The sequence below is a fragment of the Gavia stellata genome, chromosome 2 (assembly GCF_030936135.1).
Source record: "Gavia stellata isolate bGavSte3 chromosome 2, bGavSte3.hap2, whole genome shotgun sequence".
In the NCBI taxonomy this organism is placed as follows: Eukaryota; Metazoa; Chordata; class Aves; order Gaviiformes; family Gaviidae; genus Gavia; species Gavia stellata.
Genome location: NC_082595.1, coordinates 66,979,309 through 67,051,397, shown reverse-complemented (window position 1 = coordinate 67,051,397; position 72,089 = coordinate 66,979,309). Strand labels below are relative to the sequence as shown.

At 39.1% G+C, this 72,089-nt stretch overlaps 1 protein-coding gene across 1 annotated transcript; it reads right to left on the bottom strand.

Moving 5' to 3' along the window:
- Positions 1 to 27,475: 27,475 nt before the first annotated feature.
- On the bottom strand, positions 27,476 to 50,171 carry MCHR2 (melanin concentrating hormone receptor 2). The gene is given in 5 exon segments (XM_059831663.1): positions 27,476 to 27,884; positions 28,989 to 29,108; positions 31,108 to 31,302; positions 42,287 to 42,496; positions 49,990 to 50,171. Coding segments are annotated over 5 exon segments (1,116 nt in total).
- Positions 50,172 to 72,089: the final 21,918 nt, after the last annotated feature.

The following is a 72,089-nucleotide window of genomic DNA, read 5'->3' as shown; positions in this document are numbered from 1 at the left end:
ATTATCAATCTTCCAATCCCAGGAGTTTGAAAAACCTATATCTATACAACAAATCCGGTGGTAATGTGCAATCCATATGCATGTCAAATCAGTAAGATATTTGAGCCTCTGTGAATGTAAACACATATGCCATTCTTTTTCCCCTTGACCCTGGGACCCTGTACTGAAGATGGAGGTAGTCTCTAGTTGAGCATGTTGGCTAAAGCATCCCAAATGTCCAGGTTCATTTCATATGAGAATGCTTTAGAAATGCAGAGAGAGAAAGTCCCTTGGTTCAGAGGTGTGTTAGGAAGAGGACAGTGTTTGTTTGTTGGCATCTAGTGATGTGGAGAGAGGTGTCTCTTGCCTTCAGCTTTTCCAGGCTGGCTTTCCATTGTCACTGCAAGCATGTGAATTTTCTGAATTGTCCCATGTTGTTTAGTTTCAGAAACCATGGCAAGAAAGGGGAGTTCCCCAAAATAAAGAAGGTTGCTTCTTCCTATCCCTACCAATGCAACTGTAAGGGAAGAAGGTATCTGCTTGCCTAAGCATAGGAATTGTAATATCATAAATCTGCCTCGCATTTTATTCACTGTACCAAACAGCTTACACTTGTCCACTGTAAGAGATATCTAAAGGCAGCCTCCAAACAGCAGACCACATGAAGACTATGAACATGATTAATTCAGCCAGAGATCTTCACTTGGATATAATTTTGGGGAGCTAGTGACAAGCTAGGTTAATTGTTCCTATAGTGGCATCTATTCAATTATATTCTTTAGCTTTCTTGCTTCCCATTATCCCTCTCCCATCATATTACTGTTAGACATATGCAGAAGACATTTTGCAAAGTCGTAGTACATTTTCAAGCACCAGATTTACCTTATGCATGCAGACTGCCTGCGATGCATAAGTACCAATACTTCTTTGCTGTGTGTGTATAATTAATCCATTATGAATGGGAAATGCAACATGTGCTGTATATGTACAGAATTGTTGTGTCATACTTCTGTGCTGATCTATTGCTTTTGGAAACAACTGGGTCCACTGAGCAGTCATGGTGCATTTTTTTCTGAGCATGCACAATAAATATGGTGGCCTTAGGAATAAGCAGACCTACTACTAGCAATCTCATTTTCTGAAAGCCAGTTATCATTTCCGGTACATTTTTTTTTCTCAAAACCCTTGAGGAAACAACTTTGATAATGGCACAGACAGCCTGCAGCTTGCCAGTTGACTGGTCAACTTATGTAATTGTTAGAGACCCACAGTTCATCCGTACGGTCTTGCCAGAAAACAAGAGCAAACAGCTTTTATTTTGGACTTGGACCTTAGTTCTGTACTGTGGGACCATGGAGGTAGGACAGACTGTTTATACAGCTCTGTAAATCTCCAGTCCCTCATGTTGTAGTTCTGGCATCACTGGAAGTCATCCCCTCTCCTCAAGATGCTATGGCTACATCATTCTGCAACAGGCCTCCTGCTCCATAAAGGCTTGTGTACCTACAAGACTAGGGAAGCATTTGATACCTGTCACATCTGTCTTTAATATTTTGTCCTTGGTGTCCCTGTTGAGTGTTCTCTTGTAATATCTGCAAGGCATTCAGATCTCTTTCTGAGGAAGCCACTGCACATGTTTGAATTGCATAAAAGGACAAAAAAAAAAAGGCGGGGGGGCAGAGTATACCTGTGTGTAATACAGAACATTCAGTTAGGGTGAGTTGTCCCACAACACACTGCAGCAGAAGTCCTACAAGATATTCTCTGCACAGGTTAGAAAGGTTGAGCAGTTCACCACAAATCTTTGCATCTCATAGAAATACCAACAAAAACAGTGTTTGACATATTTTGGCAAATCAGTGTTGACAGTGGAGGCAGGTTTACTTGGTTCTGGCTTGTGAATTACATGTCTGAAAGTTCAGATAGCTTGTGTGGACAAAGAGGATCAGTCAATCCAAGCTATGGGTCTCCATTCAAGGGTATCTGGGTAAATTTTTATAGTGATGTATAAGAGTTAAGACTAGAGCACCCAGTTGTTAGTTTTGGCCTTGAATCTAGCTGTAAAGCACTAATTGATGTGCATAAACCTCAATCTGGAGGGATTTCTCCGGTGGCTGGATGTTTAGACTTTATCTCCAGTTGATCATCAGCCTCACTGCTGGTAGGACCAGCAAGGGAACTGCTCTGTGCCAAATGTCAAAATTATTGTGAGCACCTGGGCAATAGCAGAAATAGGGCCAACACCATTAAATATTTTAAACTTTTCTAGAGATTGCAATTTAGCTTCTCTCAGCTGTTTTCATCAAGTCTCTTCATTCACAGCAAAACAATACACTTTTGTTTCTTCTATGACAAACATTTAAAAAACCCTGACGTTCCCAGCAACGTAGAGACTGACTTGATTCCTGGATTCTGTTTTGTCTAAGAACTACAATATTTTGATCTCATGTGCTGTGTAATCTTTTGTTCATTCCTGAAAGAGTCAATGGAATACAGATTCAACATGATATAGTACTAGCAGAAAGTTGCTCCTTTTTTCTATTTTGTTTGTTTAAATGACAATATAATAAATGTATTAAAGAAAAAAAGGTGTAAGTTAAACAAGAATAGGAGTGGCAAGAGAACTCTGGCTTGGAAGCCTTGGGAGCCTGTCTGTCTCCTTCCAAATTCTGCTATTGATCTGATGCACATACATCCCCCCATATATATATATGTATATATATATCACTTGGGAAGATCAGTGTGCCTCTTTCTGTCTCTCTCACACACACATGCACACATGCAGAGAGAAATATGCACATACACCCTATTATTGGTAATGACACAGCAATCTCTTCCAGTCTTGCCTGAGGACTCCTGGTGTTTCTCTAGCACCGATGTAATGTAATCAGACCTATATGAAGAAAGGTTCATACAAAGGATTTAGCTATTTTGACATTTTGTTTCATTGTGGTTCTGAGAGCTCCTAATGCTCCAGAAGAGCAAGCTGATGAAGGCTGAGCTAGGTACATGCCTCTTTCTCTCACCACATGGAGAAGCACAGTACAGCTTGTTTTCCTTTACAGTTTCTAGTCTGCAAGACTTATGACAAAATAATAAATTAATGTCCTTAGTAATAGCAGAGCATATATGCATTCTTACAAAAGTTATTACTAGTCTAATGGTGGATATGTTTGTTCTTATTCCTCATGTAGCTGTCTGCAGAAGAAAATAGATACCTTCACTGCTATTCTCATAACGGTAAAAAAGTGATTATGTGAAGTTGTTGACAGGATGATTCACATGAAGCTGGTGGGCAAAATTACCATCTTCAGCTAAACTTTACCGCCTCGGCATGGACATCTGCTAGTAAAACAGTCTCTGATCTGTTTGACTTATCGTGCCAGGCTATAAACTCCAGCAGCTCAGGAGGTGCTTCAAAAGTGGATCAGTCATTCAGGCAGTTGGAGGGACATGCCCAACAGAAAGGATTAAGCTTGCCAGCCACCCCCCACTTAGAAATGCATGGAAGACAAAACTAATTTGTTCTCTTCCTCGGTGCTTAAATGATACAGAGCATTTATCTCCATTTAAATAGATCAGGTTTAAATACCTCATTTAAATATATCAGATAAAATCCATTTATCTGATTTTTACAGAAGTTCCAGATATCTCTTTTATAAAATAGACTTTAAATGGTAATAATTTAGTTAAAATTACAGATTTATGCTGAAGTACAATTATTGATCTTTCATGGAGCAAGATATTTTGTAAGGTTTCAGCAGTCAATAGGCACATGATGAGACTGAGACTCTATTTAAGCAACCATGTTAAGGGCATAACGAGAGTTGTCTAGCTAATATCAGTGGGATTACTTGTGGTTTTTAAGTGAACAGCTAGTGAGGAGTCTGACCCAGAGCCCATTAAAATTCAAAGCAAGTATTTTATTGATTTTTGAATAACTTCTAAAGTGCTTTGTTACACAGGAGGGCTCAGTACCTATAACCTTGTTTGCAACCCAGGGATAACTACTTGATGCTATTAAATTCTTGCTCGTCATCATGCTGCACCATTGATAACTCATTGGGAGATCATTATTGATGTTCATACCTATTTTTGCCCCAACTTGCTCATGCTTTGCAAAATGTTCATCTAACTTGTGATTTTCCTATTGCATCTGCAGTCTAACTCACTTTATTGGGAAGTGAGGCTTGCCAAAAGCTTGTCTGTACATGAAAGATTGCTTCCATAAAGTCTGAAATAATTACCAGCTGTGTCTTCTGAAATTCACACAGGCTACTATTCATCATTATTCAAACTGGACTTCAGGTTCTTGTACTTGGTGTTTTTATACCAAACTTATCTATTTTTTCTAAGTCTTTCAAAGTCCAGCTTCTTTTGCAAGTCATTGAATTTTGTAAAAATGATGAAAATCAAATGATCTTTTTGAAGTGAGTTTAATTTATTTGAGTTTCTTGATCAAAAACTACTGGTCTGGATACATACTTGTGGCATACAAATTCGTTTAAACCTCATATCCTCAAATTACAGAACACAGTAGGGAACATTCTCCAATTTTCAACGGAAAATTTCTAATATAACATTCTTATTTTTACATATGTATTAAAAGATATGCAGATTGCATATGAAATGAAGCAGCTAGCTTGCTTCATTTAGGCATATCACTGTGCATTCAATGTTAAATACAAACAATGTTTATAATGTTTACTAGATAATCTTAAATGAATTGGACAAAAATTTCTCAGCCAAAAATTTCTCAGCCATTCATGTTAGGAAAGCTCCTTGCAATTTCTGAATCATCAGTTGATACTCCCTCCCCAGATAGCATACACTTCCAATCTTTCAAGAACACATTTGCTTTAAGTCATAGCACAGTGATTTATAGCCATAAATACATATATATATATATATATATATAAAACCACTCTCAGATAATAAGCAGAAAACAAATGTGGAAATATTCAGAAGTTATAAGTTATGAAATAGAGAAAATTGATAAGGGAAGTTGTGGAGCTCAGGAAACATACCTGGTCAGCAGGGTTCCCGGGAGTGAAAGAGTGGGGATATGAGTTGAAAAGGCCATGGAAAGTGGACCAAACTTCTGCAGTTCGTTAGAGGAGATAAGGGACACTGACTATAGGGGGAAAAACTGTTGCTGAGAGTGCTTAAGAGCAGACATTTCAATTATTGCAGATTCATCTTTAACTTTGTAGAGAACAAAAGTCTGTCTAGATTTGCCATTGCCTTTGCAATACTGTTCCTCCTGTTTGTTCTTAACGCTAAGCTTAAAAAGCCTTTAATTTGATCTAGCCCTCTATCCACTGCTCCCAGAGAGGAGAGCCACCAGTCTCTGACACAACTCAGACATGCAGATATGAAAGGCAGCGTAGATCCACAAATTCTATACAGGCTTGAAGGAGGCTGCCAGGGGAACTGAAAATAAGGGAGGGCATTCTACTTGAAGAAGATATCTCATGTCAAAAAGCTTAAACTATTAATTCTGGGAAGTGTAATTGTGTCTTCCATGAATCTACAGGAACACTGATAGATGGATTAAAATAGTTTGTCATCATCACCTAATAAAAATGGCAAGTGTGGCAAAAGGGACCCATGGGTAACTCACAATTTTAAGGGGATGACACAAATTACATGGGATTTACTTTTCTCCTCTTCATATATTTTTGTAAAGATAGCAGGAAAGGAACTGCATGTATTGGGCTCTGACATTTTTTTGGGCTATATAAATACAGATATATAAAGTGCATTTCAGCTACTAACAACAATAGTTTGAAAACCAGAGTGATTATCTTACCTCATAACTAACTTTGGAGTATTGTAAAACAAGAGCATATTCAGCCTTGCATCCTTTTGCTTATGCTGTGTTCCTTTACCTTTTTCTTTTAGCATCTGATTTTTCCTTTAAAATCTTGACTAGAAGCCAGTTACCGAATGACAAGGGAAGATTTCCCTACCCCACAGCAGCATTATGACTGTAAGTGCATTAAAAATGGGGAAGGTGTTCCACTGCCCTTGAAGTATGGATCTGAGCAAAGATCTAAGATGGAAAGCCTTTAGCATGGATCTGAATGTCTGAGATAAGTTTTTCTAGTTAAAAATAACTGAAGACATAATTAAAGAGGGATGTTTGCAGCAGATGTCTGCATTTCAGATGCCACTGGGGATACTATGAAAATAGTTTTTTGTTTCAAGTGAAACACTGCTAGCTTTTCAGTCAACCTTTTCCAGTCATCCCCTGTCCCTGTTTTGTTTTTTGTATATGAAAAAAGTTGGGTATTTCTGTCTATTCTTTTGAAAACTGAAAATTATTTGGGATGTTTTTATTTAAAAATCCTCCTCTCTTCTTCCTCCAGAAAATGATAATAATAGAGATTATTTTGTCTAAAAAGTCACAAAAATTTCCCACAGACATTTAGACGAAAATAATTTTATACTGGAAGATGTCATAACAGAAATGTTTAACCACTTCTCTATTATAAAAATAACAATAGAACTAATATGCAGTATAAGACTAAACCAAGGCAAGACCTAAAAAAGTAGGTGTCTAGGGGATACAGATAGCTCTAAAATCTTACACTTGTTTCCTGCTGCCAGGGAAAATCCTTACTTCTTTGATTTTACTCAGCAGCGTGCAGAACTGTAGGAAAGAATCACTACCATAAAATTGGCAAGCTTTTTCTCAGATGTATAACAAAAAATACAAGGTATGTTCCACACCTGTAATTTTTAGTCACAGAGATTTTAATCATATAAGATTTAATTGTTTTGGCTTCCAGAAAAAAGAGTTTTCAAATCTACATAGTTAAGGCTGCTATGTAGTCTTGTGTAATAAATCCTTCAAATTTTCTGCACTGACCCAGGTCAGTGGTTTGGTCTTTGAAGCTGAAGATGTCTTCAATGCAGGCATTCAAAAGAAATGTTCTTATAGAGATGTCTGTTTTAGAGAAAGCAGGATGCATTGTAACTAGATTTATACTTCATTGCAATACAGACTTGTCCAAAGGTATGCCACCAATTTTTAAGCACATCAGAGGAGAAATCGTAACAGATCCTGAAATTCCTCCAAGGGGGCTTTTTTTTCCTCAACATTAACCTTGATTTGGCACTTATTTAATCTAGATCACAGTTTAATTGCATTTGAAAATTGAAAGGATGTTGTCATATCTTTGTACGATGCACTGTTTTTACTGGGTGAATAAGGAGGCTTCCAGACAAAATATCACAATTTGTGGCAGACTGATTTTTAAGAGATTACGACCCGCCGGTTTACCTCCCTTTGCAGAGCGAGTAGAAGCAGATATGTGCAAATGTCTAATGCTCCATGGGTCTCAGCCTGATAGTGATGGGAATTTAATAAACACTGGGAAGTGTGGCAATAGAGGAATGAGCACAGATCTGTTTTTGTTGATTCTGAGAAGGCTGAGGGAAAAACCTCTGGCAGAAGAGTAGTAGATAACACCTTGGCGTATCTTCTTTAGTTAGTCTGACTTGTCAGGTGGCACTTGAAGTGTTTGAGCAGTTTTAACTGCCAAAGAAAATATCCAAAAATCAGGGTAAATAAAGCCTCAATTATCATAAGCAGAATCTCTCATTTGCCTACAGAGGTTTGGCACATGAACTTCCCACAACTTTCATGAAAGTAGTGCTGGCAGCTTCCGTGGAAGGAGAAAAGCCCCCAGATGATTATTGCTGTATTTATTTATGGATTATGCTTTCTCAAGTCAGGTCACAATCCTGGATAGGAACAATTTTGATCTTTTTTGCATTTAGAGCTTGATTTTAATTTTTTTTTCTTTAATTGTTTGATTGACTTATCAGAAGAGAAAACAGATATCATCTTGCTAACTTCCACTTTTGTACTGCATGTGATTTTCATATGTTATCTATGATATTTACATTAATATATACCAGTCATATAATAAAAGACTATCTCACAAGGTCTGGTAGTTATCGCATGGATTATGAGTTCAACTTCTGATCTCATATGGGTAAGAATCTTCAGACATAATGTTTTGCTCTTGGAAAGTGCTGATTCAATAAAACTAAAGATCTTGCAGGAACTTAATGATGGGATAAGCGATATCTCAGAGAAACTTTTTAGATATGCTGTTCCTGTTGGACAGAAATTGCAGCTTTCAGATGTTCCCTTCCTGAGCAGAGGCCCTGATTTTCCTAAGATTATCTATATTGCTTTTGGCAATTTACTTCAGCTAATGTTTTCAACAAATTCAGGCAACTTTGCTTAATGTAAGACCATTAAATGAATTAGCTGTGGACAGCTAAAACTTAAAACTGAAGCATGTTGTGTCCAAAGAACAGAGACACCAAACTAAGTGAACACTTTTGAAAATCAGATCATGAGTCCTTCTCTATATAAATGTGGAGCATGGACTTGGACATTTCAAAGACAGAAACTATGTATTTTTGAACATTTACTGTTTTGTTTGTTAATGTTGTTAACCTATTATTTTTTAATTATTTAGCTTATGAGAAAAAGAAAGAAAAGCAATTTGGATTATTTCTTAGGTACTGATGTTTGGCCTTTTTACTGTGCCTGTGTGTGACATGTAAAACACATTACATTAAAAACTGTGTATTTTAAAGAAATTAAGACTCTCCATGTTCAGAAACTAGCTGAAGTTCTACAGATCTTAAGTCACTGTTAGAACACTTGTTTTTAAATTTTATGTAGTTCTATGCTTTGCATATGAGTTGAATGAGTTTTACCTTTCCCAAGCAGTTTTAGAGTGAGTGGAAAATAATCTTGCATTTGAAATTATAATATCATCATAAATAATATTAATTAATAGTATTAGTTTTAATTAATAGTATTAATTTTCCCTAAACTTTGCATTCTTCCAGGCAAAGTCAGAAAAACACACCAAGAGAAAATATTTTAACAATTTCTGTCCTCATATTCTTTCAAGAAGGGCAGAAACGGTTCAGGTAAAATGGTCATTCTGTTAAAGTCACTGGCAAAACCTTTGTTGCCTTTATGGGGTTGACTTAAACCCACTTCCGTCTTAAAAACTAATTGTTTTGTTATGATCCATCTGTCCTCTAATGTTGCTTTTACTCTTTCAGAGAGTTTTAGACATTTAGTACTGCTTTTCATAGATAATTGTACTAATCCTGATAAAAGAGCTAAATTGGGCCCTGAGAAAGAAGGTTCCCACCTTTCTCTCTACTCATTGCCTTAGAAAAAGTTCTTACAGAGGATAAACTACTTGAGGAAAAATACAATGTTCTATTGTTATTTTGTCCTTTTATCACCAGAAGATCAGTATGACGCTTCTTTTCATTTTAGTAATTTTCAAACATAATCAATTAAAACCCTCTAGATGTTAAAAAAATGTAATTGGGCTTTCAATTTTGACATTTGGGATTTAATTTAGGATATTTTTCTCTGTAATTTTTTTTCCATGTTAAATTGTTTTTCTTTTTGTTCAACTGTATTTTTACTACAATACAGAGAAGCTAGAATGTATTCTTAAGACAACAGGGTATTAAATGACTTGGCAATGTAACCTTTTTTGAAACCCTTACACACTTTTAAGATGAACTTTGTAAACAATAGGAAATGTTTGAGACCAGGTTTCTGTGTAAAGTAAGTCACAAGGTTATAGATTTTTTTTTTCACTTTGAGAAGAGTTTTTATTAAGAAAAAATACTCTAAAGATACCTATGAGATTAAAAAATAATGGAATTCTGAAGGCAAAATTTTGTGTGGTTTTGGCTAGATCGTACAGGATACAGGAGATTCTTCGTTCTGGGTCTCAGTAAATTCTATTGTTTCAGCCTTTAGCAACTTTGAGGCAAGGTGAAGAAATTATTTTCCCCCAGATTTTAGTTATCCATTGGGTTTTTTTTTTTTTGGGGTGGGGGGGTGGGGGCAGAGAGCAGGATAGTTTACAGGATGATAGTCCTTCATAACTTCTGTTGCATGAGCACAGCTGTAGGCTCTATTCTCCTGCTCGGCAGTACGAGAAGCATTTATCACTAGACAAAAACAGTGAGTGTTACCTGACCACAAACACACACACTTTAATTTGCTAGATACCTATATCTGTTACTGTGCATTCATTTTAGAGCAAGTGAAAAAAAAGAACAACCCTGTCCAGAACAAGATTCATCTCCTCCAAAAGTAGGTGTATGTAGGAATGATTACTGTAAAACTTGTGACTACTTTTGCTTTCCCCTGAAGGTGCATCATACTTCAGACTTTCTCCCATTCAAGAAATGATTTATGGCTCTTCAGTTACTACAAGTATAAAGTACAGATTGTTTTAATATTAGCAATGACTGTAATCTCCATTTGTCCAGAAGGCAAGAAAACATTCAAGAATTAATAAAAGTTTTCACAGCTAGTTTCTGGTTCTTCCTGATGACTTGCAGCATACAATTCTCTGTATTCATTGATGTAAGGCCAAAAGGTATTTTAGATCATCTACTCTAACCTCTGTTATCTCACGTCGTTCAGCCTCATCTAGTCACTCCTGTATTGAACATAGTAACTTGTATGTAATGTAAGGATATCTTTGAAAAAAATCGTTCAGGAAGGAATCCAGTCTTAATGAGGAGATAGACAAGCCAGTGCTGCTTCTCTCAGACAGTGCTTGTATTTACACAGCGTACTGTATAGAGCAGAGCAGATCCTGGCTGTGGAGAGAAGCTCTCCCTTTCGGTCATTCAAGAAAATATATAATTTCCTTCAAAGAAGACAACTCTACTCCTAAAGGACCTTCCCATGAGAACTTCTTGCTGCACTTTTAGACAAAGGCAAGGCCGTCCAGGTGGCATAATTGCAGTACCCAGCGGGAGCTGCCTACAGGCTCCTCTGTTGCAATTAGTAGCTGAGTTTATCCCACAGCCAAGGACTTTGTGCAGCACAACACAGGCCTGAAAGCCATGCTGTACATGCAGCACAGCACAGGCTTGTGCCTATTCAGGGTAAGTGTTATGTGGATCACTAATGTCTAAACATGAAATGGTTTCTTAGTCAGGATGAACAGTCCCCAAGTATTTAAAAACATTTAGTGAAAGAATTAGCAGAACAAATAAGACACTGAGCACTAAATCAGTGCAGTAAACTCACCTCATCAAGATCAAAACTGAATAGGTCCCTCCTTGTTTCCTCCCCAATATGCTCTCTAGAGAAAAATTTGGAGAAATTACCTGGTCTGATACAATAGAGAATACTACATTGATGCTGGATAATCAGCTACCCTTAAAGCACTGTCCTTTTGTTTATAAAATTAAAGGGGTTTTTTTGGCTATATTACTCTTACAGCCTTGATCACTGACTTAGGGCACATAGGATTATGGAGGAGGACAATAAAATATCTGATCTTCCAATTGTCCATCTTGCACAGCTATTGGGATTGGAATCGTGAAATAATTTACTGCACCTTGCCCTACTTGTGGATGTGGGGCAAGAATCTATTTAGTAACTAATACCCTGGAACAAAGCAGGCTTACTTGTATAAAAATATAAGAAAATAATAAGAAAAATATATCTTCTTCTCAAGCTGCACTCTAAAAAATTAAGATCAAAATACATATATCTTTTCATCGAAAGCTGACAGACTCTAGAAGCTGAAAGAAGTATAAATTTCTGTATTTAAATCTATTGTTCATTTTAGCATTATGCATAGATACAGCATTATTTAAGAGCTGTAGAAAGCAACTGCAGTGATGATATTAATGATATAAAGCTGTCATTCAAAGGTTAACCTGGGTTTTCTGAGGATGATAGATGTCCTACGGCCCTCTCTGATCAGCTGGCATTTCCCATCTAACCTTGTAAATTTTGCTACTTATTCTGTTCACTGTTGTACACCTTCTATACCCTCCTTTCTTGAACTTGTTTGAAGTGGACCTATATGTTTCTGACCCTGAACACAGAAAATTCACAGCTGCCAAATTCCTACTCTTGCTATCCAGATTTTCTGAACCTCTTCTCTCGTCTGGGTATGCTATTGGCCAAGCAGCCTGCAGCTGGCATGAGTAACAGCTATAGCATAAAGTCATTTATGACTGAACTCCTCCTAGGCCTTTGTTAATAACCAGATGAGTAGCTGCCATTATATGATTTAAGCTTCCTTAAGCAAACAGGAGGAGATAAAGTGGGCTCGGGAAAGTGTTTTTGGAAAGGCACAAAAAGAAATGTAATAGCTAAGGCAAGTGAAGCAAAAGCTGAAAGAAGTGTATTATCAATGCCAAAAAGAAAACTGTAAGGACTATCAAAGGTGACCAGAATAAAGATACTGTGATTGTGTGAAGACTTTGAGTGTAAAGTACTGAATATTAATGGAAAGCTGAAATACAACATAATGATGTTCCTGAGACCCAGCAGGCGTGGCCAACATGTTGCCGAAATCTGTTATAGGGGATGGTTTTGTATATACCCAGTAAAGCTTGCCTGCTGGAACACAGACTCTTTTTATCTCAACTGCTAAGTCCTTACTGCCCATTGCAAAGGTCTATCACTCTGGAAATTGCCTTATTTGATACTGAATCCCTGATTTTTCCCAAGGTCTATCCAATTGTTTCTATCCTGTATTGTTAGAATCACAGAATGGTTAAATGGACATCTGGAGGTTATCTGGTGTGCCACCCCTGCTCAAGCAAGGCCACCCAGAGCAGGTTGCCTGGGACCATGTCTAGATGGTTTCTGAATATCTCCAAAGATGAAGACTCCACACTCTCTCTGGGCAACCTGTGCCAGTGCTTGGCCACCCTCACAGCAAAAAAGTGTTTCCTGATGTTCAGATGGAGCCTCCTCTGTTTCAGTTTGTGCCCATTGCCTCTGGTCCTGTCATTGGGCACACTGAAAAGAGCCTGGCTCCATCTTCTTTACACCCTCCTTTCAGGTATTTATATACATTGATAATGCCTTAATGCCTTCTTTGCCTCAGTCTTTAACAGCCACACCAGGTATCCTTAGGGTATCCATCTCCCTGAGCTGGATGACAGGGATGGAGAGCAAAATAGGCTCCCCATGATCCAGGAGGAAGCAGTTAACGACCTGCTATGCCACCTGGACACTCATAAGTCTATGGGGCCTGATGGCATCCACCCAAGGGTGCTGAGGGAGCTGGCGGAGGAGCTTGCCAAGCCGCTCTCCATCATTTATCAACAGTCCTGGTCAACGGGGGAGGTCCCGGATGACTGGAGGCTTGCCAACGTGATGCCCATCTACAAGAAGGGTCGGAAGGAGGATCCGGGGAACTACAGGCCTGTCAGCCTGACCTCGGTGCCGGGGAAGGTTATGGAGAGGCTCATCTTGAGGGCGCTCACGGGACACGTGCAGGATACCCAAAGGATCAGGCCCAGCCAGCACGGGTTCATGAAAGGCAGGTCCTGCTTGACCAACCTGATCTCCTTCTATGACCAGGTGACCCGCCTAGTGGATGAGGGAAAGGCTGTGGATGTTGTCTACCTGGACTTCAGCAAAGCCTTTGACACTGTTCCCCACAGTATTCTCCTAGAGAAGCTGGCGGCCCGTGGTTTAGACAGGTACACTCTTCGCTGGGTAAAAAACTGGCTGGATGGCCGAGCCCAGAGAGTTGTAGTGAATGGGGTGAAATCCAGCTGGCGGCCGGTCACAAGCGGAGTCCCCCAGGGCTCAGTTTTGGGACCGGTCTTGTTTAATGTCTTCATTGATGATCTGGATGAGGGGATAGAGTGCTCCCTCAGCAAGTTTGCAGACGACACCAAGTTGGGAGGGAGTGTTGATCTGCTTGAGGGTAGGAAGGCTCTGCAGAGGGATCTGGACAGGCTGGATGGATGGGCTGAGGCCAACCGGATGAAGTTCAATAAGGCCAAGTGCCGGGTTCTACACTTTGGCCACTACAACCCCAGGCAACGCTACAGGCTTGGGGACGAGTGGCTGGAAAGCTGCCCCACAGAAAAGGACCTGGGGGTGTTGATTGACAGCCGGCTGAATATGAGCCAGCAGTGTGCCCAGGTGGCCAAGAAGGCCAACGGCATCCTGGCTTGTATCAGAAATGGTGTGGCCAGCAGGAGCAGGGAGGTGATCATGCCTCTGTACTCGGCTCTGGTGAGGCCGCACCTCGAATACTGTGTTCAGTTTTGGGCCCCTCACTACAAGAAGGACATTGAGGTGCTGGAGCGTGTCCAGAGAAGGGCGACGAAGCTGGTGAGGGGTCTGGAACACAAGTCTTATGAGGAGCGGCTGAGGGAGCTGGGGTTGTTTAGCCTGGAGAAGAGGAGGCTGCGGGGAGACCTTATCGCTCTCTACAACTACCTGAAGGGGGGTTGCAGAGAGGTGGGTGTTGGTCTCTTCTCCCAAGTGACTAGTGACAGGACTAGAGGAAATGGCCTCAAGTTGTGCCAGGGGAGGTTCAGGCTAGATATTAGGAAAAAGTTCTTTACTGAGAGAGTAGTGAAACATTGGAATAGGCTGCCCAGGGAGGTGGTAGAGTCACCCTCCCTGGAGGTATTCAAGGAGCGTGTGGATGTGGCATTGTGGCATGTAGCTTGATGGACATGGTGCTGTGTGGTGTTGGGTGGGTTGGTTTTTGGTGTGTTGTGGCTTTTTGTTGTTGTGTGGTGGTTGGCTTTTTTTTTTCTTTTTTTTCTTTTTTTTTTTTTTTTTTTTCCCAGGTTGGACTTGATGATCTTACAGGTCTTTTCCAACCGTAGTGATTCTGTGTGATTCTGTGATAAGATCCTCCCAACCTCCCCGAGCCTTCGCTTCTTAGGCTAAACAGTCCCAGCTCTTTCAGCCTTTCCTCATGCAGGCGATGCTCCAGTCCCTTAATCATCTTCATGGCCCTTCACTGGACTCTCTCCAGTATGTTCATACATCTCTTGTACTGAAGAGCCCAGAACTGGACAACATACTCCAGATGTGGCCTCAACAGTGCTGAATAGAAGGGAAGGATCACCTCCCTTGACCTGCTGGCAACACTGATAAAAGTGAGTGTAGTAAACATGATTGTTTAAGCCACTTGTGCATGTAGGAAGCACAATTTGGTCCTAATAAGAAATCAAGAAAGAGTATTGCAAGACCCATGATGTCCGCTTTAACACAAAACCCATTTGTGATTCTTGGTGGGAATGGTGGCTCTGACAGATTAAGATTGAAAGAGTGATGATTTTAAGGATAAGTGCAAAACCACTTTGCAGTGCTTCAGTGAACCACGGAATATATATTCACTTTCTGGAAGAAGGTGTCGCTGTCATGAAATCTCAGTCCTGCTCAGTGATCTGCATATTCCAAAAGTACAAGCCAAATCCATACTGTATTAATATTATACTTCAAAAAGCAAGCAGGGACATCTGTACACCTATTCCTCTCCAAGAGGAGGATTCTGGAAAGCAGTTTAATGAAATCCCTTTTTGTTGGCACTTGTCCCATGGGATCTTCCTGGTAAAGGTGGCATGTTTGTATCTCTGAAGAAGAGTCATATAACTCATCCATAAAGCTGGATCCCTCTCAAATCCCCGCTATGGTGAATGGTCTGTTCCAGAATACAGTATAATAGTCTGATTTACTAATATAAACATTTCTCACTAATATGCTCATTAGACAGAAATTTTGGAGAAATTATCTGAAAAGGGACATGATCTTATCCAGTAAAGGGTGTTACATTGATGCTGGATACCCATAATCAAGTTGGGGAACAGCTGGCTAGGTAGTAGCTTTTCCACGGTGATTTTGATGTTGGCCAAATAGGCATCAGCAAGATATGCTGAAGAGGGCTGACATAATTCTCTTGTGTATGAACAGGAGTACAATTTGCAAGGCATCAGAAATAATTCTTTTGCTGCTTTCAGTGCTGGAGACTGCACTCCAAGAAAAATCGGAGCCAAATGGAAAGAGTCCTGAGGAAATCAGAATCAACAGAAGCCTAGAAAATGTAATTTTATGGTGTGCAGCCAAAAAAGAAAAGCCCAAGGGAGAACATGAGAGCAGTTTTCAATTACGTAACACTATTGTAAAGACACAGGGAATAATCTGTTTTCCATGTTCAAGAGGGAGGTGGCAAGAAGTAATGGTTTTAAATTGAAGCAGATTAGATAGTAGAAGTATGAACTAGCAGTAAGAATAATGAAGTGACGCTGCTTAAGAAGTTGTAGACTATCATTACAAAGCTCTCAACAAATACCTGGCAAGCATGGTGGCTTCAGAACAGCTTAGGGCTGATGTGCTTCTGAATCTGCTTAATACAAAATACACTGACAGTCCCAGAAACAGATGCTAGAATCTAAACTTCCCCTTCCAATACAGGTCCCTAAACACCTGGCCACACATTTCTCTTTGGCCAAGGGCAGCTTTAAGTGTTCCATGAAAGTGGAAGATCTTCGGTAAGAGTGACGGAGTCAGCTGCTTCCTCGTCTCCTTTTTTCACATGGAAGTTTCCAGGTGTCTCTTCTATGCATGCCCAGACATGCTTGATTCCTAAGCAAGCTGAGCAGTGCAGAACTTTCCTGGTGCCCCATCACCCAAGAGAAGTTTAGGACACTCTCGTGGAGAACTGGTGGTGACCCATGTATTCCTGTCAATGGAATGTCCTTCAAGGGAAATTCAAAGAAAATTAAATTCCTCTGGGAACTAAGGCACACCCTGGGAAGGGGAAGCTATAGCTCAAGTTCCCTCAGACAGAGAGTCGATGTTTTTCCACTTCCTAGCAGGTGAGCACTTCTAATAGTGTGCTAATGAGTAATAGTGACAGTATTTTAATGGGAGAGAATGTTCACTGATAAATATTATGCAAAAGTCTTTGGATGTTTCAAAATGAGATCCTCAAATAGGATACATAGAAATATGCTTAAAGATACTCATGCTGGTTGGACAAGAGCCAAGCTCCTTGCCCTTAAGCATAGAATACTTCTGGGGACATGGTTTTAGGAGCATGGGAACTTAGTGCAAAAGACAAAGGTGCTCATTATGATCAGGCATACCCTGGTTCTGATTGAAACTAAGTGTGCATTTTCAAGATGACACTTTTGAGGGTAAATTCCTGGATTTTGCCTAAATCCTACATTAGATCTCCCTGTATCTCATTTTGAATTAGTGCTCTTAGATCCATGTTTTCACAAGAATGTTGAAAAATAAATAAGACACAGGAAAAAAGCCATAAAATTAACTGAATGATGGAGGAAGCTCTTTGCAGTGAGAGTGTTAAAGAGCTCTTTCTCTTCAGGTTTCTCAAATAGCATATGAAGGAGTGAGTTGATTGTAAATACCCTCATAGACAGAAAACACCAGTTAGAGAAGGACTCTGGCAGTGTGACACAAAGGTGGGAAAGACCAATTGCCAGAATCTGGAATCAGATATATGCAAGTGATAGATTTGGTACACTTTTTTGATACTGAAGGTCATTATTGATCGGACAGTCTATGGAGGAAGTGTATTTTCCATCTCTTGATATCTGCATATGAATGTTATTTACCTTTTGGAAAGGTATGCTTACATTTTGTCAAACACAAGCTACAGAAGTAACTGGAAGTGATTAAAAAAACCCAGTCTAATGGTCCATTCTAGTTTTAAATTTCAAGAATCTAAAATCTTTGCTGTTTTCCTCATTGTGTACTGAAAAAGCTCTAAAGCCATGCAAGACAGGATTAATAGTAGTATAAATTCATTGGCAAAAGCCTTGTATAGCAGTTTTGCATGCTCATAAAATTTATTTGAAGCAAATCTCTTTTCACTCTGACAGCATAATATTTAGTGAAGGGATATCCTGTCCCCAGTATCCCACTGATATCTCACCAAGTGTGGCTCCAGGGACTGGGAATTTAGATTTACCCTGAACAGGGCTCAGAGCACTGTGAAAATAAGTAAAGGTTTTCATCAGATTCATAATGATATCTCATATATTTTTTTATATACAGATTGTGCAGTCATGAAGATCACACTGCAGTGCAGATCTCAAATTCAGGTTTCCAGTGCTGAACAATGATATATTTAAATTGAGCAAGTTGAAGAAGTGGAAGCTGCAATAAACCTTTGAACGCAGGATCACTATCCTCAATACTCTGTCTGGACTTGGATATTATGATCTAAATCCTGCAACTCTTACTTGAGACGTTGATGGTGGTGGTTTGGGCCATTAATAGAGCAGCTGGTTCCCAAGACATCTGTGAAGAAACAGCCTCTGGAAGGCTGCTGCACATGCTTCTGGGGTCTTGGCTGTCCACATGTGGCAGATGGCTCCTTTCCTTTCTCCTCGCCTGCTGGAAGTCCAATGCCAAAGTCTCAGTGCCGATGCCTGGCTAGCCCCTATCCCTGCCCCCAGTTCTGCATGCCCTGCTCTCAGAGCCACTTTTGCTTGCTTGAACAACCCAAATCTTCCTAAAACAAGACTGTTGGGTATCTTTGAGACCTCTTTTATAAATCCATCCTCTCTTTCTCACCTTAATGATCGTATTTTGACATATTAGTTGTTCTGGACTGGAGGTGAATCATTTGGACAAGTTAAGACCTGTCTTTCATTCGTAAGCTCTGGGGTCAGTCCACGCACCACTGGTGTGTCCATAACAGTGTTGTCTTGACAACAAGGCTCCTTAACAGACCTGTGACTTATACAGAAAAATGGACTCAATTTCCAATACATTTAACAGTGACTTCAAACAGCATAACCCAGGAAGGCAGAAAGACTTTTTTACTGGTGTAAATCATGTCCACGTGGGGGTTTTGTCAGCTTGGTGGTATCACTAGTCCTGCTAGTCAAACTCTGCAATGGTGTCATGGGCAGTCATGTACAATACCTGGTTCAGGTGTCAGAAGTCTTTACTCTTAAAAAGACAGCGTTAATCTGCCCTTGCAAACTTGGGCATGCTTTAAATATCTTGACCTCCTTTTTTACAGCATCTCATGGAATTTTTCTAAGGTAAAAACATTTGTCCAAGCTGAATGGTCAGGATGCAGGAGCAATTCTCTTGGGTTCAAACTGCAAAAATTACCTTTGTTCCAGACTTGCAGTTTTCAGAGAAAGGATGCCCTGGCCATTTATCACCAAATGCCAAGTTAAAATACTCAGATCTAACTGATTTATGACAATCCTGTTCTGTAGATTTGGCTATGGGTTTCACAAAGAATGATAGCAAATGGACATTGTGAAAAATGCATATGGCAGAAAATGGGTATGGCAGACTATGACAGTTAAAAAGGACAAGTGCATAATGACCTACACTTTCACCTGGTGGGTTTTGCCAGGGCATTCTGATAGCAGAAGGTAGCCCCAGACCTGACCAGTTGTTTAGTGACTGGTCATTAAGTGGGATGAAATATAGTGGTGTATGATCCAATGTGCAGCACTCTTTGCAGCTGCAAGACAGGTGTCCCTTGAAGCTTAAGACGCACAGGAAAGTCTGAATGAGGTTTTTCTATATACTGCATATCCCACAGCCAATAAATATTCTTTTCCTTTTAAATATCTTAACAGGTTTATTATAACAATCTGCACAAATCTAAACGCTTATTTCAAACAGTCATTGAAATCATTACCGGTCTTTTCCAATATTTTTTAGGAACACTAAGGTAAATCTTCTGATCCTCCACAGTGCAGATTAGCTCTTATTCTGACAACACTTGTTCCGTCTGTCACTGAACAGTTTGCTTTTCATAAGGTCTGAATTAGCATTAGGATTTCTTTTCACTTCACCAGCTTACACTTTTCTACTGGTTGCATATATTAGCACAAATTAAATTTTTAAAGTGTCTTTCTTTGGGTAATTTGTTTTATCTCATAAATCTGTAATGCTGCACCTCATTTGCCCCATGGTACAAACAGCTCAGCTCCCTTCACAGAAGTCTAGATGCTGTGTCTGACCAGCACCACCTGCCAAAGGAGGGAACCTTGCAGAATCTGCGAGCTCTGAAGCATGTTGAGCAGCTCCACTGAAGTCATATGTGTAACAGTAAGCATATGCTTAAATTCTTTTTTGGAATTGTCCCAGAAAGTTCAGTACTTTGGAAGACCAAGTCCAGAACACTTCAGTTTGCACCACACAAGCAAAGGGGAGCAGCTGTGGCGTAGCAGAACGCACAAGCAGTTGCAGTGTTGATCTTGGCTGCTGAAGGCACTTTGCACTTTATGTAGGGAGCTTGGGTGGAAGAGGGAGCGGGGGGGCAAGGTCAGTCAAGCCTTCTCCTTAACCTGGCTACCAGGAACGCAGAATCAGAGATACTGCTGCCATTGCAACCCCTGCAGCTGTGAAAAGGGACCCTAAACTGTGGTCTGGCCATTGAAATGACCTCCTCCAGCTGGCAAAGCTCCCTCTCCAATCTAGCAATCAATAAACCTAATGCTGGATCCCGTGAAGTATGGAAGAGGCCAAGATGAGTTTGTATTTTCTCTCAAAGAGCTGCAGAAAAGTGATGACAGATTTTTGCCAACCAAATAAACATTTCAGTATTCAATGCAATATATGTAATGCTAGTATGATGCGTTAGTCTGTTAACTCATGAAATTTTTATGGGCCAGGCAGAGGGAAGAATATCTCTTCTCATATTCATTGCTGTGATCATGCAATGGGGAGGAGGCAAAGGCCAGAAGCATCTGACTTTCACAGGCTCATTGTGCCTAATATTGGACCTCCAGAAAATATGGATTGATCTTCAGGTGTCCTATGGTGCTGAAACTAATGCTTACCATGCAATCTAATATTTTCTCATTAATCATGTATTTCTTAGTTTATGCATAGCTAACTTTTTTTTTGGGGGGAGATAGGCCCTGACCCACAGCATAATCTCTTAGATATCATAATAAATAATAATAAATACTAATATAAATAATCACTTATTAAAAATCAAGCTATTTTTACTTAGGTAACCACTTAAAAAGTGCCTGCCTATTTCCAGGTGTCCAGGTGAAAAGGATTGACGTGTGTTTTTTCTCCTGTTACACTTCCATGTACCTAACTTCATTCAAGTGTGTAATAATATACAAAGGAAAAATTTTGGATGCACTTCATAAATGTGCATTTCATTCAATCCATTTTGTCAATTAAAAACTATTATTTTAATCTAGACAGTACAGGAGTTCATTTGAACCACTGGATTTTGTATTGGGTAGACTCTTCAAAGCTATTTACTTAATCTTTTTTATGTGCATGCTGAAAAGCATTTCATGAAGTGGCATGCGATGTTATAAGATCTGCTTTCTCAAGCTGAATTCCAATCCCAGCCTTCAAGGATCAAACGTTGCAAGCAGATAATAAGTCAGTTTTTGTTTTGTTAACTAGATTTTTTCAGGTCCCCAAAATTTGCTTAAAAATAGATTGAATCACCATAGCCATTGTATGATCATAACTACATATTTAGTATAAATTGTCTTCTATTGTATTCTATTCTATTCTGATTCCTGTGTCATCAAGATAGCATCTGAATGCTAATAGTGGAGTAAATGGCATAATACCTAGTATATATGGGTAGTCTATATATCTTCTACTCGTAAGTAGACATATTAGGTGTGATTCATCTAATCAAATGCTGTGTTTGTGATGCAAGTGTCTAATCTCAACGGGCCCCTTAGACTCCTTTTATAATCAGTGGAAGAACAGTAAATGGGTATGATTCATCTCATTCTAATACAGATGTCTATAATAAATCATATGCATTGCCCCAGACATAGATTTTTCCCTCCTTAGCTCTAAAGGTTAGCAGAAGGATGGCAAAACCTTATTGCCCATTTCACCACAAATCTTCTACTATAGTATGTTAAATCACATGTTGGTGAGGCATGAAATAACAAATGGTGGCTTGGTTCAATGTGCAGTGCTGCTTTTCTATACTAGTAATAGTGATAGGAGCAAACAATTACTTCCCAGTGTTACTGATTTTGAGTAGTAGTTTGAATAGAACTTTTAACATAAATAGGATCATTCATGCAATACAGTATGAATTGACTTATGGTCAGGTATTATATCAGGTTACTCATAAAATATTGCTGAGCTGTATTTGAGAATAAGCTACATACTTGCACCCATTATTGCTGGTTTAGTCACCCTTTTATGGCGGTTGACAACCTGGTTCAAGTCTGCTGTGCAATGGTGGTCACAAGCTAAGGATGGCTTTCCCATACCCCCAGGGTAATCTTAGTCATTGAATTACAAATTAAGGTCCCCTTGGGGGAAATTAAGTGTTTAAACATAAAGTAGAAGAGGCAGACTCCCATGTTCAATCACTTGAGCCCATCACAACAGATCTGCCTGCTTGAAGACTGGGATTGCACGAAGTTTTTTTATAGACTTACTGAGTGCTCATCACCAGACTGTTCATTATCATTGCTTGCAGCTTTCACTCACAGCAAATTTCATTACAGCTTGTTTCTTTTCCAAGAAACGGATGGTATTTTTCAACAGAAAATAATTATCAAAATTTTTGGAACCTGTTCTAGTAAAACAGAACAGTTCTTCAAGCTACAGGAACTTTTCACTTTATTGGAGTTTTGAGGTGACTCGCTGAAAATACTCTCGTTTTTGAAGTGGTTTCATTCATGTTGATTTTTGGAGAAAATGACTGATAACTTGGAGTGGGGTTGCACCGTGAGCTTTGCCCATGTGAAGGATCCTCCACTGCAGAAGATGATTGCTCAGAAACTTGTCATAACAATCTCCCTTAAGATGCATAAACTGGGGGCTAAACTCACAACATCTAGATCTGCAAAGAATTTCTAAAAATGTATTGTGCTGCTTTTCTATTTATTTAGAGGCAGCTCTGATAAGTGGCTAGTTATCTTACTAAAGATGAATTAAATGTACTGCCACAGTGATTTATTTTACAAAGCTCATATTTCAGAATTCCCTAATGAAATATTGAAACTTAGAAAAAGGGTTACTAGGACATTTTCATTTGTGCTTTGTGCTGGAGGTAGTTGGGTAAATTTACAAAGTTATCCTAGGCTTTAAAAATACAGTGAAAACGAGGAGTTCCTGCTAGAACAGAAGTCTCATATGCATTTTGCCTAATATGCTCTATTGTTGTTAAAGTAGTGCAGAGGGCCAAAAGGCACAATAAATATGCCCAAAGAGCACAGTCCACGCTGCTACATCTGGACTAGACCTGGTACTCACGCTAGTCCAGTTATGTCTACTTGTAGTACAAGTCAAAGTATAGGCAAACTCTAGTGAGTGTGGTGTTCACAAGGACCTGTGAGGAAATGCCAAGCAGTGTGTACATTTTTCTAAACTTTGATTACAATTCAGCAATTAATTTTTTTCTCTTCTAAAATCGGATGGAAAAATTGCAAGGTTAAATATTTCACTGATGCAATTGTAGATTTATAAGGATTAGGCCTTAAAGTCCAAATCCTTAAAGGTTTCTTGCACAGCAGAATCCTGAATGAGATATCATTGGAAAAAAGTAAATGTATTTCTCTTTCTGCATATATAGTTTTACTTCCAAAGAAGGAATATCACTATTTCAGTAGTTAAATTGCGTTTTTTCATCCACACCAATCAGAAGGTGTACAAGCAGTGCTGAAAAAGCCAGTCCTTCCCCTCCTCTCATTTTCTTTTGTGCCACTGGTGCTTACTGAATTTTTAGACTATACATATAAACTTTAGAGAAAATAGCTTATGTCCCAGGAATGCAAATTCTAGTTCTCTCTCCAGCTAAAAGCAAGGTTTTAATTTAATTTTTTTGGTTTGTGAGACTTTACCCCAATTTATTTAAATAGAGCAGATTATGAGACTGTTCAAGTTACTTTTGTTCTCTTTTGCTGCTGGTCTAATGAATGGCAGCAGTTAAAAGCACCACTAATGAAAAAAATGGAAAAAACCCTCCTCAAGTTTAAATGAATACATTTGTTATTAATTATTTTCTCTCTGTATTTTCCCTCTTCCTTAGTGAAAATGCTTTCAAGAAGATGGTGTTCTGATTCTTCAAATACTGAAGAAATGCATTTTCCTCCTTACTTTGTCCTATCTGTTCTCTCCTGTCCTCTCCTGTCCTCTGCCTTGATTTCTGAATCACAGAAAGGGAGAGGGTGATGAATTTTGGGGGCTGAAACTAAAAAGGAGAGAGCTGAACTGGATGAGAAGGCATTTCTCTGCTCCCTTCCCAGAGCCCAGGGAAGGGTGCCAGCCCCCAGCTGCCCAGCCCTGCCAAATGCCGGTGCTTCTGCCCACCTCCGTATTCCCAGCCCAGAAACCCTTTGCCACCCCTTGGCGGCTGGAAGATATGCTAGGAAGGGCTGTCTGCCTGGGACACTTAATATTGTTGGTTCTCACTTGTGCTCCTCTCTCTACCGCTCAGTGACATTGCTTTTGACTTCTTGACAATGGGCCCTATTTCCAAATCATCTTTCTCTGAGGTGTTTGTACGTGAAGGAATTAGGAAATCCAGGCTCACAAGCAAGACTTCCATTTTGATTCCACATCTTAAGCCAGACAGATGGCTTGAAATCTGGTCAGGTGCATCTTTGCTCAAATGTCAGCTTTATCCAACTAATTTGCTGAAGTGATGGGTGCAGGTGTAAGTGTTCTCATTCTTCCCACTTATTTTGTGGCTCCAGAGTTGGCCAAAGCCCCTCCAAATCTCAAACCATGCAGGAGACAAAGCAGTGCATCATATCACAAAGCGAAGATAAATTTTCATTGTCTCCCAGGGGTGGTTTACAAAAAGCTAACGAAATAGCTCTGATATTCTCATTTCTCTACAGGAGACCAAAAGATAAGCCTGTCAAAGTATTCAAACGTAATCTTAAGCCCAGATGAATTAAATAGTCAGAAGCAGGTGCATAAGTATTCTGCTGAATCAGAGCTGCAAATACAGTACATTTAGAACAGACAATATTTGCAATATACAAAGATCTATTTTTCTAAAATGGCTGTGTCCATGGAAAGGCAAAGGACATCTCTACACAGTCTGTAACATGACTTACTAACCACTGAGAATATCCCCCAGCAGAGTTTGCTGCACTGCTCAAGAAAGCAAGGAAGTGCAGAGACGGTGGTACACAAATCCCATGTGGAAAGAATTCTTTAAAATGAAAACCTTATTGAACCAAAATGTCAGAAATACTTATGATAAAAGGAAGAAACCATTACTTTTGTCTTAAAGACCTTATTAAAAATACTTTTACTAAGGATTTTAGTATTTTTTACCTTTTAGTACAAATGGCCTAAACAAAACACTAGCTAGCCTTTGTGTCCCTCCTGTTACATAAAGTATTGTATGAAAAAGACATATGGATGAAATTTAAAGCTTAAGCTGAGACTGAAGCTATTGGCCCAAACAGTTCTTACAGCTATGGTGTTACTTTCAGAGGTGCTTCTTTTCAGTTTGTAGGGTAGGACACCCACTTAAGAAATACGTTTTATTTTCTCATGTCTAACCAAACAGAGAAAAAAGTTATTATTCTTTTATTTAGCATCAGGAACAGGCCTGGGTCATTTTTAGCAACATGATAAAGATTCAGCAGTATGAAGTCAATCTGCATAAGGACAAAACTAGAGCTTCCTTCAGTATCAGAGGCCTTTCTGGTGTACAACCTACAGGTCTTGGTGATTAATTCCAATTACATCCCTTGAAATGGGAAAATACAATGGTTACTAATGGTCTCCTCATCTTCATCACCTTCCCTAGAGCAATGGAGAAGGTGGCCACCTGTGATAGTGTGGTATGGTCCAAGTTAGAAAGCATCCTCTATCTATCTATCTATCTGGTGAGACAGTTCATATTTGGATAGTCTGTCCTCTTTCACAGTGTGTGTGCAAAGAACTCATGGCACAGCAGCATGTACAGCAGCAAACAGCATGTGAAAAATATGAGGACTGGCCAGTTCCTCCTGGGTGGGAAGGCAAGTGGGCACTGATAATTAGAAAAAAAAAACCCCAAACACACAAAAAAATAGCTATCTTATGAAACTCACAGCCTTTTTAGAATTAACAAACAATTTAAGAAAGCTCGTGCAGCATGTTAGTTCCTTTTATTTTTCCAGTTTTGCTGGTGATGCCATAGAAACTGATTTTCTGTTCCACACAGTCCTGCAATACTCAAGGTGAAAGATTAAAAAGTCTCATTTGAGACATTTTGGACCTGTGGACTCCCTCAAGCACAAATACAAAGTCCTTTGGCAGTTTAGATATCTCTGCTGAAAGTCTAGGAATAGGCTTTCCTTTTTTTCTGCTTCTTTCAAGGACTCTGAAGAATCTAAGACAGGTTTTCGTAACACCTCTTAGGAGTGAAGGAGAAAAGGGAGCGTACATTAGCAGAAGCTGCTCTGAAGCAGTGTGATCGCAAGCTCTGTCTGTCAAGCAACTCTCAAGTCTAATGTTTAAAATAATAATAATGTGTGTGCAAGACTGGTTAAATGATTGCAGTGATTGTCATTACTATTGGATCAAGACTACATCACATACAGTTTAACTGAATTACTGAACAGTAAACACACTTTTAGCTTTACATAGTAAATATTCAAATGTGCAAATATTCAAATGTGCAAATATGTTGTATGCAGAAACAAACAGGAAATCTCTGCATTACTGAGATTGCTGTTGATTTGGATGGTGCCGTTTCCCTTTGAAGAGCCACCCAGGTGAGGCTGATTTTCTTTCAAGGCAGGAGGGAGTTGACAGACAGCACAAGGGACAGAAGATACTACTGCTCTACAGCAGCGTGGCCATGATAGGGGATCCTGGCCCAAATACATATGTTATACATGGGTATAAACTCAGCCCTTGAAATCCAGCTCCAGGAAATATTTTCTGAAGGCAAGAATATTCTTCCTATTGTATTCCTCAGCCAGATCAGCTCTGGAGTGCTAATTATGTCTGTGACTATTTCCAAACACTTACCTGCTAGGAACCACGCACAGACATCCTCTCTTCTCCCTCTGCATATACGTCTAAGTTGAGTATGCCCTATACATTCATCTCCAGATAGTAGTGGCATTTGGACAGAAGGGTCTTGGAAGCAGGGATTTTGGGAAAAGAGAAGCAAAGACATATCCCTGAAACATAGAGTTCTTTTCAAAACTTAGGTTTAATAATTTCCAACGACGCACACTGTGAATTCACTTCTTTGTTTGCAAGGACATGTACAAAGGTTAATTCAAAAGAAGTTTTCCTCCGAAAGGGCCTTTTATGTCTCTCCCCTGCCTTTAATAGCTGCAGAAGTGAGTGCGAGATGAGGCAGCTGTAGATGGGATAAAAATCAATAGTTACTCCCTTCTGAGTCATCAGTAACTAAGTCTCTTTTGGTCATTATCTTACAGTTTCCATGACTCCACACACAGTGTCACATTCAAAATGCCTGCCACAGTCATTCTATCTTCTTGCTACCAGAGGACTACAGTTTTTTAAAATCCACTTTTATCTCCATACATTTGGTTCCTCCATGTACAAATCATCATAAAAAAAAGCAATGGCACAGTAATGAAGGATATTTTTGCAGAGAGACCCTCCTCTAGGAGCTCTAACCTTTCAAACAATGGTGCAAATCCTCATCTTACATCAGCTTGACACTGGTGCAATTCCAGCATCGAAGCCACTTCTGAGTTACACTTTCATGAAGGAAGTGAAATCGGGCCCATCTATTGCAAATCTACACATAGATAAAGCATTTTTCTTGGGGGAAGACCCTCCTTTCAAAAACGTGAGGGTGTTTTCAATGACGTTGACATCTCGTTCTGCCACTCTGACTTCCACATTTGTGCACTGCTGGAGATGCTTCTGGAAGTTCCCACTAAGCAGGATGTAGAGAAAGGGATTAATGCTGCTGCTGGTGTAGCTGAAGCAGATGGAGACATAGTAGCTCATGTAGAAGGTCAGTGTTGGCTGAGAAACCTGAAGATTCATGAGCTGGATCACATGGAATGGGGCAGCGCTTACCACAAACACGCTGACCAGAGCAAGCACCATCTTAGTGAGCCTCATGACTCTTTGCCTGGGGATACTGGTGGTGTAACTGCAAAACAAGGAAGGATCCCTAGCAAGGAAAGTCAAGGTGGGAAAATGATGGCATGGATTGAGTGTAACAATGAATGGCAGTTATTTGAGACCAAATACGCCTACAGTGCAAGCAAAGGCCAGCTCTCAACAACTTCATTTTTTTATTGTGTGCATATTATTGTTTCTTCTGCTTAGGCTGTTTGATCCTATGTTGCACACATACAGGAGCCACTGAGAATTGTTTACATCTATCTGATGAAATACTGACAATAATTTTCATTAAAAATGCTTACTCTTTTTCAACATGGGAGCTATATAGCTTTGCATCCCTTTTCATCTATGACTACTTTTTGTGCTAACAACTGGAACAGAAATAGCCAGTTAAAACATGACTATTCCCAGCTTAAAGGAGACTTAGAGGAAAGAAGCAAACGACCCTCCTGCCTGAGGAATTAACAACCACACTGAAATGGAAATCAGTTTCCTTTTTCACAGAAAATTGGTACAAGCTGAAATCCAAAGCATGTAGTCCTAGAACTAAAACATGCTGATGAGGAGCTGCTGTCACGGAAACTGGGAAGCTGTATTTCATCTGTTTCATGTGTCAATTTTCTTTTATCGCCTAGACTTCCCCAGGCTGTGAACAGTGGCTAGGGATCCTTGTGGGGCCTGAAGTCCCCTTCCCAGGGGAGGGGCAATGCAGCCTGGGGGCACCCGACCTGTAGCTCCCTGGGGCACAGCAGCTGGTACCATACCTGCCACCCACGTTCTCCCAGGGTTTCCCAATACCTGAACTGAGAGGTTGGAGCCACAAGACCCGGATGGGCAGGTGCCCTCCCGCAGCCAGAAGTGCAGGGTTGGGTTGTGCCTTTTTGTTGTCCTCAGACAGACTTCAGCCATAACTTTCTCCACAGTGTTTCCTTCTAATTGGGTTATCTTGCCCTGAATCCCATCCCCAGTCTGTTTCCTGGGAACCTAATGCAGTGTCTGAAGCACTGAAAGTTGCCTGATACAGTGCCTAAATGTTGTTTTAGGACTGTTCCTTTTGGTTGTGACATATAAAACCTTTGCAGTGTGAGCAGAGCATGCGAAATAGGAAGAAGCATGAATAATACTTTACCTTCCCACTTTCTTGTTTTGCTGATACATCTCCCACGTGTAACATAAAATCAAAATACAGCAAATAAATATCAGTGGTAAAGGAAAAAAGAAAGTTGTTATAGTAAGATAAAGCATATACCTGTAAAACAAAATGCAAAAAGAACAAAGTGATTACACAAAGACCATCTCATAAATGTAAAAAAATACAAATGACATTTTTCATAAAGTGGTATCTGATTTGTGATTCTTGATTAGAGATACACGGAGCCTGTTTTAGATAGCAGCAAGTATCTAGAACTGCAAATATTTTTAAGTCTTAAAGTCTGTGTTCAGCACTTCTAGGAATACTGACTACAAGAAGATAACCACAAATCATACCTCTTAGCTTTCCAAATTCTGTATGTGTGTACTTTTTCCAGCACCTTTATAATTAGTGAAAATTCTTGCAAGCATTTATGCAGGACACAGTCTGCTTAGTCCCCTGATATTTTGCTAGTCTGATAGTCGACTAGTGATGACCACCTTCTGAGCACAGTTTTTTCAACCATTCTTGCACCATTACAGTGATCTAATCTACACCATCTTTCCTAGTTGGTTTGCTGATTTTTTGTTACAATTCAAGTTATTTTGTTTCTCTTTATTCTTTATCAACTGGAGAACTTCCATCAAAGAAGGAAATTAGATTGTTTTGTTATAATTTGTTCCTGACAAATAGACGTAGATTCTTTCTTATCACCTTACAGATTGAGAGCTTAATAATTTGTTAAACTTTCTGGTTATTGAAGTTCATTGTTTTTTACTCTATCTACGAGCGCCTCCTTTTACTTGTCTTCATACTTTTCTGTGTTAAAACCTCTAATGTGGAACTAAACAAGCCTCTGACAATTGGTCATGCCATCTGAGAGAGGATGGACTAGACTGAATTCCCCAAATCCTTTCAACCCTGTTTTTCTCCTATTTTGTCTGATTTCTTTCAGGCTATTGGGGGTCTCATGTCCTTCAAAAGTTCTTGAAAATAATCAGTCATATTTCAGGGATTGTTTTTACTAATACTTTAAGTCTTCAGGAGTGAATTTCATCAAGGTTTGCTGACATGAAAATATTTAACATCTGTACTGTTACACATTTTTTCTCTTTTTCTGGTTCTCCGGAGTTAGAATTAATTCCATTAAAAACCTGGTTGCAATTCAATGGGGGGGGTGGGGGGGTGGTGGGGGGGAAGCTGGAACAAAAAAGGCTCAAATACACTCTTTAAGGCTTTGTCTACATTAACAAGTAGTACAAATGAGTAATGAAAATCCGTAGAGTGAAGTACTTGGTGCTTAGTACATGACACATTAGACTCATGTTAGGGGGTTTAACTTTGAATTTTCTCTAATTGGATTCTGTGGATTGAGGACTGAGTACACAACACTGGTTGGAGTCCATTCATTGAGTTCCCAGAGCACTTCTTCCAGTCTGATTTCACCTGAAAAGAATACAGATCATGTGCTCTGAGACTGCTGAATAATGTGAACTCAAGTGTGGTAATTAGAGACAATTCGGACACTCACTCCAAAAATACCTTCCTTATGGAAATGAACATGCTAAAGTAAAAACAACAGTATCAGCCAAAATTTGTTCTCTGTTACATAAGGTTTTTAAAATTTTCTTTCATGTCCCTTGCTAGTCATCACTCAACAAGCCAGCTTGAATTTACCAAATAGGAAGGAATCTGCTTGGCCATGAGATACTGGAAAGTCATGTATGCAATTTGAGGAGTGTTTAATCTCTTCTGTGATCTATATCTTCCAAACATGACAGTCTGCAAGGTCAGAAAGGGCAATGAGATCCCATTTGTGAACAACAGTTGCCTAAATGCAGCAAGAGAAGATAAGGAGAAACAGAAATCCTTCACTGTTACATTTGCTATGGGAGCTGTCTTGCTGAATTTGATTGCACTGGGGCTGCCTCTATATTACCAGTACAATCTGAGATGCAATGATTTGAATGATACAAGGCTCAGCTTCAGCCTTTAATTCTACTCCCTCCCTCCCTCCCTGCCTCCCTCTGTCTGCCTGTCAGGGATGTCAAAGACAAAATGGGTGGTATCCTCAACACCAGCTGAAGACACGATCCCCTGAGCTTTGAAAGCTTACGAGAGAACATCATCAGGTGAGGTTAGATCAAAAGCACAACTTTCCAAACCATCTTTGAACTTTATTACTTTTGAGTGGACCCACACAGGGAACATCAGAATAAGCGATGCCACCCACAAACATAAATTGACTCGAATTGTGTTTGATCTTGTTCTCAGGTGGGTTAGGCGAAATGGCTGCACAAGAGCGAGGTACCTGTAAAAGCAGGTAACAGAGCAATATAATAGAAAAACAATAAAATATTTAGTTTAATTTGCTGACTGCAAAATAAAAATTCTAAGAATAGCTATTGCAAGCGAAGGAAACTGCTTTTTTTAAAAGTTGTCTAGTACCACATGACAGAATGGCTTTTATTCAAGCAATTCCCTTAACATTCAGCAAGTGTTGCTATAACTGATCAGGCTTTTGGTCACAACATTATTTAATTAATGAGATAAAAGTTTTTAATAAATTACAGTAGATTAGCGTGTAGGGGAGAGAATTTAAAAACTCAGACATATAAGAAGCAAGCAAAGACAAGGGCAAGACTGCCATTTAAAAAAAAAAAAGAACTTTCTTATATATTTTAGCTCTAGGAGTGCTCAAGTCTGTTACAGTTGTAATTTTAATGTTTAGTCTCCACATAACTGAAGATACAACTGAAAGACTTTACTACCTTAGAAGTAACCTTCAGTTAGCAGCGGCTTACAATACAAAACAAATACAACTTCTTTTTCATGACCTTCATATTTTGTAAATCTTTGGGGTGAACTTTAATCTCTCAGATCAAAATGGATTAAAGTGGACAATCTTTGAGCTGAAAGTAGAATATTAAATGCAACAATTCACATGTCATAAAAAAGAAAGGGAAGTTAAAGGGGGGTGTATTTTCCCTCCATTTTTTTCAGGAGTGAGTAGGGTAGGTACAAAGTCCACTTCATTTGGTACACTTTTTAATTTCCAGATGAGATCAGACTACCTGCTAGCATGACCACTGATTCCCAGCTTAACAACTTGTTTGGGAAGAATAGTGTCAGATCATCTTAGAATAAATTCTACAAATGTAAAGAAACCTGACAATGAATTTCTTCCTTTTTCTTTCCATCCTTTGCACACGCAGAATCTGGCATATTGGGACAAGCTGTAGGCCTGGCCAAAAGGTACTGGGTTGTTACAGGGCATCTTGAAAAAAAAGGGTTAAAAGTAAGAAAGAAGAATGTAAAGAAGATACTTTGTAACAGCTGTGCCTGGCACTTAGACATATTAGAGATAAAGACTGTCTCCACTGACTCTCTGCTAACTAGCAATAATGATTAGCACAAGGACGAATCGTAGAAAAATAGAATAGACTGCCAAAATAGTGCCCTAGAGTTAACTTGTCTCATTATAATCTCATTTTAATACTAAAAAACACACCTCCTAGGTAGAAAACCCCAACCCAATTAAGCCCCCTACTCTCTGAGCATGTGTGGTGAATTAAAAGAGAACTGTAACTTTAAGATGAAGTAAGAAAAGTATTAACCAATAGTTAATTAAGGGGTAGAAGCAGTAGGCGTAACTAACTTTGTTAACTGTTTTAAATACCTGTCACGATTTTAACCCAGTGTGCAAGCTTTGTGGAGAAATCCCCTTGCACCCGGCGCCGCAAAAAACATGCCTGCTTTGTAACTCTGTGTGAGTTGTGAAGTTTGTTTCCGCGTGTCAGGGTGCAGACAGTATGCAATGGAGGCTGAAAATTTCCATTGGCCTGGGTGTTGGTCCTGCTTTGTGGCTGTCAAACTCACTACGCTCTGTAAAGCAGTTTGAGGGGAGCTGCAGCACTGCCATGTGATGGCTTTGAGGTGATATAACCACATGAGACAACCAGAAACCAGCACTAACTGACCTAACTTTGGTGCTCCATGGGCAAGCTGTCACAGCTCTCATCAGCAGGGTCTCCTACAGGAGACCTGTCAGCAGGATGATTTTCATCACATTGCTGCCAGCTTAAGGATATGGTCAGTTACTACCCCCTCTGATATGTGATGAGAGGTCTACCACTGAGTTCCTAGCTCTGTAGTGGTGGCTATACCCATTGCCACCCAGATTGTGGGTGACTGGAGGTTTATGCTTCTGTCTTGGACCCACGTCCACCAACTCACTCCCTATGACAGGGAAAAGGGCAGGTGGAAGAACTCAACCTCTGGCAGCAGGATCTGGTGGGTGGGTGCGGAACAATAACGCTGAAGAGAAATGGGTGAGATGAAACTTATGGAGAAAACTTGATTCATCCATTTATCAATTAATAATTCTTAAATTAATAACAAGTGATACAGCTAAATGAAAGCTCCTGAATGTCAAAGTTTTACACCAAAAAAAGAGAGAGGAAGCTTTGGAGCATTTTTTTTTTTCTTTTAGAAAATGTCTATTTTATGACCAGCCTCTACAAAATGAATCAAAAATTTAATTCTGTCCTTTTCAACTATATCACAGATGTCTTTTTTCATGCATAATGCTGGAAGAGTTTTGGGTAGTAGCAGTGAAACACATCTCTCTTGTGGGAGTTAGATTGACTCACTTTCTTTTAAAAAGACTGAAAACTCTGAATCATAGTCACAGAAACCTTTTGAAACTGTAATTTTCTGAAATTAACTGAAAATGAGTGATTTACTAGCTGCTATGAGAAAGACAAATTATATAGGAGTTTCAATACTTGAAAATAATTTTCTTAGTGATTGGCTATTAGCAGCTTCTCTACCAAATTCCATACTCTTGACTTCATGTCAGGGTATTAAAACTTGTACAAGTTGAAAGGATAAAACTGACAAATGTTTAAATACTGGTGAAACTTTCACTGAATTTTAGTGCTTGTAGAGCAGAAAAAAAAGACAGCCCAACAAAACAAGACAGTCCAAGCTAGTTAATATGAATGTTAAGATGGTTTCTAGTACTGCTGAAGAAGGCACCTATTTTCTAAAGGTTTATTATCTACAGGGGGAATCCCATAGCACTTGTGCTCAGCTAGTTAAGAAAGTTGATTTGGAAAGTACATCATTCTTGTAGAAGACTTTTTTTCCCCAGAAAGTAGTATTTTCGGTGTGTTCTGAACAAGGGCCATTAAAGATTAATTCTCTATTGCTCTCAAGCTATACCATAGCTAGAAATGAAAAACTCTCTCTCAATCAGTGAACTATTTATTGTTCACAGATCAAGTGAGAAAAATACAGAAAAAAACAATAAAAGCCTGCAAGAAACACTCTTCATAATAATGTGATTCCTTCTTAAAAACATTTCATGAAAGAAAAACAGGTCTAGACATGTATTAGGTTGATTAAATTATTAGAAATAAAGGAACAGAGTTTGGTGCAGTTATTCTAGTTTTACATTGTTAAAAACACAGGAAGCCAGATAGGCCTATATAACACCAACTGCGATGTGTGCAAATTGAATGTTGCATTTTGCTTTCAGGCACCCTGGTATGCATCTGCATTTACTCTACTGAGACTAGGAATGCTGCCGTGAATTTCTTCAATGCAGCTGAGAGAAGAAGCTTAGTAAGTGACTGGCTGCTTAAGAATGTGTTCACCAGGCTGAAACCTCAAGTTTAATTAGACTGTGGATTAAATAGTCCAGTACTGGTACCACTAAATAACCAGAAATATCACCAACTGGACAGCAGTAACTATCAATACTTGTAATTCCTTTGCTGTGTTGCCGTGTCTGTATTAATACATAGGCATACCTGTACATTTTACACGATATAAATATCTGATATAAACCAGCAGATCCTTGTCTGTAGGTGCCAGCGATGTGTTGCCTGCAAGACCTTGGAATATTGCTTGAGGTCCTGTACTTGTTTTTCACAGATCTCGTTCACCAGCCTGTCAGAACAAGGTGCCTGCAGCACCTCAGTTGCTTGGTATTATTGCCCTTGGGCCAATGAAGATCAGGAACCAGTGCATAAGATCAAGAAAGATTCATATTTCACATGATAATAAATTATTTTCAGTCTTGCTTGAATATGAATATGAAAGAGATTTCTTTCATTATTCAAGCTTTACAACAACCAAGTTCTTTTCATCAAATAAGGTTAAAGTAATGGCCATTATTGCTAGAATCAGCAAAAGGCTTTTCTGTTATATGATATCTTAAAAAGCTATGTCTAATTTCATGCAGTTATTCTCAGTCCTCATGATGGTGTCAGAAAGAACAGAAATTTTCTACATTTGCAATGGTAGAACTACTTTGTACCATTCTTGGTACAGCTACCTCTCCTATTTCACTGGCTGCCTCAAGGAAATAGCTTCTGACACTGATACTGCTTACAGGATCATTGTAATTGAGAGTAATTTACAGGCTTCTCAAGTTCTTAAAACTTGTGATTACTCCTGCTTTACACAAAATTTGACCTCTTAGTCTCCATATAAGCACGGTATACTATGTACGGTTTGAGCTTGCTCTCATTTTTTAAGTGGTGCAAACAACATCTCCGTGCAAAGTAAGGGAGCAATACTGCAAGTCTTTTTAAAATCACCAGCAGAGATGTTTCCAAAGCATAAATATTGAAGAAAGTTACAATGGACATTATAAAAAAAAAAATCAGTGAATAAACTGTGATTTAAAGGAAGTATTTGTGAGAAAAAGAAAGTGTGTAAGATGGAAATAGGGCACGTGGGGGAAACACAGAAAAGTGACATTAGTAGCTGGCATGGAGTAAGAAGTGGACCTAACCAGGGACCCCTCTTCCCACATGCTGCAAGGAAGGTGACAGGACATGATTTTCCACCCTTTGCTGTGCTCTCCATCCACCCCGTGAGTCACCTCTTAGACATGCCTGCTGCCTGCCATTAATAAGAGATTGAACTTTATCTTATGCCTACATTTGGGTAATACAAAAATGCCTTGATGCTTTCAGATGCTTCTCCTTAGCAGGAAGGTTTCAGTGAGATCTCCCTTTTGTGTCAAGCTGGTAGAGCTCACAAGGTATCTAACCACAAAAACATTGGTTATTTCTTACTAGCTCTTTCATTAAGAGCTGTGTATTGCATAAAGGTTTCTAAGACAGGTTCACATGCACAGAGATTTATTAGCAGGGTCTGTAGCTGATGCCATGTGGTTACTTTAAGGGAAAAATGAAAGTGAAAAGAGAGACTGTGGAAAGGTAAACCTGTCGTGAGTGCCCAGCTGGGAAGAGAAGCAATGGAGGGTCTCCAGACAGGCATCCTTCTCTGGGTCTCTTCTCCAGTACCGTACATGGTTCCCCTTGTAATGCGTTTTTCCACAGTATCAACATAGTTTTCAACAGGACTCGCTTCCTACCGGTTGCTCCTGCTTATGCTGCTGTTGGTGTTGCTGAGAGCACGCTTTGCTGAGGCTGCACGCTGTCTTGCTGTTAAGTTTGGGGCATGCATGTTTTTGGGTTCGCTAATGTCAACCAGAAGCTTTGACCACAGGGTAGGAAAAGGGAGGGGAAGAAGGGGTGATTCTCACGCTGGTGGCAGTCACTTCCCATGAGAACCCACTGTAACAACGTGGTTGGGTTTGCAGGTGCAAGGCCGGAGTATAACAGCACAAGATCCACAGCGTGGGAACAAGGGGAAAGTGCTGCCCCAGAGGCTCTGGGAAAGGCTGCTGTGGCAGCTTGGGTGACCGGGCGCAGAGCTGCCAGCAGAAAGCCAGCTACAGAGCTTCAGAGAGAGGGCTGTTAGCGGTCCAAAAGGCTGAGGCTCTTAAGGCACCGTGCGACGTGTGGCTTAACAGATGGTATTGCCTTTGCTCAAAGAACCAGAGCCCAGCGCAGCTTAAAACTTACCAACAGTGAATGTAACTCATTTTGATAGCAGCTGCAGTCCAGCGGTTATCAGACTAATGTAGTTTAATGGGCATTGAAGATCATTAAAGGAAGAATGGCATGTACAAAGGAACCCTCTAGCCTGGGATGGGTATTGAATGCACATCTTCCAGCTCCAGAGGCGCCCGTCACTACCTATGTGTTAGCTAATCCTGGCTCCTTTTGCTGTGTGGACATTATTTTCCTGGATACACAACTGAGTTTTCGTAGGATTCTCACAAAAGTAAAGGGCAGGATACTAATCTTGCCTTAAAATCTGGCCTGCATATTTGTATATTTCCCTAAGTATTGCAAGATGACTTTTCACACTTTCTGGATCAATTATTTTGCTGGACATTTTCATATACTGATATGTGACTATAATGGGTAATTTCCCTAGGTTTTTAATTCTCATTTTTAATATTCATCTGAGCAAAGGAAAAAAAGTAATTTAATGTACTTAAAGATTAAATCATTAGGCTGGGTGGAAAGAAAACATCACCACAAATTCAATTCAGTGTAAATGTAAATGATTCTTTTTCTTGATAGAACTTAAACTTATTCCAGCCTGCTGGTATTCTGACTTAACCCTTCCCCAGACAATAAGAAATTAATCTCACCCTAAACACTTATCAAGCAGCCTTTGCCTCCTTTCTTTTGCAGCAGTGGGTTTCTATCGGTTGTTTTAGTTTGGATGTCATTTTCAATCTTGCCTATTGTCCAATGATGAATTTGTGAAATTAAACGTGAGTGCTGCATTTGGGAAAACATGCTGTTTTGAAAATAAGGGGTAATTTCCACTTCAAACAGGGAGTGGAACTTAAAGGCAGACACGTGCCCTCATCTGACAAAATATTGGTAACAAAAGAGTCTTTCGTTGGGAAAAGTCTGAAGAATGCTTACCTGAAACAAACAATAACAGGAGTGTCTGAGCTGCGTCTCTGACACAGAGAGCTGGAGAAGGAGGTGGTGATGGAGCCTGCAGATGTCTCAAAAAGTACAAGGCACCAGGTGTGTGGTGCCTGTTACTCATGCCTATTACAGCATTTCTTTCTGCCATTCTTCCAAATTTGCTGTTACAATGCTGCCTAGAGAAATATCTATGAGACCAGCCATCACCAAAGGTACGTAATATGATCATGAAAGCCAAGGTGACACTTTGAAAGAGAAAGTACTTCATGGGAGCACGTGCTCCTGGTTAATGTAGCTAACTGCACGTCATCTTTTCTGATTTCTAGCAAAGCCGTAAACATGTGGACCTACTTCTGTCATGCATATAGGACAAGTAGAGAGGAAACATGTCTTAGGGCTTGGATTTTTCCTTGTTTTTTTTCTTCCTACCTCTGGATGTATCTTAACCTATCATATCTGACATCCTATTGTCTAACATTATTACCATGTATTGCATATTTTCACAATATAGTATACTGACACTAGTATTATCATTAATATAACTAATTAACATAAATTATCCAGTTAATGTTAATTATTAGTTTATAATCTGTATTGGCTTAAAACGTACTGCAGTTAGGATGGCCCCAAGAGGCACCAAAGTGTGCTATGCTCAATGTCAATTGATGGGCCGCTCAGGAGATGGAGCTTTTAAAAGGCTTTTAGTTTTTCTTCTGGCGGGGATGTTTGTGACTACATGTGAAGTGAAGCAAGGAGCGACAGAAAAAGGAGTGTGAAGAATGAGTAAATGGATTAGTCCATGGCAAATCAGGTGGTTCTGGTTTTAAATAACTGAAAGCCCATAACTTTCATAGAGATATGGCCCCACCCTACCAGTGATACTGCCTTGATAAATATTTCTTAGAGCAACGTTACAATGGGCAAACCAGGAACATATTCTCTCATGCCTGTCAGTCTTGGCTGCTGCAAATGCTTGGAACACCTGCCTGTTTCTTCTCAGCTGTCATGGGGCTGCTTACTCGAGATTTATCTTCCCAGCTTGACAGCTCCATTTATGTGCCTGAAGCCTTAAGAGGATAGGCCAAATAAATGTTTATGCAACCCTCAAAATTGACTGGTACCCTATGTAACTCCCAGACTTCAGGAACTTTGCTCAGGGAAGTTTTGCCATGTACAGAGATACTTTGCAAACAGGATATTCACAAAAAGCAATTATTTATTGGTTATTACAATAAACAACAGACAACAGACACCTAGGACTAGCAAGCTCCTAGGTTAAGTGTTAATACTTTTACCACCCCTGTACAGCACCCTTGAGTCTTTGCTGTACAGCTGTCAAAGGGAGTGAAGGGGCATCTTCAGACTCCCTGATTCTCTTTAGGATTTCATACCTCTTCGTGCCAGTGTTTCTCTTCTTGAACCTTTCAGTTGCCAGCTGTCTCCACCTCAACTGTCTTATCTCGCGATGCAATCTTACCTTTCTTAGCACACATGGTTCTACTCTAGGTACTTTTGCCCACCTTAGCATTTAGCAACTTTCTTACGAGGCTGAGACAAGATTATACCGCTGTGCCATACCAAAAGTATGCCTTGGATCACACACAACTGAACACCTATCAAGAGGATTACACCTTTTCTTATAACCAAAGTTTGCAGAAGAAGTAGTCAGAAGCAGGTGCACTCTGTAAGAAGGCACCCAAACATTGGCATTTTCCTATGACATGCTCCAGTGGAGTCATGCTACAGGGAATGAGATGTGCCTTACAGCCTCCTGTCATAGAAAGAAAGTCTGACATAGGTTTTACCAGCTGCATCTTGTATGGCATTAAGGAATAAGGTATTATGTGACTTCTGAATCTGCATTAGTTATTTTGAACATGTAAGCCTTGGCTCTTTTCTTAAAATGTCATAGATCAAAAAGTTCCTTTGCCATTGTAAACAAGTCCCTAACATTGCTAATTGCAATGTTCATATTCAGTTTAAGTCAAGTGACTTATTGGAATGTTCTAAGTAACAACATTAAAATGTAGGACATCATACCAGACCCCCTTTTCACCCATCCCACCATCTCTCCTGTCTCACCAGAGACTGCAGCATAAAAGTATATCAATATTTGGGATTGAGGAAGTGCTGTCTGCAGCACACACGGTTCTGATTTCACTTAGGCAAGCGATATTTTCATTGAACAGTCAAATTTACTTTTGATGTACATGATGGTAAATTATATTAGGATTGTTGTCTATGCGTGCCTATGTGCATCCTCATCCAGAGAACAGGTGGTGTGGGTTGCTTCTTAGGAAGTTTTCTTTTAACTGATAGGCAAAAGTTCTGCTACCAAAGTTTCATTCAGGATTAATTTATCCAATGTTGGCCTGTGGCATAAACAGGAATCTGTATTAAAAAATGTGTTTGATGTCAGTTTAGAAAACTTTCTCATAAATTTTAATCAGCATACTCAACTTGCATAATTTTTACAGCTTTCCTTAGTATTTTTTATTTCATATTAAAGTGAGTAATGAATAGCAAACTTTTATACATTGTACCCGTCATAAATTGACCCCTAATGCTCCATGGAGAAAACAGCTGGTTTTGCCGCTTCTTAAGATCTTATAAAGAAATTTGATTTGCAAAAAGAAATGCTGAAATACTAAAGTCTCTGTTGGACCATTGCATGACACAGTTAACTCCTATTATGAAGTAGTGGGTTTATGGGAATAAAAACATTATCCAGCAATATGACAGATATTAATTTGCATGTGGTAGTAATTTTATTCAGCTCAGACTTCTGGAAGTGCCTTCCAAGGTCTGACCTGCTCCTGTCTTCCTTTAGAAGTGCTTTTATTTTTGAGAAATGTGAAAGAGAATATGAAGCTGCCCAATGCTGCATTAACCATAGCATTTACTAATGTGTAATTATGTTTCTTGCTTTTATTGTGAATTTGGGATTATTTTACAGTCAAATGAAATCTGATAAACTCTGCTGATTTTTTGCAAAACAGCTGATTTAATCTTTTCACTTAATGAAAGCTCCCGGGTGGATTCAAAGGTGCTTTTCTGAAACCATCAAGCACTAGACAGTTTGGGAGCTTGTTATGTGAAAAACCTTTGTCTCTCTTGGCTATAGTGTCATAATTGGTATTAACAGTGATAAAACAAATGGGAGAGAAATAATTTGAAGAGCTTTCCCTAGGCAAGTGTATTTGAGATGGAAAAACTTGCGTCAAAATAGAAAAGAAAGCACAGGCTTACCCTCAGTAATTTGGAAAAAAACCCTGGAATTGGAAATTTGGAAAAAATAGCCCTGTCTAATTTAATACATGGCTTTACTTGGGACATAAACTATTTTTTATACCATGTTTTGATATTCTGTCTTTCCTCATTAGGATGTCATGTCTTTTTCCTGTCTTAATACTTACTGTCTTTTGCATAAATTTTTCTCTCTAAACAGCAAGATTAAAGACGCTGCTATGTGTAAATTCTTTAGGAGTATAGGAAAAGACTGTCATTTGTCACATTACTCATATGCAAATATAAAAACAGGGCTTTTCAAATGGAACTTCAAAGGAATTGATAATTTCTTGGCCCTTTTTTAACTACATGTCAACCAAATAAGACTTGTAATATCATGCATTAGTGTAGCCCCTTTATGATAGCCGTACTTTATCAATTTCAAAATTATTTCTAACTTTCAGTTTTCTACTTTCTGCTTTCTGTTTTCTGATAATTTTTCTCTCCCTCTCTTTAGTGACTTCATTCCACTTCCATGGAAGCATGCTGTCTCGTATGATACAAGTTCAATAACAACCACCCTTCCCATTGGCTCTGTTTATTTATCCTAGATCATAAGTTCAAAGTCATCTCTTGAATGTCTTCTTAAGGATTGACTAGTGCCTCATGCTATGCAAGGAAGTTTGTCTTTTTATTTTCCTCCATGCTCTTTCTGACATGTGAAAGAAGACCTCTTTGGTCCAAAGCAGACTTCTTTCCTGAATTTGGTCACTTTTTCCTTAAGATCAAGAATATACAGAAGTTGTTTTTGAAATCTGTAGTTATGATAAAACCTAAAATTCTTGTACTCTTACTGCATTTTAACAAAGGTTTTAAAAAATAACAGATATAGTAGGTTTCTGCAGTCTGCCTGGAAGCCAATTTTTTATGTTAAACAAGGACGGTTAAAACAAAACTAGTTTTAGTGACATTACATCTTTACCAGAAGCTGCACCTCTGAAGATAAGCCCCAGAACAGTAATACTGATGGTGATTAGGATCCCTTAAGGCCTTGTTCATAGCATGATGCTATAGCAAGACTTAAAATACTTCTGCCACCTCCACAAACATCAGAAGAAGATTCCTGCAGTTTTCAAAAAATCATTAACCATAACTGATGGCATTTCTCATTATTGAATTACTACAGCTTTGCATAAACACAATCGGGTATTGTTGTCCTTAGGTACAGAATGAAAATCTGAAACCACGGACCTGTCCAAACTCATTGCAGTCATAATGGCACTGCATGTAAACTGATTGCATGTGTCCAGGGAGGTAATGATGGTGCAAAGAGGGCTGCCAAAAACCCACTAGCCTCCACGTGCCCATTGGTGAATGAGAAAGGGCATGCCAATAATATGAACCAAATCTGCTATAGCCAGATTGCAGATGTAGATATCTGGGATAGTTTTCTTCCGAGTTCTGAAATGAATTGGAAGACACGGAGACGATGACTTGACGTAGTTACTGTATTGTTTTCCAAATATGCTGTTGGTAGAGCAGACCTCAAAATGGAACTGCACACAAATAAGTACACCATCAGAACAACTATTTTAGAGTTTAGATATTTCAAACTAAATATTTTAGGCTCAACAAAAATATATTGTTTATAATTTCGCTTTCCAGTGAGGTTGAATGAGCTATTTAGTTTATTAACATCAGCACAATTATTCATATTCTCCTTCGTAAACTATAAAGTGTTCAAAATAAACACAGGTCTGATGGATGTAGGAACTCTAGAAATATCAGCCTAGCATAAACAGGAGGAGACATCAGAGCCTTTCTGTGATGCAGCTGACTCAGGGCTGAATCTTGCTTAAAGATGCAGACAAGAGGTTCTCAAGTGCTCAAGGTAAAAAGGGAACTGGTGAAAGAGCAATGATGCTCTCAGAAAAAAAAATAGTATGCAATCAAATATTTAAAGATAGTCTCATGAAGTTTATACATACATAGAGAACACAGCTGACTTAAAACTGTATGCACAGTCTTCATCCAAGTACTGAGGGTTTGGATTTGCCAGTTTCATAATGTCTGTATTGCATAGATTTTGTGTGATACATACGCTTTCCTAGATTCCTCTATCAAAATGTAATCCTTATCTTGGTACATCCCCTGATTTAGGCTTGGATTCCTCTATCAAAATGTAATCCTTATCTTGGTACATCCCCTGATTTAGGCTTGGAGGAATGTCATACATGCAGTTGAAATAATTCCTGACTTTAACTTGCCTTATTCTATACAAATCAAGGAAAGAAGCACAAAGCATCTTTGAAAAACACTGATATTTATAAAATACTTTTTAATTACAGGACTTTATTAAAAAGGTTCTTATCCACAATCTCCATATAGCAATCACCTTACCTAAATTCACTTACAGATTAGATGTATAGTCTAAGCTATTTGTCTAGGCTTTCTCTCAGTATCTCTAACCAATTTTTTTTCCCAGTCTACTGCAAAGTACCAGTTTATTTGTCATTCTTACTGGAAGACACAGAAGAACCTGCAGCTGGGAGAACTCCACCTGGCTGCCCACAAACTACGTTCAGAAGTCCAGCTCTATGACCAGCACTTCCTAAAATGACCTGTGTGAGGAGAGTTCCTAATTACATATTCTTCATGTTGCTTTCACTTCATGCTACAAGCTATGAAATAACTATGTTTCTAAAGAAACAAATTTAAGGTAGCGGGAATGAGCCACACAAAAGTATTTTTTTCAAAAATTTTTAATGAATTATGAAGTATGATTCACTGTCATCTGGTTATGATGCTGAAACCAAAGCCAGACATCTATAAAGTATATCTGCTGGCACTAGCGACTGGAGCTTGTGGAGAGAATGACCCATATGTCATCTTTTTCCTCCAGTGTCTTTAGCTCTGTGAACTTTGAAGGATGCAAAATCTCCAGGAAAAGAAAAGCTCCAAACTGTGCTTCCTGCAAGGTGTCAAACAGTACCATTATGCTTAAACACAAAGGTTTCAAAGCATCTGAAAACTGCCTGTACACGTCATTTAATGAAAAAGTTAAAATGGACTTTTTCTGCTTTATTTCATTCACATTAACAGGATAAATCATACTAAATTAGAAATTACATTTGGACTCAGGATGAGAATCTCAAATTCTAAACTTGCACACTTTATGCTAAATTTAATCAACAAAGAATATACGTTGAACAGCTGTCCCATGGTTGATGTAGAGGGAAGTGTTGTAATATCTACTGTCTCATGCTTTACAGTGAGCTTCAGAAAATGATGCCTTTTTAGATCAGTGTCCAGAGGCCAGGACATGTATTTTCATACAGATTTTCATATAGTTTCCTGTGGTGGCTCAGTGCCACAATATTTAAATGGTAACTTATGTAGTAAACTTTATAATCTCAGATAATTTTGGCCACATGCTATAGTTTATAACTTTCTTGTATTTTATTAAGACAGTGGTGCTTGCCTTCTGTTAAAACTATCACTTTACCAAAGGAAAAAAAAAAAAAAAAGCCAGGAAAACAATAGTGATAGCCTCCATTTCAAACTTCTTTCTTTTCATCCTTTCAGTGCTTTCTACCTTCTCGCCACAGATTTGAAAGCTTTTCAAGCCACAGATATTAGCTGGTCAATTCATCCTTCCACCCATGCCAGGTTAATTTCCATCTCTGAAACACCATATGAAAAACGTACAAAAGCACAACTGCTGTTCTGCAAAATCTGTGAATATGTCAAATCTGTGATTAGTCCTACCTTCTCTTCAATTCTACTTCTACAGATTGAACTCATTAAAGAATGGTTTTGAATGATCCTAATCCATTAAAAACCGAAGTGTTGAGCAGACATGACAATGTGATAATCCATATAGTGGCTGTCACTCCAAAAACAACTTCGAGGAACGTGACGAGTGCATTATGTGTTGTCATCAGTCATTATTTATCTCTTCTGACTGCATTATGTGCTGTCATCAGTATTTATTTATACCCTCCCGGACAGAGAGTCTTCATTAAGTAGAAACTCAAGTGTTAATGTGGAAGCGATCTTTCAGGTCAAAGACAAGATGATTTGTAAGTATCACACATTTGAGAACACAAGCACATACCCTTTCTTCAAACAGCAAAGGTGAAAATGGCATCCCTTATGGCCTAGGTCTGCAAAGGCAAGTAGCACCAGCTTTAAGGTCATCTTCCCACCTAAGCCTCTCCTCCTCTACAAAATCTAACCATCCCCAGCAAACCGGCTTGACTTGGAGGAAGCTTTTTTAAATTTACAGCTCTGATGTCCATAGCCCACTTCCCTTCTGCTCTCATACTTTGAGTTTACCTAGATCCTCAGTCCCTGAGAAGAGCAGGTCCAACAGCAGCAGTCCTATACCTACTTAACACTATCTTGTAGCTGTTTTGTGCTGGTAAGCGTGTACTGTGCTCCCTCTTGGATCATTTCTGTGCATGTTATTTTCCTATAGTGGTTGAAAAAACATCACAATAATTTATCAGGAAAGACTTGTACTATCTTTTCTGCTTTTAATTGGGGGTTGGATTCTTCTTAGCTAATTTTATCAATTTGAAATTTAGACCTCTAACGTCCCCAAGTGATCTTGGCTCCTATTAATCACTGCAGAGAAACAGAACTCTGGGAGCAATTTATCCTGTCTTAGCTAGGTATATGGCAAAGATGATATGTATTACTTTCAGTAGTGCCTCTCCGTGGAGACACCCAGATGACTGGCTTGGGCAGTCAAAGTTAGGCTGGAAAAAATTTGCTCATATCTGTACAACCAGGTAAGTTCTATAAAATCTTGTGAGACTGAATCTTGCTCAGTACCAGTTATGAAAAACTGCACAAAGAAATGGCAGCCATTTCTGTTCTACGGCTATACCTCTATGCCTTCCCTCATTTAACCTTATCTAGTGATGAATACTTCCAAGTAATTCAACTATCTAATTTCTTGTTGGATGACAGCATTATCTAATGTTTAGCATTAGATTAACAATAGCTACAGAAGTTTGTCCAAGACATTCCGGTCCAAAAATATATTACTGTTCGACTGAAACTCACAGTCAAGCCACATAACATCACTTAGAGATATGTATCAGTTGCTGTGCCAAATGTGGTCATGGGAAGTCCCATATTTCTAACATTAGCTTGTTTTTTATTTCTGAAACAAATCTGAAACAGAATCGTAGAAATCAGAGTAAATTGACAGCATGCTGTCTCAGTGCAGAGACACTTAGCTTTCCCATCTCAGTGAGGAATAAAGAACAGAACAGTTGAGATATGTTGTAGGGCACTGGGTACGTTGTTTAACATGTTGGGGTTTTTTTGCTTGATTTAGGAAAAGCAGGAACCTAAGATTGGAAGAGATAACCCTTGTCATAGAAGTGAATCCTCAGCTGTCACAGGCAACAAGATCAGAAAAGACTTCCTCATAACAGAGTAATTTCATCTCAGAAATAATGATTTTACTTCCACTACTCCTGAAGGCTATCACAGGGCATCACGGTTCTAGAAGGTAAAAATCACCTTCCAGTTATCAGCCTTTAATAGCTCCTAACTGGGGTCTACCCAATTGCTCTTGTACCAGTTTTGGCCTTTAGTTTAAACAGTCCTTTACCCTTTCTGCTGTATTTGAGCCTGATTTATAGAGAGCAAGCATACACCTCTGAGCCTTTTTTTTTAAAAAAAAAGAAAGTTAGGTGAATTTTCATAGTTCTCAATTCTTCTGGTTCTAGTAATTGTTCTTTTCTGTTCTTATTCCAGTCTGAATATCTTATCTTTCCTGGAAACAGCTGGTGAGAGTTGTATTTCAGGCCTTGTTATGAGCCTGAAGAATTAGCATCTCTCTCTTTCCCCTGGAAAGGCAGAGCCTTACATATATTACAGCTGTGTGTGCTTCTCATGCAGCTTTAGCTGATTGACAGCCCACAGCAATCCCAGGAGTTTTTCCTCTGTTGTTTTCTAACTGACAGCAGTGCTTCCTGTTTATAAAGAAATAATAAGAAATAAATTCTATGGCTTTGTGCTTTGTGCTATTAAATGTTACCACATTTCTATTGCTCTTGTCCCTCCTCTACTCTTTATCTGGTTCTTTCTGTATGACAGCCTTATACTCCTTCACATCAGCCACATTTCCCCAGCATATGTCATTAGGAATACTATTGACACACTCTTACACTTTGCCTCAGGCCTCTGAGGGAAAATATGAAATCTGGCTGGCCCCACGATCAGTCCCTGAAAGTTCCACATTAACCTATTTCTCCTGAAAATCTTTTCAGGAAACTTGTTTCTTACCAACGTCACCTAGTACCATCCACATTTTAGCTAATTTTTTTCTCTAGTTATAATTCTTGAACTCATTAGATTGTTCTTTAGCTGAATTAATAACTTCCAACGTGACAACATATAAAATCTGATAACATAAAATCTCTGATCTGAATAGGCTAGCTGTATGTAGCGGTTTCAGAAATATTCTACTGGTGGCTACATTCAGTTGCAAATACCCCTTTTCCAGCTGAAGACTCAGAATGCAAGTAATAAGTGTTGTGACACTTATTTGCAATCTCTATTTTAGGAAATGCTATTTTACTGCTTGCTATTAGTTACCTTATCAAAAATCAAGTTAATCTGAAAAGCCATACTTATAGATAATTGAAATTGTATTTGATTCCTTTTTCTCTTCTGTAATATACTCTTCCTTAAAAATGCAAAGTTGGACTAATTGGGGTTGTCTAGGCCACATTTTCCCTCTCCAGACAAAGACATAGCCATTCTCCCACCAACTGGTCCACCAAAGTCAGTAGGTTTACATAAAATGCTTGCTAGCAGAACTGCAGTTTGGGGGACCAGTTTTTCTGGGTTGCTGGGATGAAGATTATTGGGTACTTCTGGCTGCCACTGAACTTTTGCAGCATTTTTTCCATTTTCTTTCCAATTAAATAGCAACATATCTCACCTCCCTCTATTATTCCCTGGGGATGAAATTCATTCACACAAGGAGGGTCAGTCAAAAGTCATCAAGTCACTGATTTTTAAATTAAATCTCAGTGCATAGACATACATTACATGTAACTTTCATTAGGACTTTTAGTTATTTTCTCCCAGTAAGTTGCAGATAATATAATTTTAATTCACACTTAAAAATGTTTGTCCTTAGCTGGCAGACCTGCAAACAAAATTGGAGAGCTGAAATTCCAAGGTTCTTTCTTTACTATGTTCTACCATCAGTAAAGCATTTGCTACTGGAAAGTAAGTAACTTTCTAGTTAATTAGAGAGATAATCTAGCTTTTCTCTCTTTTAAAAGAACTGACTCTGTAACACTAATGGAATTTAAATGTATGCATGAGAAAATGTGTTCAATAAAGAGTGAAGACACAACTCGGAAGCAGAGCCTTTGAGTAGAATCAGATCTGTTTAGTGAAAGGTGAGAATTTGACATGGTTATTTTTCAAAATGTAGCTACATTTTAAATGTACATTCATCTACAGAGTCTGAGGTTTGTGGCTGTCTTTCTTAGTGTTGGTAACTACCGCATTAACTTTTTAACTCACTATTTTCAAATTCTTTTCCTGTGTGTAATTGTTCATGCCCATAAATTTGAATGCAAATATGGTTTAAATTATATTCTTTTTTTCCAAGTCATTGTCTGTGTCTGTTCCCTCTGTCTCTCATATTTTTATTTAAGCTAGACAAAGGCTTTTCAGCAGGGACAAAAAAAATCTTTGTTCCTTCTCAGTTTCCTTCCATTCTATTATTTTAGAGATTCTACAACTAATCTTTAGACACTCAATTATTTCTTTTTTCCTTTCTATTCATTCATACATTTAAAAAGTCATATTGCCATTATGTTCACTTCAGACATACTGTTTCCACATTTCTTCTCTTCTGCATTCAGATTATGAGCTACAATGTCCTTGAGTGTACCAGGCATTGGATTTCTGGTAGTTTCAAGGGAAGTTTACTAAAGCTCAGGGTTTGACAGTCACTTAGTCCTAGGCTGGCCTTTGGAAATATTTCCTTTAAAAGCACAGTATGTAGGGGTGGAGTCGACCTATTAATCCTTGTAGAGTGTGATATATATTAACACAAATCTTTATGTTAAATTTGTGCTGAAGATAAAAAAAGTCACTTTTTCAAGATACATGCTTATGGATTTAGAGCTTGTGGTAGCATCAGCCACTTGACAGCAAATTCCTATTATATAGAAAAAGAAATCTTTTATTAAAATTAAGAGACTAGAAGGTATTTTCTTGCATAAAGGATGGCTGGATCAGATTTTACGACCCCAAAAACTTTAGCAACTTCGGCAATTTTATCTTCTCAGAATACAACAAAAATATCTTGAGGTATTAATTCCTGTCATGTGAGAATCCGTGATAGGCACTAAGGCCCTTGTTTCCAGAAGTAAGGTGATGCTGGAAAAAAGCAATGAATTACAGCAGCAGGAACCTGCTATAATGGGGAAAAGTTAGATAGAGCTCTGTTATTAAAATAATCTGAGGTAGAAGTGCAGTTTTCAAAGGAGAAAAAGGCTATATTTCAACTGATCTTAAAAGTATTTTGTAAAACATTATAATGCCTGGCTAGTACCGTAACTGAAGTTTAAAGTTCAGTCTAGCTTTTACGTGTGCTAGTGGGACAATTGCTACCAATTATAGTGGAAGCCAAGGAAGAAAGCATGTATTTTGGTTTCCTTGACTATGTTTGAAGTCAATCATGCACTGAAGTGCTTTCTTAAAGCAGAAAAGGCTAAGCAGGCATACATTACCACTATCTGTAGTAATGATTTAATTTTTTTTCCATGAGAAGTAAATGTCAATGACTAAACGAAACATGAAAAACTTGCTATCCTTGTCTTTGCTGGGCAATTCACTTCCTTAGTGCAGTCCTCATTTATGTTTTCAGCAATAAATCTTATAGCAAAATGTATTACATTCCATACCTTATTACTGTGAACACAATGAGGATATTTCGAACTAAGCCTGTTGAACAGATAGTTCCAATTAGAGAGGGAAGGATGATTGTCTCTGCAGCACTGATCACCTGGTAATGGTGCCATCCACTCCAAGATCTGTTAAACAAGCCCGATGTACTGTTCTGACAGGAAGGCTGAAATTCACTCATTCTTCAGCAACTTCAGGACTTAGTTCTGTAGCAGCAAGAGAAAATAAGTTATTTGTGCACTAATCATTTGAATATCATTAGTTAAGTCTGGTATCTGAGTGTACATTACTGTTTAATGATCATCTGAATTTCATAAAAACCTTTCACCAGAAGTTTTTGTACATTCAGGATTGGACATAAAAAAACTGGATGTTGTTGTTTTCAGAATGAAATCTCTGATGTAATAACTTCATTATAATGTAAACAATCTTGTAATCATCCAAGACACACCATTTTAGAACCACAGTGTTTATTCTTCTCTCAGAAAACCCACTGTCCACTTTTTCTCTTGGCTGGAGTGGTCCCAGTAGACAAGAAGTTGAACACAAGCCATCAATATGCCCTTGCAGCAAAGAAGGTCAATGGCATCCAGTATTGCATTAGGCAGAGCATTACCAGCAGGACAACAGAGGTGATTCTTCCCCTCTACTTAGCCCTGGTGACACACCTGCAGTGCTGGATCCAGGTCTGGACTCCCAAGTACAAGAGAGACAGGGACTTACTGGAGGGCCATGAAGTTAGTGAAGGGACTGGTGCATCTGGCATATGAGAGACTGAGAGGGCTGGGGTTGTTCAGCCTGGAGAAGAGAAGGCTCAGGTGAATCTGAGCAATGGGTGTAAATACTTGGTTGCAGGGGAGTGAAGATGTGGGAGCCAGACTCTTCTCAGTGGTGCCTAGTTACAGGATAAGAGGCAATGAGCACAAACTGAAACACAGGAAACTCCATCTGCACACAAGAAAGAAATTTTCCCTGTGAGGGTGGTCAAAGCCTGGGTGCCCTGAGAGGTCGTGGAGTCTCCACATATCTCCATCTCTTTGAATATCTCCTAGAGATGTTAAAAAAACCAACTGGATGTGGCCCCAAGCAACCTGCTCGAGCAGCCCCTGCTTTGAGAAGGACGTTTGACTACGTGATCTCCAGAGATGTCTTCCTACCTCACCTGTTCTACGATTTCTTGAATATGTGAAATATGAGACAATGATGTTAGATCTAATTTTTTTATTCAAAATCACCTCTAATCTTGTGTGTCCATTTTGAGATGCCTGAAGCTACAAGAAACCTATAGTTTTTTCAGCTATAATTATATCTGAGGACAAAGCTATTGGTGCAGATGCATATAGCCCATTTCTTCAACAGCTCCAGCTGTTGCAGTAAAACTATCTGTCTTCTATCTCATTCACTCACTTTCCATCACACACTGAATGAAATCAGAGTCTTTACCTTCAAGATACCTAACTGTCTAGATATGCAATCCTATATTTCCTCAAGTAAAGTTGATATATTTTTCCTTAGATAATTTTTTCCCACCCATTCACCTATGCAACCGTAGGTTGAGTGTCTGCTTTATTTGCCTAGTGCAACTTCAGGCTGGCGGGATCTGAACAAATATATAAAGACACTCTGCTCAAAATAATTTAGTAAGTCCTGCAGAGAGTCCAGCAACTTCAGATAAGGCACTGAAGAACAATACTGCCCTGCGGTTACACCCATACCCAACTTTAAAAAACAGTAAATTGAAAGGCAGGTCATACTTGTGTATTTTTAATCCTAATTTGGGACAAATTTACATCTGTAGCAAATTTGATCTTTATTTCAGTAAATACAGTATCTTAAAGCAATATTGTACCCTGGAATGAAGTAAAAAATTCCTTTATGTAATATAAAATTCCCTTATGCTTTCAGAATAAAACCACCCTTTTACCAGATTTTAGTCTTTACGAGATGATGAGTCACTGCTCTTCAATAGCATCAAATTAACAGTAGCAGGGTTCTGCTGTTCAAGATACAAGGAAGGCAGTGGGTAATAAATGCTTAATTTACTTGCTGAAACCAGGGGGACCAGGAGGCTACCAGAAATAGGAAAAAATAATGAAAATAAAATGCAGAGACAGATTTTTAAAAAATCTAATTTAAAAATAAGCAGTTTCCTGTTGTTTACAGAGAAGAAACTTACCTGCAACAATATGTTCCCTGAGTACAGATAGGGGGGTAATTTTTACACTTGTATAAGGCATTTAAGTCGAAGACCACGAAGAACTTTACAAACTCTTTGTTTCACAGCAAAGCCACAATGTAGGAAAGTAGCTTTTGATGGTGAAGTACTATTTGTGCCATATGAAGCCTGAGTGAATGGCACGTGATCACAAACACAGTCACTTGTATTGGTGAAGATAAATGGCTCCCTCAGTGAAAACAATTTCTCTTCACAAATATGCTTGAAACCGTACCTTACTAAGGCATTTATAAAATACATTAGAGGCATGATCATTATATATATTATAGCAAAATCGCATACTTTTCAAGAATTAAAAAAGTGCAAAACCCAAAACTGGTTCTCTTATTGGTGTAAACTCCCATTCCCAATGAGTGATTGATCCAATGGTCATTTAATAGTAAAAAGATACACTGGCCTAAAAAGAAACTTGTGCCTCTTTACTGCTTAGCTTCTATGAAGTAAATGAGTGCTATCTTGTTAGTAAAAAGGCCAGATGAGAGTTTTTCAGCCAACAAAAAATCATATTTCTTTCTGTTTGAAAATGTAAGATCAGCACTTCATGAAAGAATTGGGAAAAGAATAATAATTTACTTTATTAAGTAGAGTGTTAGATATAACAGACCAGCTCTAAAGCTAATAAGCCCTTCTTTTTTTCTAACTCTCTCAACTGATTTATTAAAGAGCATTATTTTTGTACTTGCCTCCAAAATTACCGACATCAATCACCCTTTAAATTTCAGCTGGAGAGTAGAAAAAAGCCTTATAATTTAATTAACATAATTCCTGAAAGGGCAGACTATTCAAAAGTGTATCATCAACATTTTTCAGTGACAAAATGTAAAAGCTAAAATATACTCTCTGAAGCTTCAAATTTTTAATACATTTGTCATGTGTCCGCATTTCCTCTGACAACCTATTACGATGCAAAAAATGGAAGGCTGAGTCAGTAAGGAAAGCCTCTTAGCTAACCTAAGTTCAACTATAAAAGTGAAGCAGCTCAATGTCCTTCTTGTAGTCAGGGGCCCAAAACTGAATACTGTGTTCAGTTTTGGGCCCCTCACTACAAGAAGGACATTGAGGTGCTGGAGTGTGTCCAGAGAAGGGCGACGAAGCTGGTGAGGGGTCTGGAGCACAAGTCTTATGAGGAGCGGCTGAGGGAGCTGGGGTTGTTCAGCCTGGAGAAGAGGAGGCTGAGGGGAGACCTTATCGCTCTCTACAACTACCTGAAAGGAGGTTGCAGAGAGGTGGGTGTTGGTCTCTTCTCCCAAGTGACTAGCAACAGGACAAGAGGGAATGGCCTCAAGTTGCACCAGGGGAGGTTCAGGCTGGATATTAGGAAAAATTTCTTTACTGAGAGAGTGGTGAAGCACTGGAACAGGCTGCCCAGGGAGGTGGTGGAGTCACCCTCCCTGGAGGTGTTCAAGAAATGTGTGGACGTGGCACTGCGGGACATGGTTTAGTGGGCATGGTGGTGTTGGTTTGATGGTTGGACTTGATGATCTTACAGGTCTTTTCCAGCCCTAATGATTCTGTGATTCTGTGAAGATAAATACAGGGGTGTCTTCTCACTTCCTATAAACTCTGGCAAGGAAACAAACTCTTGCAAGTGTAGCAAGACCTATGATGGCTCTGTAAGTCACGGTAACATGCTGAATCATAGAATCATTTAGGTTGGAAAGGACCTTTAAGATCATCGAGTCCAACTGTTAACCTAACACTGCTAAGTCCACCACTAAACCATGACCCTAACACTGATGCTTACAACCCATCCTGTCGTTCCTCCATAACATAGCATGCCACCATCTGCAGTAAAATCAACAAAACTCTGTTACATGAAGAACTAGAATTACGGGGGAAATTCAAACCAGTAATTTTCGTCACCTAAGGTCACAGAAATCAGCTGTACACAAATTCACCATGACAGTGACACAAATTCAAAAACCTCAAAAGCTGAGAAAAGAGGAAGCTGGCTCCTTAGTTGCTTAAGTGTGGAAAAGCACATATTCAGGACACAGAGTAGGGCTTCTTCTCGAGGTCTGGATCAAACTGGCTAATGAAACTGAGTAAAGATTTGCATAGAATAGTTGTGACTCTTAATGAGTGTCTTTAAGATTTCTCCTGTATTTTTTAAACAGTTACACTACTGAAGTTTTTATACAAGCTGTCTGATCTAAGTTCTTGTATATAGATGTGTTTCTTATTAAATATCTTATCTGCTACTAAGCAGTTCAATCACTTAAAACAGATGGAATTTGTACTATGAATTTATTCCTCCTCATAACTGCCAGTGACTATTACAGGAGTGAGTGCATACTAACCCTGATTTGCTTTTAGTAGCATAAAACACTTTTAACTAGGGGCAAAATCAATCACGATAAGTAGCTGCTTCTATCTGTAATTTATGCATTTTGAAGGAATAATTCTTGGTGACAGCTTAATGAAATAACACCTTTTCATTCAATTCTATCCAGTTACAGACTGACTTCTACGTGGAAAAAGTCAGCTATAGAATTTTACTATTGCTTGACTTAGTTTTGGTGTCATTTATGACTATTCTCACTTTCCCTGGTGCCTTTGACATGCCGAGATTTTGTCTGAAGGGCATGCTTACATCTTGTCATTGCAAGGTTCTGCAGTTCAGTACTAATTTTAGCATTAACTTGGAACATTTTGAGTCAGAAGCTTATCTCGTCTAATCAGTGAAAGTCATCTTTTGTCTCATTGCTTTTTGATCCTTTGTCTTGCCCTTTTCTCCATTGCCTTTATTCTAGAAAAACTAGAAGGTGTGGATTTAAATCTTGATTCTGCCACTGATTCAGTGCATGACCTCAAGCACGTTTTTTATATCCTTTGTTGCTCAGCTAGTCCATCTGCAAAATGCAGATGCTTACAAAGTTTTTCTTACACCTCAGTAAAGTGAAAAAAGATCCAGAGACAGAAAATATTCTCTATGCTGGTATTCAATCTACATCTTACAAATACACAATAGTCTCAATTACAATGCTGCATAGTTATAAGGGCTCTAATAGAGAGTGGGAAAACCGGAGAGTAATGGCTGCAACCTGTGCTTGTACAGGGCAGCCATGAACTCTGACCTGGGCTATTGTCAGTAGGAGTTTTTACAGTGCCTTTAACAGCCTTTAGGCACTTTTTGCATACTCATAGACTGCAAGTCCTTATGTAGTGCTTTGATTTTTATCCCTTATTAAAATATATAAATACTTACATGACTATTTATACCATCCTGCTTGATCAAATAACACATACAGCTTTGAGTATATTTATAATTCACATTAGGGAATTCATTGATTCTTCTTCACAGAGAACTGTAATCTTAACTTTCCTTTAACTCTGAGCCAATTACAATATTTATTACTTATTGGCCATTCCTGATTATATAGTATTTAAAAGAAGTGTAAAATTAAATTCCAACCAGCTTCTAAGGCATTTGACTGAATGTCTCCCTTTTGCACACGCAACAGTACCTCAGGGTTCTTGGAAATGAGACCTCTGTGCTTGAACACACTTAATATTAAAAAGAAGGCAAAACTCTGGTGATTCCTACAGCTCGACTGAGACAGTTTCTGGCACAAAACAGCCTATGCCCAGGAAAAGACAGAGGTAACCTTACCAGAGAACTCATTAGATTTACACAAGATGTGAATATGGTATAAGTAGTATGAGTAGCTTGTTTTAGATACTTGCTCTTGTATGACAGATTATCTCCTCTCTAGTACATTGTATCTCTCTAGAATAATTATTTGCAATTTGAATTTACTCTCTTTAAACCAATATATGACTACATTTGAAAGTGGTCCCATCAGAGTGTAGAGAAGAAAATAGCAACCTGTAGACTGGAAGAGGACAGCCTAAAAATATATTTGGGACATTTGGAATAAGGGCAAACTTCTTGACATTCAGTATCTTGGACAAGTATCTTGCAAGAATCTATTTAAAACTAGATACTAATTCCAGCTGAGCTCTTAGATTTGTTTTCTTTGTTCTACTATAAAGGACTCATAAGAGCTAACACTTTGATGTTTATTAGAAAATATGCTTATTGCTTTTAGAGTGACCTCCTCTAGTAATTAATTTTTCTCAGCTAGGATTTACTGTCAGTGGTTTAGTAACTTGCGTGAAGTAGGCATATTTCAGGAAGTGCGGGATGCTGAGTATAAGCAGGTAGAGAATGATATTCAACACCTTTTGGGAAGCTGGAAGTGGAACGCAGTCATTCTGGTTTTGAAGCTCACGGTCAAAGCTTGGGGAATAATCATCTGTGAAATTACTCCTTTTCTAAAATTACTTCTCCAGTGTTGAAATGCATTTTGAATCCCAATCAGTAAAGACATGAATTCTGCAAATGACTGATATATTTTAATCCTTTTTTGTTGTCATGGAAAGAAATTATTTTACACAGTACAAAAGAAAACAAAGCCGACACTACAAGAGAACAAATTAGGAAGAGAGAAGGAAGAGGGATTTGGGAAAGGAAAAGAGCCCTGAGCTGACAAGTCTGAAGATCATAATTTGAAAGCAGAAATTTGAAATTTATGCAAACTTGTTTGAAGCAGTTACATAAGAATGTGGGGCATCCAGAAATCCTCCAGGTTTCTGAATCTGTTTAGAAACCTGCCCAAGGGAGCAAGTGAGACCACTGATGACATTTACTTTGTCCATTTCAAGACGAGATCACTAAACTCTGACTTCACAAATGCTAAGAATGATCTCTCCCTTTTTGTTGATGTGGCAATAAAGGCTGAAAAAAGTTAGCTGGTTATTTGTCTAAGGTTGTTGTCCATGGAAAGGAATGTGATTTGTGCTGAAATATGCTATTCATCCTGCTTTTGATTAACCTTTTTCATTAGCTACTTCCGAAATATTTAAACACCTTCATTGCTTCCTTTCTTATGCTTCCTCTGGCATTTGCAAAGATTTCACTGTTCAAGCTTCTTAAAAAAATTCTGACTACAAATTGTTTAAAATAAGTATGCTCAGAGCTCTGCCTAACCTGGTCATCTTCCACCTAAACAAAACTGTTATCTTATATCACAAATCAGTTTGAATGGGTCTGCTAGGACTCTGGTGATGATGGGATGCTGCGATGTTAACAAGAGTGTCCTGACCATGTTTCCCTTGGAAAATTTGCAGCCTGTTTGCTGTGAGCAGCGTGCCATATGTTACGTGACAAGGGGTTTAAGTAGTCAAAATGAATAGCAGCAGTGGCATGGGCCAATTTAATTTGCTGGCACAAGTGTGAGAGAAATACCAGTTTACCTGTGTATCAACCATGCCCTTCTTGCAAGTGATACAATTTTGTTTCTTATTTCTAGAAATAAATAAAATAAAATAAAATAGAATTTATGACATTGTTTGTAAACAGAGCTGGGTTGTACTAACAATTGGGCGATGGTAGCTGTGTTCAAATGAAGGGCAGAGGAGAAGGAAAGTAATTAAGCAGAGATCTACCTACTTGGCCCAAGAACTAAAGAAGAAATTTGGACCACAGGATATCTGCCTCAGTTCTGTAAAGCATCATTAAGACAGGCCCTTCCACCATCATGCAACAAGCCCATCTGTACCATGATGACAAGACCAGTGCTGGAAATGCAAGGTAAATGTTACTGCTTAGGTTATCCTTTTGCATCTACTGAGGCTGAAGACCTTGAAGCAGCACATATATTCAAACACTTTACATGGCTTCTTGTAAGAGTGGATACAGGATACTTCCCATTACTTGGACATAGCACTAAGTTTCAGAATGAGCAATGAGCTGGATACCAAGTTAAATGAGAATGCAGAAACGTTAATCTCTGGTCTGCTTAGGGTCTGTCCTGCTATTTTAACCCATTGGGATGTTATCACAGAACGAGGAGAATTGGTACTTATGTTTCTTCTGTATTCCCTTGTTTCACTATACATGCAGCTCCACTGTATCTTTGCCCTCACATAACTGACCTGATGGACAAAAATTCAAGATCAGGTCATAGCTAAGTGATATCACATTTCCTTGTCAAGTACAATCTTCCCCGGTCTTTGTGTGTGGTACAGTGCCTACCACCAGGAGAGGTAAGAAACTTACTGGGTGTTCCTCCTTTACTCACAACAGACTGTCTTTGTCTTTCCTTGGCTTCCCATGCAGTCTACTGCCTACTCAGTTGTATCAGAGATAACTGCATATAATCTGGGTTTATGTTTTTCACAAATACTCACCTAAGAGAACAACTGTAACTTTCCAAACCACTATTAAAATTTTCACGTTGTTAATAAGGCTTCCTATTCCAAATAATAAGCCTGGATTAACAAACTGCTGTGGTGTAGACAAGCATCTACCCCTTTGATAGATCCTTTTTTTTTGGGGGGTGGGGGGTGGGGGGGGGTGGGAATGTAACGACAGAAACCTAGAAAATACTGAAAATGTTGCTCAGTATATGACATTTTCACCGAATCATAGAATTTTAATGACATCACAGCAGAAGCTCTGCTTGGAGATTTCTATGTAAGACCAATATAAATTCAATAAAAAAATTTCTTCCATAGAATTTTTCCGTAAATCCCTAACTACTCCTTAGCTGGTATTACAAAGCAGATGTTTACTGAACCTGAGATAAACTATTAAGGGAACACATTTTTCTTCACATGGTATGATTTGACTTCACATGAGCCTTATTTCAAAATGGAAGAAAATAAGGCAAAGTGTCAGGAGAAAGAGTGTGTAAACACAATAGCCCCATCTGATTTTTAACCCTGATTTTAATGCTTGATGGTTATGCTGCACAATAGCATTTTAAAAAGCTCTCTACTTTTAATTTTTGACTCAATTTTTGCTGCAAATTAAAGATATTTGGTTCTTCTTCAACAAATGTGAGGCAATGAATGACTGGCAGAAAAGGTCATTCTGTCTCATTCCGTCCCATTCCAATGAGTAGGAGAGATGGAAAATTGTAATTCTTTTAAAAAGTTGAATTGCTGACTTAAAACATAGCTGTCGTATCACACGAATCTTTTCTTAGCCTTCCTATTTTCTTCTTTATAAAACCAGCAGCCGAAGCACTTCGCCTTTAATTGCGCAGCACCTTTCTCCGCCGGAGAGGCTTGGAGCGGTACCGACTCTCACCGTTCTCCCAGGCAACTCATCTTCTTCAGCATTGGCTGAAGGCACATGCGCACCTTCCCACTGAAGCATCAGTCCAAAAGTGGAAACCTTTTTTTTTTTCTTCATGAAAAAATCCAAAGGAAGAAGAAAGGAACCCCCGACGGCTGACAGCACACAGAGCGCGGCCGTCTAGAAAACCGCAGCGCCCTCGGTCCGGCATCCCCGGCTCCCCGACCCACCTGCGCAGCCCCCCCGCCGCTCCCCCCGGGGCGCGGAGCAGCCCGCGGCGCCCCGCTGGCCGGGCACCGGCGCGGAGCCCCCGCCGAGGTGTCCCGGGGGCCCCGGCTTCTCGCCGCCGGAAAGCTGCCCCCTCCCGCAGGCAGCAGCCCGCTGGAGCGGAGGGGGGGTGCTGCCTCCCCCGGCCCCTGTGTAAGGGCTCACCTGCAGCCGCGCTCTGCTCCCGTCCGCTTCCGACACCGGACCTGCCGCTTTGTCAAGCAGTCTTCGGCGGAACGCGAGGGACGGGCGTGTGACAGCCCAGACGCAGCCCGCGGCGGTGCCCGTCTCCAAACGCTTGCACCAAGGTTAAACATGAACACCCAGCACGGTGGTCACCCTGGAGAAAACAAAGACACAAACAAACAAACAAACCCCCACTCTGTGAAAGAAGTTTAAAGACCATGGGAAAATACGGTACCTATTTTACTGCCTACTCCACGTTCCACAGCACTTACATCTCCAGAGTTTTAAACCTCCCTGACATTTCAGGGAATCCGTCTAAGAAACAGGAAAGAAGAACAGAGGGAAATGGCCACATCTGCGTAACACCACAATAACTGTCAAACCACCCTGGCAGTTCTTCTTCTGATATGCAAAGGTAGTGACCTAAATATTTTTTTTTCATTCCCCCTCTCATTTAAGTGCATGAATGCGTGCTTTGTTTTAACTGTAGAGTTAGTCCATTTTTTGGTAGTAAATTTTCATTGTATATATGCAATAAATACCTAAATGGAAGACTCTTGAAGCCAAGACAAAACAGTACTGTAGTGCTGACAGAAGATTATTGTCAGAACTGCCTTTCACACTGAATTTTGGCAAAAATATTTCAAATTTGATGGAAATCTATTTTTGCTGAAACATTCCTGATTTCTTTCATTTCAAAGACACATCTCAGTTGGCTAGATTTGGAATTGATATCACCATTTCAGCTCCTGTAGAAAAAAATCTCACCCAAAAGTTCTGAATTATCTTTACAAACCAGACACTCCCCCTATACCCTCTCAGAGAACTGCAGCTCACAGAAGAGTATAAGGAACATGAACTGTTTCAGTAGAGCGGACACATGAGAAAGGCTGCTAGAAAAAATACAATCAATTTGGGAAACACCACAAAATGTAAGTTTTACACTCAAAAGAAAGAGAAGGCTTCAGTGGTACGTTCCTCAGCAATATGCCCCTTTCAAGCCCTGTGTTTTGGAAACGGAAGTTTCTCAGGCTGCCACCAGCTGCCCGTGACCGAGCCTTTAGGTGCCTTTAGGTGCGCCTGACACTCCCATGGGAGATTACGGTCTCCTCAGATGTGCCAACATAACTGCAGGCTTCACCCCTTCCTTTACCTGGTTCTTGTCAAAAGATCAGGATTAGAAAAATTTGCTATTAGAAGAACTTAAATGGATCCCTGTCAATCTGCCAGAACCAGCCAAGAGAGGTAATTATACATATATAGCACTTGCAGATCTGTGAGAAAAGTAACGTCTGGCAACCCTCCCCCCCCCACCCCCAGCGTTCGTCAGAGTCCTCTGTGAAGGAAAGTCCAAGTAAAACTGGGCAAATGTAGAGTCAGACAGCCAAAAAGAAGGACTGTGGTTCATATTTAGAGAGTGGAGGTGTCTGTCTCAGGATGTACCATCTTTGGAAAGGGTAATAGAGGAGGGGGAGAGAGGAACGTGGGTCATTGTGGAAAATCAAATGAACACAGGCTCTTGTGTGAGAGTGCAGATAAGTGGCTAATACAGCCCTTAGACATACAAACATTAATACCAATAGGAGGGAGAGAAGGAGAGATACTATCATTGTTTGGTACAGGGAGTATTGTTCCCTGTTCACATTTTTACAGCATAGCAGAAATCACAGAAGATTTAAAAGCAAGATGAGAATTTTAAGACTGGAAAACAGGCATGCGGAGAGAGACAAGGGGGGGATATGCACGACTGAATCTCTTTTCTTTAGTAAAGAAAAGATTAGAAGCTTTTAATTTCATCAGTTTATGAGTATCAGCACAAGCAAAAAACCCCAAGTTTTAGAAGAAAAAGCTCTTTGTCCAGCAGATAGTAATACAATTAAACTGACAGTCTGAAAACTGAATTAGAGAAAATCCACAGTGGAAATAAGACATCAATTTATATCTAAGACCTTCGTGGTTAGTAGCCATTGGAACAACTCACCAAGTTGAAAGGTAGGTTCTGAATGCTGAAACAATTCTTAAAGCCATTCAGGTATTTTTCTAAAATAGACATTCTTGCTCAAATGGGAATTAACTGCAAATAGCATATTCTGCATTGTTTTACAGGACAGCAGATAACTGCTCACAGGTTTTTCACCAGCTTTCTAATCCAAGAGAAAGCTGATGCGGAGGCTAGGAGGTGTGGTACTTACCCTTTTGGATGCAGCTTTGAATATAGATTCATATGTTTTGACTTTGCAGATACAGTGGTAGAATGGAAATCTTTGAACTTACGACAGTTTGTGATACTGGGTACCTTGAAGCAAGTAAGGTGGCAAATATAAAAATACCTACTGAGAGGTGAATTGAGGCCAGGCTACCAGTTTCCATGTCTTACTGATAACAGTTACTGCTTTACCTTTTTCTCCAGGCATGGTATAACTAGAGCAATTCTAAAAAAGTTTTTCTGTTCAAAAGGAAATCTTAAACCTCTAGAAAATTGCTCCAAGGTAAAATTAAGATCTGTCAGTCTGTAAATGTAATAAACACACTATTTATCACTTACTGTGATAAAGCTCAAAACCTTGCAGCTTATTTTTGGCTGTGAAAGCTTTTATTTGCTTGTCTTAACCATCATGTGCCCATACATTACTTCATTTCTTTCTATTCTTAATCTTTAATAGGGACAATTGACAGTTGTTTTTGATTCATAACACCTTTGACTCATAATCGGTGACATAGAATCATAGAATCGTCTAGGTTGGAAAAGACCTTTAAGATCATCAAGTCCAACCGTTACCCTAACCCTGCTAAGTCCACCACTAAGCATCCCATATCCCTAAGCATCTCATCCACACGTTGACATGCTGCAAGTTAACAAATCCTTAACTGATCTGAGCTCCACACAAAACGTTGTATCTGGTTTGGGACAAGTAATGAAAGAAAAAGAATGGCTCTCAGATTATTTAGAGGATGTTTACCTGGAACAGAGCAATAAAAGGGGTAAGTATTTTGAATTAAGATTTAAGTGGAGCAGGGACTGGTACTTTGGACTCCCTGTGTTTTCATTCTTTCTTTTGCTCTCCTTTTGGTATCGTGAATTTTAATTATTTTGTGAGAACTGGAAGAGCATGGGGAGGAGGTGGCAGAGTTCCCAGCTCAGAGTGCCCACATGGTTAGACCATGCTCATCACAAACTCCCTTGGGCAGCACAGATTAATTTATTCCAAGTCTACCAAATCCAGGAGAGTTATCCAGCACCTCTGTGGTCATGGAATTAATTTCATGATCATCATCTCTGCTTTCTAAGAAAGGCAATTAAGCCAGAAATTATTGTGGAGGTGGGGTGGAGGGAGAGGAACGGATGGCACTAGGGATATGCTTCATGGATGGAGGGTGATGCCTCCTTGTGTGGGTGTCAGGAACCTCATTCCCTCAGAGGCGCAGGTGAGAAGCCCTTCTCTTTAGCATGTCTGGCTTCTGTTTCTGGGTTTTGGCACAGAGCTTTCCTCATGCGGTGCATGGGAATCTTATAAGGTAGTCTATGAGGGAAGTTGTGACCTTTTTGTGAATAATTATTTTTCGTGAATATATTAGCCTAAGAAATGGTTAAGAAGAAAGTTAACACAAAAAAAGGAAAAAAGAGTTTGACTTAGAATTTTTCCCCATGGCTGAAGTTCAGCTAAAGACTTCCACTTTCTCTAAGGCTACCTATCAGTATATTGACAGAACAGCCTCATATTAGTTTGGATTTATGGTTATAAGATTCCCCGCCCACCCCCCCCCCCAAAGTAGTTTCCCTTGAAACAACTTTTCTTTGAAAGAAAAATGAGTTTCTGTGGCTCATCTTTGTTTTTGGTCCTAGTCTCTAGTTCTCACACACTGACATTTTAGAAGTCAATAGCAAGTGTCACGTATCATTCACAGGAGTTTAGCTTGCTTATTTTTTTCTCCCAAGGTGCTGAAAGACCCCAGATTTTACTTCTCTGAAAACATCATACCCTTTTTGACCAGGATTTCTTTATCAGGTTGGAGAAGAGGGCTGAAACACCTGCCTTTTCCTAAGGAATGACATGTTTGACACCCTGTTTCTTTGCAGACACCTTTCTACGCAGAAGGAGGCTCTGTTATTTCATAGGCCATTCAGTGTAAAGCCTCGAATGCCTACAGTCTGGTTTCCCACTTCGCCACGAAAAGGGACTGCTAAGAGCAGTAATACAACTCCCCACTGTTTCCATCCACTGCCCTGAATACAACTCCCTTCTTACCTGTGCAACGCAGGCAGGATGCTTCACAGGGCTACAGCAAATAACTGTAAGAAGTCAATACCACCAGGTGGTGCTGCTAAACATAGTTTTTTCCACATCCTTTTTATCCCTGTGCGAAGCGAAGTAGTCTAAAGATCTCTCCAACAGCTTGCTCAGTTTTATAAAGAAGCCGTTCTCTTTGGGGAGGAGAGAGTAGGATAGTGTCGTCTCTGCCTGGGTACCTGAGAAGAATCAATACTTGAGTCAGATTGCCTAATACGTGAGCATTTTTGAAAGATGGAAAGTGCACGTGCATTTTAACCACCGCTCTCCCAGACAAAGTGAATACATTTCACTATTACTTCTGCCAAGCCAAGCCAGGATCCAGCCATTATCTTCTCTTTGACAGAGAGCGAGGAGTAGCAATGAGTTTGAATACTGAATTTGGAAAAAGGGATAATAAAATAAAATATTTGTTAATAAGTTCCCCCTAACCAGATAACAGTGTTCCAGGTAGATAAGATTTAAAGGGAAAAGTGGAGGAACCGGAATAAAGACAATAGTTGCCACCTCTAGAGAAAGCACAGATTGCACTTTTTTGACTCTGCATGATTCCTTTAGATACTCCTACTGCTCCAATGTGCCTAAGAGTGAAAAAGCAATATAATCCCGGTGTTACAAAATAAAACTCTGTTTCACTCCCCAAGCTCTTTCTATCTGCAAAATAGCTAATTGGAGAGAGCTATTATTAGTTCTGAAGTGTATGCTAGTATCATATGAGATGAGAAATGTTTATTGAAAATACAGTACCAAATGTTGACAAATTCCTCTGTGCCCTTACCTTTTCTATATTTTATTAATGAATTGGTACTTCGCAATATCTTGGCTCATTTGTACATTTCTTGAGGTAATGTTTTCACAGCACGCAACTGTTTATTGCTTGAGTCTGTATTTTTCGTATTACCATTGGTTAGAAGAAAGGGCACATTGTTTTAAAAAAAAAAATCTGTTTCTAGTGATCTTTTCTGAGAGCAAACGTTTCAGAGTCATTAAGGGAGATATTTTTATACCATCCTTAATATTTTGAGAGAAATATAAAACATCATTCAGGTATTCATTATCCTGTTCGGGTTTTTTGTCTCCTTCAAGTTGACTTTCCTTATTTATGCCTCAGATTGTTTATGATCTTATAGCCAAAGAACTTGCAAGACTGTGCATGAAAAGTCATGACTTGAGACATATAACATAACCTCAGAGCCAAGCACTCTGGTGCTGTGCCCAAGAAACATCTCCTCACCTTTGCCACTTTTTGTTTTGGAGTCCCAAGTTTTTTTCATTATGTCTCTATCTGGCAGTTTCACAGAAGTTCCTTCCCAGAAGTTCTTTATTTATTTCTCTTTTTTTCTTTTTAATGTTGGTTTTTATTTAAATTGGCAGCATGCTACTACTTCATGTTAGGTAAATCAGAGTATACCTGGAAAATAAACAAGGCTCACGGAAAACAGGTCAGTAGCATCTAAGAGAATCCCCTAGAGTCAGAAGCTGCTTTATTTAACCACCTGTTCACCTGCTCACACAGTTTATGATCTCAGCTTCGGGGTACAATCTCTGTCTGGCCAACTGGGTATAGGCTGTGGCAGCAAGCTACCATCTTCAGGTGAGCACACCCAAAATAACAACGTGCAAGCATATTCTACCTGCTCACAAGCCTAATGAGACCCCATCTGCAGCCATGACAATACTGTCCTGGTGGTGAGAAGGTCCAGTGAACAGTGCCAGTGTCAGTACCAATGAGCAAATTCTTTATGACCAAAGTTACAATCTGGCCTCTTAATTTTAACCTTTTGCAGCATCAGGACACCTGTGGAGCAGGTTTCAGACGCTATGCTCAGTCTGCCCTTGCCAATGGAAACCAGCGTGACAACTGTTCTGTGCACGTGAACCAGGTCACATATGTATTTTTATGGGGGGTGTTACTTGGCTAGGCAAAATACACACATAGTTAAGTCTTTTTAATAAAAATAAAAGAAAGTATTTACCTTCAGAACCCTTAGCTATATCCTTGGCCACATTATAAAGGAACTATGTTTTGCAGTCACACCAAGGTCTTGACTATGCTGCAGAAAAGTTCTTACCAGTTCTCATGACTGATAAAACAATCACTGATGCAGCAGAGCTAGTACAGGCTACAAATGCAAAATAGGGAAGCTTTCAATTTGAACCAGTAGAGAGGCTAGAAAGCTATGCCAATTCAATCTTTTTCAGCTGCATTTGTCTGTCTGAAATAATAAATTCCCGTGTACATCTAGGTCCTCCTTCTAGTGTGTGCACCAGGTATCTTTAGAGATGTGTGTTACTAAATAGTGGTTCCTATGTACAAATGTATCCTTCTAATTGTCCTGCACTTAGTTTTATGAATCTCTTTCTCTTCCTCCACATTTATCTGTCTTAATTATTTTTTTAATGTTGAGAGATCTGAAGGATATGAAATATGCTACACATTTCCACTTTTGCCAGCAGACGTGCCTGCATAGCCGGGAGCGAACACCACTCTGCAGCTTTGGTTTGTGACAGCCAGCTCTTCTCAAGCAAAGGAATAAAGCAAGAATCAGAGTTCCCCAGGAATGCCAGTAGGACAAGGATAAAAGGCTAACTCAAAATGAGGTGATAATGTAGGTGTGACTCAGAAGGCAGGAGTCCACAGGAAAGTGTACTTTACTGCCTTATACTGCAGTAGGAAAAGCGAAAGTTGTATATGTAAAATGATGTATATACAAATATGTATAGAGTTTTAATTAGCTAGGCACTTTGTGACATACCTTTTTCTGCACTGAAAATGTAGGGAGATTGTTTCTTCTAACCGTTTTTTCCTTCTAGACCATTGTTGTTCTTCAAAACATTAAGCTACCACTCCTACTTTAAGTTAGTCTCTAACGGAAGAGAATTGTGTTTGCCTATAATGGATGATACCATGAGAACACTCATATGACCTCATTAGTTAGAAGAAATAATCAAAAACTTTAGGCACCAGTAGTTATTTTTAAGCACTTAAAAATGGGATCTTCAATCCTAAGGAAAAACGTTGAAAGCATCTCCTGAATAATGAGAACAAGAAAAGTACTTCTTTGGAAAGTTCAGTACTTGTAGTTGCTGGCAACTACCATCAAAGGTAAAATGCAATCGTAATCATAATTACATTTCAAACTTCATCTTATTGTGAGATCTGTAAGTCTTAGCAGTTAACAAGTTTTTAGATTTTTGTCTGCAGGAAACTGGAAGGTATTTCTTCTGAGTTCAGTGTATTTCTTCAAGCCCATGGTGAAAATTTATTTTAAGAACAGTGAAACAATTTCTAACAAGCAGTACATGCTTGGATAGCTCTGCAGTCATTTAACTTTGCTGATGGATATTAACTTCCTTGATAAGAAATTCAGATTATATATAAATCTGATAATGATAATTCATATCACTTCTAGGAGAAGGCAATTTATTTCAGTTCAGGAGCAAATTTTTCTCCTTAGACTACTTAAAATACAAATCTTTGGAAATCAGAACTATTTTGAAGAAATTACACTGTAACTGAAATATTCAGAATAAATCGTTCTCACAGCTTTTCAGGCTCTTCCTAGAAAGTTTAAAGTTTAAAGAAATTTTAACATCCCCATTTCTTTATAACACCTCAGGTAAAATATAACATTCTTTTAATACTCTAGTGTTAAAATATAAAGTAAAAATTACAATATCTCAAGTTCTTCTCAGTTATATTGGTAGCTTAGATTGCAATGGTTACTTAGGTAAAACATTGAGATTACTAATGATTAGTTTTAGTTCTTCAGCAGAACCAAATATATTCTTATAACTACTGCTGTATTAAAATGGAACAGAATAAAATAGGAGAAGCAAATATGGAGAACAAATATGGTCGATCAACTATGCAGCTATTTGAGAAGAAAAATACTGAAGGCTACATGCCTATTAAGGCTTAAAGGTACGTAGAACATATATATAGATTGAAAAAACTTACTGAAAAGCAAACGAATGCTTCAGTAGCTTCCTCTACCTTCTGCAACTGTGTGTTTTCCTTGTACACTGTAATACCTGCTTCTTGGGGAAAACAAATCTGTTGAGAAACCTTTCACATACCTGAAGGCCTGTATCAAGAATACTCTCTTTCATTGGTTGAACAAATCTAGTTCTTTCACTGAACCTTGTTGGCTATGTTTTCCAAACTTCTGTCACTCTTGCTGTTCAATGAATTGCCGTGAACTGTATTGCGAGGTGAGAATGCAAACTCCCCTGGACTTGAAGGAGAGCACAAGAACAAGTTTAACTCTGTAAATTGCCTATGTTTGCAGGAATACTTGTATTACAGACTTCCCAATAGCAAACAAAAAAATCTCAGGAACACGTACTAGATCCTCCTGAGGGCAGGATGTCTTTGGGCTGATGGAAGAATTAGGTTAGCATCACTACTTCTCCACTGGACCGAACTACGTTGGTGATAGGACAATCCCTCCAGTATGAAGCAACCCTCATTGTAGTGCTGGTGTCCTACCCAGTCACACCAGTTACAGAAGGAACTTGTGTGTATCTCCAAAGGAAAATGGCCAGGGATTGTTTGTAACCTAGCAGTCCTTAGTTTCTTACATTCTTTCCTGACAATCTGAGGTCAGTCAATTATTTTACATCATGCATCACAATATAAAAGGACTTTAGTTTGTCCAAATAAGAAACTGATTGCAATTACTTGTTTCTAATAAACTTTGTGTATAGATTGTCCTTATTGTGGTGTAAGTAGACCTTCAGTTTAGTGTAATTCACTCTGGAGATTAAAAATTTCTTTGTGTTAGAGCAGAACAGTTACACCTCACTTAATTGCCACCACTAGCACATTTCATTTAGAATAAAGCATTCTGGTTTATTTTTAATTATTTCGCAAGTAAAATGTGTAGAATTGATAAAATCGTGGATTGTTTTAGAGGTGAAATACAGTTCACGGTGAAACTTTCCTCCCTTTCTTCCTCTCCTGTCCCTCGTATGCCAAGACAGTCACTAGCAAAGGGTTTGAATGCTCTCATCAACACAGCAACAATGCACCCTACCCTAGTCCCCGCAGAAACATCTTCTGCATTGTGCGTGTGACTTCCACAGTATGTGCTTTTATTTCTGGTTCTGATTTAAAAGAAAAAAAAGATTATTGGCACATTTTCTGGGGATTTTGAGCCTGTCAGTGTGTTAAACATCCATCCTCAGTGAATAATTACAAGAGGAGGTGTCTCCAGAAACTTAGAGGGTTAGCTATCTTTTGGTTGAGCTTGGCCATGAGTTCTTAGACACGTCTAAACTGTGTAGTTTCTGAGTACATTCACAAAGCAAAGGTTTTAGAAGTTCAAGTGGCACCAAATTTCAAAAGCATTGATAAGGGAGGGTTTTCAGGACTCTGGTTTTAGCTTCAGTAGCCTACATTCTAGTAGTGCTCTGAATTTCATTCACTGAACCTGACCCTTACATATATGTTTCAGCATTGTAAAGAAAAGAACCATGAGAATAAGAGTATTAAAGAGTATAAGTATTTGCTAATTTAATCTAGTGTCCTGACTTTAGCAATGGCTTAGAACAAGATGACATTTTGAAAGCTCTAGTACTCAGCCTCCGTAAAGACGTAATCATTTGTTCAGTGCTGTGAATGAACAAGGGAATCTCTCTAGTAGTCATTGAATGAGCTGAAGTATGAGCCTGATGTCTTTTATTATCTAGAGATAACAGAGCACACCTTGTTTCTCCCTTAATTTTATGTCATCAAAGCTCCAACTTCTTACTACCTTGCTTAGTTCAAACTGTATGTAGTGGCCGCTGATGTGTTTTGTTTGAATGAAATATCCTAGCCAAGTTTTATATAAAGCAATATATTTTTTGGCAGGGAAAGCCAGGGAGCTTAAAAAAAATGGTGACATGAATTGTTACACAACAGACATCAGCCCTAGAAAGCATTTTTCAGACCCATCAAGTTTTCTTAGTGAATACTGAAACGTGTTTATATGCAGAATAGTGCAGCCCAGCCATAACTTACTGCAGTAAATGAATATATTCTGTGACACTAGCTAATTAAACCAAACCTTGTGACCTTCTCATAATTAGGAATGGCGATAAGTTCAGTGGTTTATGAAACACTAAACATAGTTACAAAAATCAGGAAAGAGAATCTATTATAGACCTACCATTTGATGCATTACAACTCGATGAATCTTTTAATTGGCGTATTCTAATTTCAGTTGCAAAGTTTCGCATAATTGTGGTAACAGAAACTACAATCAATTAGTTGCAGCCAGAGTATTGAACGTGCTTCAGAAGATACACTTACCATTTCAGGGCAAATAAAGCTACACAGGCAAAATAACAAGATAATTACCAAAAACAGTATGATGTTTTTTTAATTATCTTTAAAAAATTGCAAATAAAAAGACCTGTTTTTTGAACACCACCACATGTACTATACTATCCATTTAGAAAATGTGTGACAATGTGATGTTTTGTCCCACGTTAATTTGATTTATAGTGTAACTTAAAGTATTGTGGCTTTACATGGTCCAAGAAAAATTTGAATATAAGAACAGATGTCATTGACAGAGATGAAGAGTACAGCATACTCGCTTAAGAATCCTCATGTATATGATGCAAAGGGACATTGTGACCCTTTTGTTTAGTCTTCTGAAAAACAGAGAAGGATGGGAGCAGGTTTAGGGGAATAGTTTCTCTGCCATGATTGTGCAGACTCCTTTAAAGGTGTGCAGCCTCTCCAGTCAGCATAAAGCCGAATCTCCCTTTAATAGGCCAGATGCAGACACGGGATACTTTTCACATATTTTCCAGTGATGCTTTACTGCATAAGCATCCCAGTTCATAGTGATGGGATGTTTCACGCTTTGTACAATAGCATTAACTAAAACACTTGTCCAGGAAGAGGAAACCTGGGTTCTGAGCATATCTCAAGCTTAGCAGGTATATGCCCACATTGCCAGGAAATTGTACTAGTCATCAATGTGCAGGTATGTGGAGTGCCTGACGGGCTAGTACTGCTGTTCAGGTTGAGTCACTGTGTCAGCAGGAATGCAAGAATCATGGAGTAGAAATGTGGGAAAGAGGACAGCTGATTCTTGCCTTTCCTTTAGGGTTCTTAGACTTTTATGCCAAATGCAGTGGCCAGCTTCAAGAGATGGTGACCAAAACAGTTAAGGTTCCAAAACAGAACAGTCTAGAGCACAGGGGTTGCTCCTAGCAGAATGCCATGGATACTAGGATGTAGGAGACATTGGTTTTACCTCACTACCACAGGTGGAGATCCTGCAGCTGAGGTCTACACTTCTGAAGTAAGTCTTCTAAGTGCAGAGCTATTGAGAAAGTCTTAACGTGCATCACCATCTTCTGTTACTAGAAGAGTTAACCATGCTATGAGTTAATCCTTAGACATTTTTTAGAATGGATTAGTACCACTAGATACCCTGACTCTCATGTAGCTACAGCCACTATAGCCTTTCCTGTAGAATTAATATACTGACAATGGAAAGGTGGATACCTACATTAAGTGGTCTGGATCACCTTCCACAGGTTCTTGACTTTCCTAAATGCATTGACTAAGGGTGTCCACCTTAGATTGCATCTTCTTTGATGGATGGAAGGTATTATCAAAACCTCCTTCATCTCTCCAATGAATATATAAAGGCTAATGAACTCTATCCCTTCCTTTTACCTCAGGGTTATGTATCCGAAATGTAGATTCATTCCCATCACAGAATATATGCTGTGTGTGGTAAGCATTTCGAATAGCCTGATTTTCTACTGTTGGGTCAAAAGGAAAGACACTGTAAAAAAGAATAGGATTTATAATGTGGTTATTTGACAGCTCAGTCCAAAGACTACTAAAGCTTTTGAGGGTTTTTCCATCAACATATTTGGAATTGGGCCACTAATGACTACGAGGAGGGGAATTTGGAACCTAAGCTTGTCTAGTTGAATTTTATTTGAATCTAAGTAATGTTAGCTGCAGATTAATACTCAATAGTATGTCCGGCTGCTGCAATAAGACTTTGTGCCAGGGGA